The 72,089-nt window shown below is 38.7% G+C and overlaps 1 protein-coding gene across 2 annotated transcripts; it reads right to left on the bottom strand.

Annotated features, from left to right (window-relative positions):
* Positions 1 to 39,297: 39,297 nt before the first annotated feature.
* GPR63 (G protein-coupled receptor 63) lies at positions 39,298 to 67,847 on the bottom strand. 2 transcript variants are annotated; one of them, XM_026726698.2, is made up of 3 exons: positions 67,153 to 67,847; positions 43,079 to 43,236; positions 39,298 to 41,265 (listed from the first exon to the last, which is right to left on the bottom strand). In XM_026726698.2, exon 3 carries the CDS (start codon positions 41,126 to 41,128, stop codon positions 39,872 to 39,874), a length of 1,257 nt encoding a protein of 418 aa, XP_026582483.1. In that variant the 5' UTR covers positions 41,129 to 41,265; positions 43,079 to 43,236; positions 67,153 to 67,847; the 3' UTR covers positions 39,298 to 39,871. The 2 variants fall into 2 exon arrangements, with proteins under 2 accessions (XP_026582483.1, XP_087770064.1); XM_087913938.1 differs by having other exon boundaries at positions 67,648 to 67,762.
* Between the last annotated feature and the right edge of the window lie 4,242 nt (positions 67,848 to 72,089).

The raw sequence follows: 72,089 nt of genomic DNA, 5'->3' as shown, positions 1-72,089 counted from the left end.
ACTATTGACTGGACTATAACTAAAGCATTGATGAGTCTGACAGCTATTCAAGTCTTGGGGCAACATCCTTATTAGAAATTTGATGGGCTAATTGCTGTAAAAAAATAGAGACAATGATCCAACGACTAAGAAACAGAAGGGCCACACTGAATCAAATTAACATTCATCTTGTCCAGCCTTTTGTTCCTGCTCAGATGCTTTGGGGAAGTCACAAACAGGACACAAACACTCTGATACTTTCCTGTTTATGTTCCTCCGCAATTGGATTCAAACCAGATTGATATAGGAGATAGTGGCTGCCAAGAAAGCTAATCATGATGCAATTGTACTGTGTGAATCTATTTTTTCCCCAAAACTAGTAGACATATCTTGTAGCATGTTCTATAATTTGATTATCTGCTGTGTGAATAGAATATTTACCAAACTAGAATAGGTAACTCAGTTAATGAAATGTACGCAAGAAAACAATCAAGCTCAAAGACCCCACATTTTAGGACAGAAAGATAAAATGTCACCCAGTCTAAATGAGACCTGATTCTAGATGACATTAGAGCAGGTAGAGAATAAAATGGCTGGTGGATTACTGTTTTTAAATATCTGCCCACACTATCTAGGATGGTTTGCTATTTGCTTTCTTCCCTATGTATTCTCTAGTACTAAGACAGTTCAAGGTTAGGAAGCAGAAAAGTGGATATGTCCCCTGTCCCATCCTGCTTGAGATGCTTGGTTTGGGGGCCTTAATCTTGTCAGTAGGAATTCTAAGAGAACTATGTACTCCGAGCTTCCCATATTGGTGGAACCAACATTTTCATGCTTGTCCTAGCCTTTCAAGATAATAGTCTGAATTGCTTGGAACTGCACTCAAATATCTCAAAGAACTGATGTACACATTTCTACTAAATAGATAGTGGGGAAATAAAAACAAAACAAAAATTCTATTTATTTGCATGAAAAGTAAACAGAAAAACTGTTCAAATAAAAGTTAAATGTATGATTTTGTCTTTGGTAGGGGAAAGCTGCTATTCACACCGCAACATTTTCTATCCATATATTTGGATGGTGAAGCAGTCTACCATTCTTTTCTAAGTAGACATATTTGTTGAAATTATGGGCCTGATTTTGTTGGAAATGCTTTTAAGATTGAGACATACATTCAGAGCAAAGTCCTAACTACTTGCTTGTATTATTCACAACTGATTTTGTGATAAAAACTCTTTCATTACCGTGACTAGAATGTAAGAACTGTTAGTATGGTGAAACATATTTTTGAAGATTTGGGGGAAGAGAGAGAGAGGGAGAGAGAGGGGGAACAGTATTCTAATTCAATTATTACAATCTATTTCTATAATCTCTGCATCTTCCTTGGATAAAGTTCGGCAGACTTACATGAGTCAACTTATTGATTTGTTCATTGCTTCCCTGTACCTGTCTCTGTTTTGGGTGCATTATGTCTGCAGCAGACTATAAAAGGGAAACTGAGGAAACAGACACCAGTTTTTCATTGCAAGGGAACTTACTGTTGTGACTGTGGAGATAAGTCAGTGAAAATTATTATTATTTGGAGAATGTGTTGAACTCAGTAGCTAAAACCAATATAAGAACAGTTTCTCTTTCTACAAAGTAATACACTTCAATAAAACATAAGGCTTTCTTATGAGAGAATACAAACAAAAGACTCTTGGGATCAGTCCAATGTCTGAACTGTTTAGCTAAATCCATGTGGCACTGCAGTTTAAATAACACTGTACTAGGAGATTGGGTTCTAGTGACTTGGCTTTATAGCGGTTTAAGAAGATTTTCACACGAAGACTATAAAAATCCAGATTCATACCATCACATATCATGTAAATACAGTATGTCCAGTAAGAAAAAATACGTACTCCTTCAAAAATCCAACAATTCCACTGATCCTTGTATATTTTATAATTATTAATAATTATAAAATTATTATTAATTATAATTAATAATTATTTTATAATTATTTTTGTTTGATTGCTAGATATGGCTCAGTTGAGACATTATGATGAATTATAACATTATTTGCTTTAGACGTTGTGTAAAGCATAAAACCCAGCCGCTGGGTTGAAAAAATATGGATTATAGCTTGGTATTATATGAATTGGACTACTATATTTGTTCAATATTTATGATGCAAAACTTAGCTGGGTGTAGTTTTCACAGGGCCAAAAATTGTCTCCAAAAGGAGGATACATTATTTTGTTTTTCCCCGGTCTTGACTACCACAGTTACTATAAACAGCTTAAGAGACAAATATCTAATGTTAAAACAAAAGCAAATACATTTGTGACTGAAATTTGGGGCTGAAAATTAATTGTGCATAAATCATAAGGCTTGCCTTTAGCTCTCACTCCTGACCATGCATAGAACAGAAATAACATTGTTCTTTGAGTTGAGCAATTATAATAGCAATGGAATATATATGTATAATGTTCCAAAACAGATGTTTATAAATAAGGAAAATGGGTAGCTACTGGCATGCCTATTGTCAGCCTATCATGGTTGCATACTTATTTTGAGTTGGAGATACAGTGTTCAGTGATACTGTAGGTGGCAACTTTAATAGGCAGCCCTACTAAAAGTAATGGTTTTCTTCAGGCACTGGCTTTTTCACTACAAGGCAACTTACCTCCTGACTGTGGAGATAACTCAATGAAAGCATCAGCAATAAGTTGAAAATGTCCTCCAACAATGCTAACTCCCTTGGATAAGAAACAGAGATGAACACCGCCCCCAAGAGTAGAAATAGCAATAGCACTTAGACTTATATACCACTTCACAGTGCTTTACTGCCCTCTCTGAGCAGTTTACAGAGTCAGCATATTGTCCCCAACAATCTGGATCCTCATTTTACCAATCTTGAAAGGATGGAAGGCTGAGTCAACCTTGAGCCGGTAAGAATCGAACTCCTGGCAGAGGAATGCAGAGTTAGCCTGCAATACTGCATTCTAACCACTGTGCCACCATGCCACCAAAGACAGGGGAAGCCTTTACCTTTAACTTTAGGGATAGATTTTTTTGAAAATGCATTTTTTCCAATATCAGGTGAGATATTGAAATATATAGTTCCTAAAAGAATCCATCATTTCTGTATCAATCAATGACATAGCCTGAAAACATGAAAAGAAAACAACATTTTAGAAGTAAATGTGAACACAAAAAACAGTGTCCCCATGAGAATTAAATATACTTAAAGCCATTTTGTCTGTTCTAAAATGAAAAAGACTCCTAGCTATTAATACCTTTAAATGCGAGCAACAACAACACAAAACACAGTGTCCCCATGAGAATTAAATATACTTAAAGCCATTTTGTCTGTCCTAAAATGAAAAAGGCTCCTAGCTATTAATATCTCATTTTTCTATGTAGGCAGCTGAAGAATTCATAAATAACTGGGATTTACCTTGGGGTGGTGGGGGTCTGCTGGATATGTTCTGCCAGTTTGAACAAATGAACAATAGTGTACAAGATTTTTTGCAGAACATCTTCACCTTCTCATTTTATTTCTGAATTGTCATTTCAGTGCTGTGCTGCCACTGTGCTAGGCAGATTTCATTTTTAACCATTCCTAATCAGCAGATACATTTCTGTATTAGTACTGCTGTGATCCAGTAGTTCGTCATCACTGCTCCAAGATCTTCAGGAGGAGAAATTGAAGTGAGAGCTTTAAAAAGTTAATACAGATAACTTAAGAATCAGCAGGGGCTTGGTAAGGGGAGAAATTCTGGGTAGAAGAATTCCTGGGTATCTGATCCTACACTTCCAAAAAAAGAGAAGCCCTCTGTTGATCTGACTGGAAGCAAGATTAAATCATAAAACAATTTGGACCCTTGGTGAACAATATATAATCTTGTTCCTATTTAGAAATCACTTCTAGGTTTTGTGCTTGTGATAAAAAAAATGAAGTTTTCCATTTGCTGATTAGATGGGTTTCCCGTCATAGAAATTGCTAGTATTTATGACTGTGTAGAAGTAAAAAATTGAGAGTGTAGTGGTATTAGGTATCTTCTCCCACACTAAAAAGAATCAGAAGTCAATGCCTTATTTTTCTTTTTTCCCTTCTACCCCATACTTTTTCCTTTTCCCCTTTTCCTTCCCTAGTTTTTCATTATTTTCATTTTCTTTGTATTTTGTATTCTAATAAATTAATTAAAAAATTAATATTGGGCCTACAGTAGATATATTTAAAAAGAAAAACCAGTATCAGAATTAGAGAAATCCTCTGCTGAATTTAATCTTCATTTCGGATGAAAGGTTCACAGCATAGGAGTATATTTTTTCCTTCTACAAATATACATATCAAGCCCTCTTACTGAAAAGAGATCTTCCCTCATAGGCACTACCATAGTTTTGCTGCTAATTTTAACAAATAGGATCATAAAATTTGTTGTGTTGTGTTGACTAAGATACACCCTAGCACTTGTAGACATACTTATATTTCGTTTGCATGAGCTTGCCACATAAACAAATCTATACCATTACTGCTTTGTAATTTAAAATGCTTAGCATGGAACAGGAAATCAGAAATTACAATATTTAAATTTGCCATCTGCTTTAAATTTTCTTGCCAATACAGTTATCCAACCTCTCTTTCTAGAGACATTTAATTTCTCTTGACAATTTTTTTTTCTTATGGTTGGCTGATGACATAAACAATACAAAGACACTGAATTGCAAATGAATGCTTTGAAGCAAGTAGTCAGTTACGCAGGATACAGTCAAGTCCCTACTAATGTCATTCTAGCATGATGTTTTATCAATTTCACTTTTCTAGGTGGTATGGGGAATACCAGGGGGAAAAAAACCTGAGATTATCTTCTCTAATATACCGCAAGCTTACCAATTACTTCTAAGTTGGTTGCTTAGCAACCAGTACAGGTTTCTTGCATCAAAATGGCTGTCTGGTATAGGGTTGATGATAGAATTGACTTGTTTAAAAAGTTTTAAATTATTAACACAATCTTCATGAAGCATTATTTCATGTTTCAAAAAGATTGTGTTTCACAGCCCTAAAAACAGATATGAATGGTTGATAATGAATCAATCAATCAGAACAGAGCTGGAAGGGACATTGGAGGTCTTCTAGCCTAACTTTAGTCTAGCTCAAGCGGGAGATCCTATACCATTTCAGACAAGTGACTGTCCAGTCTTTTCTTAAAAACCTCCGGTGATGAAGCACCGAAAACTTCTGAAGGCAAGCTGTTCCATTGGTTAATGGTTCTCACTGTTAGGAAATTTCTCCTTAATTTCAGGTTGCTTCCCTCCTTGATTAGTTTTCATCTGTTGTTTCTTGTCTTACTGTCTGGTGCTTTGGAAAATAAGCTGATCCTCCTCTTCTTTCCGACAGCTCTCAAATACTGGAATACTGCTATCATGTCACCCCTAGTCCTTCTTTTCTCTAGACTGGCTATACCCAATTCTTGAAATTCACTATTCACTGGAGGCAATACTGTAGAAGACCATTACAACATATTTTTGCTTGAAGTCAAAAGAGTCATCAAACTATATGTTCCGTTAACAAATCCCAAAACCAGAAAAAAACAAATTACCCATAACAATAAGGAAGCTTCAATCCAAAAAGAAAGCACTTTGGCAGAAAAACAAATCTGGTGACGTTGCCAACTTCAAAAGCCGATACAAAAATTTATTCTACCAGATAAAGACTGAATGCACCAATTATTACATTAAGCAAGAGGAAAACCTTCTACACACCAGTTCCACCCACATTTTCTACAATTTTGTAAACAACAAACTAAAAGACTCAAGGTCCATCACACCCCTGATAGGACCTAATGGTAAAGACTGCAATGACGTCACCATTAAAGCCAACATCTTTAACACATTATTTGGCTCAGTATTTGTAAACAGTAATGAATCATGCCCAGTATTTCCTAGCCAAACCACAGAAAACTACAATGATCTAATACATATCGATTTTACAGAAGATAATACGCAATCTAAAACCATCTCTATCTATTGGACCGGATGGAATATGTGCCTATTTCTTTAAAAAGCTATCCACTGAACCTCTAAGCATAATCTTTGAAAACTCTTTCAGGACCAGCTCCTTGCCAAAACTATGGTCACAAGCCATGGTCATCCCCATCTTCAAAAAGGGAGACCCCAGCCTAGTTGAAAATTACAGACTAATCTCTTTATGCTGCATCACCTGTAAAGTCATGGAATCAATTATTAACCAATCCATCATCCTCCACTTAGAAATAAACAATTTAGTTTCAGAAAAAAACTATCCTGTAATCTGCAACTCTTACACTGCAAAAACATATGGACTACACAACTCGATTAGGGCAAAGCAATAGATGCAATCGACATAGACTTCTGTAAAGCCTTTGATTCAGTGGTACACAACAAACTACTCCTAAAACTAAAACCTTATGGTATCTCTGGACAACTGCATAACTGGATAGATGCATTCCTGTTAAACAGATAACAAATGGTCAAAATTGGGAGCGTCCTATCAAATTCTGTTCCTGTTAACAGTGGTGTGCCCCAAGGCAGTGTTCTAGGACCAACTCTCTTCATACTCTACATAAATGACCTCTGTGATCATATTGAGAGCAACTGCGTTCTCTTCGCTGATGATGTAAAGCTGTTCAATACCACAGACAATCCTGCTACCCTTCAAAAAGACCTCGACTATGTATCAGAATGGTCAAACAAATGACAACTTCAAATCTCAACAAATAAATGGTCTGTCTTACATATTGGCAAAAAAAAATATAGGTTGAATAGTCAAGACCTTGTTGATGATCCAAACTCTGTCAAGAATCTTGGAGTACTCATCTCAAATGACCTAAGTGCTAGAGCCCACTGTAATTACATAGCCAAAAAGGCATTAAGAGTTGTTAACCTAATCTTATGTAGCTTTTTCTCTGGTAATATTACATTACTAACCAGAGCATACAAAACATTTGCTAGACCAATATTTGAATACAGCTCATCAGTCTGGAACCCACATTACCTATCTGATATTAACATGGTTGAGAAAGTCCAGAAATATTTCACAAGAAGAGTTCTCCACTCCCCTACTCGTTGCAGAATACATTATGCCACCAGACTTGAAATTCTAGACCCAGAAAATCTAGAACTACGCCGCCTCCGGTCCGATCTAAGTATAGTACATAAAATTATATATTGCAATGTCATACCTGTCAATGAATACTTCAGCTTCAACCATAACAATACAAGAGCAAACATTAGATACAAACTCAAGATTAATAGCACCAAACTTGATTGCAGGAAATACGACTTCAGCAACAGAGTGGTCAATGTCTGGAATACTCTACCTGACTCTGTGGTTTCTTCCCCAAACCCCAAAAACTTTAACCTTAGACTGCCTACTATCGACCTCATCCCTTTCCTAAGAGGTCTGTAGGGGGTGTGCATAAGCACACCAACGTGACTGTTAGTGTTTGGGGACAAACCCCCAAGCAGAGTGCACAGCAGCAGTCAAGCCAGGCAGCCAAATGAGAGAGAGGCTGGGCCCAAGAGTATACACACACTGGAGACAAAAACACTGTTTGTAGTTTTTAAAATAGTTGTTTAATACACACAGAGATTAAGAAGTGTCATTCAGTCCATATGTCAATATCCAGTATATCCATCCAGTTACCTAGTCCATTAACAGTAAATACAATGTCTTTATCTGCTTGTAAATCTTCTCCTTACGATACCTTTCTCTTCAAGACAACGCTGAGTATGCACAGGACATCAGCTCACCAAGTAAACAGTTCTTTTGTTCAGTAGAAATGGTATCTTGCACAGTAGCCAACAAGCAGACGTGACATCAGAGAGACCAGCAGACCAGCGACCAGTAACACCAGGAACCAGACCAGGAATCAGCAACCAGAAACCAGGAAGTGTTACGTCTCTCTCACTGCCTTATTACTGCTGCTTACAACCGCACCCTTAATTATCAAATTACATTGCAGTTTTTGTGCTTAAAGCTACAAACACTTAAACCTAGGTTTATATATTTAGTCACCCAAACCTAGTTGGTGTATCCATATACCCAACATTCTCCCCTTTTGGGTGATATAAATATATAATGCCCTTACAATCTGAACCCATACTTTTCACAACTCTCTAGGTGCTTTATGGCACCTTGGGCTTTAGTAAAATTATCAGCTATATTGTCCTCCGACATGCAGTACTCCAGCTGTATCATTTTACTCTGTACAGATTGTCTAACGTTTAGGTACCTTAAATCTGTATGCTTACTCCTAGTTTTTACTGCAATATTTGTGGCCATTTGAATTGCTGCCTGATTATCTTCATGTACAATTATAGGGTAATTTACAGTTATACCCATATCATTCAACATTTGTTTATACATAATTAATTCAGTACATAATAGCGATAAACAGGAGAATTCTGCCTCCATAGTAGACAAACTTATATGCTGTTGTCTAATTGACTTCCAACCTATTAATGTCTTACCCAGCATTATGGCTGTTCCTGAAGTCGACTTTCTTGTGTCTCTTTCTGATGCAAAACTAGCATCTGCATAAGCACTCAGTATGAGATCACCTTTTGGTTCTACATACAGTGCATGGTGTAATGTTCCTTTAAGATATCTTAAGATTCTCTTCAATGCATTCCAATGACATTGAAGCGGATCATTATTATGCCGTGCCAGCTGATTAATACTATAAGCTATATCTGGCCTTGACCAATTGCTAATATATGATAAGCTACCAATCAAAGATTGATATAATACCTTATCAAACTTGGGACTTTGAGTATCCATTTTGCAAATATCCTGACTCATTGGAGTCTTTGCAGGCTTACAAAGTTCCATCTTATAATCTATTAGCAATTTAGATATCTTATCTTCCTGAGATATCTTAAAACCTTTCTGTGTTTTCACTATATTTAAACCTAGATATCTCTTTATCTCCCCTAATTGCTTGATTTTTATTTTCTTACCTAATGATGCTATTATTTTATTTGCTTCATCATTAGTCTCAGTAATCAAAGCAATATCATCAGTGAACAATAATAATAATGATATTTTCCCATTTGTTTCCCTCTTAAACAGACATGGATCGGCTAAACCAGCTTTAAAACCTATATTGTTCAGTTCCTTTACAATATACTGGTTCCATTCATAGCCTGATTGTTTAAGACCATAGAGGCTCTTCTTTAACAACCAACAATCATTATTATTTTCACCTTTCAATCCAATAGGCCTTTTCATGTATACAGTATGTCTTAGTGGAGCGTGCAAGTAAGCAGTTTCCACATCTAAATGGTTAACTATATATTTCTTGCTTGCTGCCCACACTAAAGCTGCCCTTAATGTTGCTGCTTTAAGACTAGGTGCAAATACTTCATCATAGTCATTAGCACTTTGTCTAAAACCTTGGGCTACTAATCTTGCCTTATGGATTATATTTTCATCCTTATCAGTTTTTATCTTAAAAATCCATTTGCAGCCAATGGGTTTTACATCAACAGGTAATCTCACATTTTCATATACTTTCATATTCTTCAAGGATTTCAATTCCTTATTCATTGCTGCATACCAACTTTCCTTATCTTTAGTAGGATACCTTTTAATCTCATCCACAGTAGATGGAACTTTATTAATCTGGCACACTGTGTTAACCTGGTATCTATCAGGCGGTCTAGATATTCGTGTAGTTCTTCTGGGAATTACAGGGCTTGTATGAGGACTTTTTTGAGTTACTACCTGGTCCTGTTCCTCATCTTGCTGAGCTATTGGTTCTATTTCTTCTTCTATGGGCACTATTTCTTCCTGTATTTCTCTTTTCACTTTATTTTTAAAGTTACAGGGATACTTAATGGGATTTCTATAGGATTCAATAACCACTTCTTTATTGTTATCCTGTTCTAACTTATCCCATCCTACGTGCTCTAGAAATTGGGCATTGGCACTACTTAACACCTTAGATGTGCCTTTCTCCCAAAATCTATATGCCCTATGGTTAGCTTGGTAACCAACGAAGAAGAATTGTTTAGCTCTGTGTTGCCCTTTACGCCTGAGTTGTGTAGGGATATGCACCCATGCTGGTGCACCAAATGTGTGCAGGTAACTCAAATCAGGCTTCCTGTCATGCCACATGGCGAATGGTATTTCACCAGTAGTTGAGTTAACAACGTTGTTCAATACGTTATTAGCACACATTGCAGCCTCCCCCCACACAGAATCAGGTAATTCAGAATCAGTTAACATTGTTCTAATCATTGCCTGTAGTGTTTGGCCTCTTCTCTCTATAAATGCGTTGTGTTGTGGTCTGTATGGTGCAGATTTCTTGTGCTCTATTCCAGCTAGCTTTAATCTATTCTGGAATTTGCTGTTAACAAATTCCGTACCATTATCTGTCACCAAGGTTATCAGTTGCCGTTTGGTCTTTCTTTCTGCAAACTTTAACCAGTTGAAGAAATGTTGATATGTTTCAGTTTTGCTTTTCATTAGGTAGCAAAACCCATATCTAGAGTAATGGTCCATAATGCTCAGTATATATCGAGCACCCCCCATACTGGGTTTCTTTGGACCTATAATGTCTGCAAATACTACTTCTAAAGGTTCTTTAGTTTTGAAACCATTTAGCCTATTTGCAGGCAATATCTTACTCTTATCTTCACAGCAGACATTACAACGCAAATATTTATCACAGGGTTTTAACCTTATTCCTTCAGATAACTCTACTGTACGTTTTAGCATTTTAAAGTTTACATGCCCCAAACGCCTATGCAATAAATGGATACATTCATTATGAGGCTTTATATTATTAAATACAGTCTGTGCCTCCCCTTTCTTACTATCATGTAAGACATACAATGCTCCATTTAAAGCTGCAGTTACCCTTTTGTTATCTTTATCAAGTATGCACTTATTATCCTTAAATGTAACTACATAACCTAGTTTATCCAATACTCTTACAGAAAGTAAATTCATCTTTAACTGTGGTACATACAACATTTTTATATTCTGGTTTAAACATGGACAATATGCAATACCTTCACCCTTGGCCTTGAGGTGCCAGCCATTCATGAGTGATATATGTTGAGAGCTTGTAGACATTTTTATAAACTTTGTCTTATCTCTCGTGATGCAGTGGGATGCACCACTGTCCACCACCCATAAATCACTCTTCACATCACAGTTGCTAAACGTGGCTAGTTCAAAGGATTTCTTTGGCTTCTTTACATTCTGGCTTTTTCTTTTTCTGCAGAATCTTGCCAAATGTCCTCTGCCTCCACAATTAAAACACTTTTTAATTGTGTATGCCGTTGAAGATAACTTCTCTTCTTCCGGGTGCTTTACTTTACATAGCTGGTTTCTTTCAAGCTTTGAAGATAATTTCTCTTCCTTATTAGGCTTATCTTCTCTCAGCTGGTCACGTTCACTCCTTCTTCTGGCTTCTTCTAATAGCCTGCCGGTAATCTCAGTTACTGATAAACTGTCTTTTGGCAATACCTCTAAAGCAGTCACAAAATCATCATAGCTTCGATCCAAAGAAGACAGTATGATGTATACTTGTTGCAACTCATTAAAGATAAGCTCTTTTTCTTGTAATTCTTGAAAAATGCTTTTCATACAGTTTAAATGAGTTAACATGTCTCCATTCTTCTCAAGATGTGTTCTAAACAGCCTCCGTGTAAGATTGATATGAGCTCCTACACTGTCTCGAACATAAATCTTCTTGAGATTCTCCCAGCAGTTAGCAGCATTTAACTCTCCACGGATATGAATGAGTTGCTGGTCTGAGAGAGTGAGTCCTATGATGCACAAAGCCTGCTCATTCTTTCGTTTATAGTCTTGTATCTTTTTGGCATCCTCTTCTACAGTAGGATCTAAGTTAGATACATCTGGTGGGTTTGTAATTATGTCCCACAAACCTTCTCTTCGTAGTAGTAAACTACATTTCATTGACCATGAAACATAGTTTGTTCCATCTAGTCTGGATATCATGGACAGACTTGGCAAATTTACTTGTGCCATTGCTCCTCAGATAAATAACTATTCAACAAACAGTTTGTTCTTACAGTAATGTGCAACTCACCCCACCTCTAACTGCTATAACCTGGTTAGTTAGACTGTGCACACTGGGCCCATAACCAATGTTAGTGTTTGGGGACAAACCCCCAAGCAGAGTGCACAGCAGCAGTCAAGCCAGGCAGCCAAATGAGAGAGAGGCTGGGCCCAAGAGTATACACACACTGGAGACAAAAACACTGTTTGTAGTTTTTAAAATAGTTATTTAATACACACAGAGATTAAGAAGTGTCATTCAGTCCATATGTCAATATCCAGTATATCCATCCAGTTACCTAGTCCATTAACAGTAAATACAATGTCTTTATCTGCTTGTAAATCTTCTCCTTACGATACCTTTCTCTTCAAGACAACGCTGAGTATGCACAGGACATCAGCTCACCAAGTAAACAGTTCTTTTGTTCAGTAGAAATGGTATCTTGCACAGTAGCCAACAAGCAGATGTGACATCAGAGAGACCAGCAGACCAGCGACCAGTAACACCAGGAACCAGACCAGGAATCAGCAACCAGAAACCAGGAAGTGTTACGTCTCTCTCACTGCCTTATTACTGCTGCTTACAACCGCGCCCTTAATTATCAAATTACATTGCAGTTTTTGTGCTTAAAGCTACAAACACTTAAACCTAGGTTTATATATTTAGTCACCCAAACCTAGTTGGTGTATCCATATACCCAACAGTGACTACCATCCCTGTCCTATTGTTTCTTTCTGCTGCTACACACTGCTGGCTCATGTTTTGATGATTGTCCACTAGGACTCCAAGGTCCCTCTCACAATTACTGTTTTTGACCCAAGTTTCACCTAATCTATATCTTTGTTTTTTTCTTGCCTACGGGGAAAACCTTGCTTTTCTTCACACTAAATTTCATGAGGTTAGATAGAGCCCATTGTTCTAGTCTGTTAATATCTTTCTGGATCCTGAGCTTGTCTTCTGGGGTGTTGGTTATTACTGCCAGCTTAGTGTCACCTGCAAATTTGATGAGTTTCCCTTCTATTCCCTTATCTAAGTCATTTATGTAGAAATTGAAGAGTACTGGGCCTAAGACAGAACCTTGTGGTATCCTACTGGTTACTTCCTTACAAGTAGATGTAGTACCATTAAGGACTACTCATTGAGTATGGTTTGTCAGCCATTTACAAATCCATCTGGTAGTGATGCTATCTATCCCACATTTTTCCAGTTTACCAAGAAGTAGGTTATGGTCTACTTTTTTAAATGCTTTGCTGAAGTCTGTATACTGTCTTCACAAATGTCCACATTTCACTGGCTTACTAATTTAGTCACTCTGTCAAAGAATGAAATAAGGTTGGTTTGACATAATCTGTTTTAACAAACCTATTCTGACTACTATTTATAACTTTGTTTCTAGAAGTTCACAGATCTATTTTTATTATGTTTTCCAGTATCTTCCCAGGTATTGATGTTAGACTGATTGGTCTGTAGTTTCCTGGGTCTTATTTCTTTTTTCCTTTTTCCTTTGGGTAAAGAACTTTGGGATGCAATCCATCAGGTCCCAGTGATTTAGATTCATCAAGATCAGACAGGTGTTCTCTTACCATTTTCTTGCTTATTTTAATTTTTATTTGTAGTCTGTCTTTTACAGATTGTTTCCTTGACATTTTTCTTGTTATTTATATGTTGAAAGAAACTTTTTAAAATTACCTTTGACTTTTATTGCAAGTCTTGTTCATTCTGAGCCTTTGCTTTCCTGACTTCATCTTTGCAGATTTGGGCTATCTGCTGATATCCTGCCTTAGTTATGTGTCCTTCTTTCCATTTTTTTGTACTTATTCTTTTTGTCTTTCAGTTAGTCAGAGAGATCTTTATGCAGTCAGGTTAGTTTCTTCTTGAATTTCTGGTTTTTCTTTTCCAGTGGTATTGTGCTGGACTGGGCTTTCATGATAATATTTTTCAGTTTCCCAGGGGCTTTTTTTCTGCTTTAGTATTTTTATCAATGGAATTTTTCTTAGGCTCTCTCTGAGTTTGTTAAAATCAGTTTTTTAAAAGTTTAAAGCACTAGTTCGAGGTCTTCAAACTTGGCAAGTTTAAGACTTGTGAACTTCAACTCCCAGAATTCCCGAGCTAACATGACTGGAGGAGGAATTCTGGGAGTTGAAATCCACAAGTCTAAAAGTCAAGTTTGAAGATCCCTGCACTTGGTGTATTATATTCTACTATAAGCTGTTCAGATGTTTTGTGACAGGCTGGCAAATTGCTCCTGCTGGGTTGATAGATGGATGCAGGTTGTTAACCTCATCTCTGTTCTAGCTATTCTATAATGAATAAATTCACCTACTCTACATCAGTACAATTATTTCACCAGTATAGTATAACTGTTCCACACCAGTGCAACCTTGTTTTTTGAAAGAAACACATCAGCCAACTATTTTTCCATTTGTTGCTGGACATGGCAAGAAATAGTCAATCCTTAACGTGTTGGAATGAGTTTGTAAAATGTTGTTAACTTTGTAGTAATTAAGTTGCTAACGATATAAGAATACAGATTATTAAAATGCATTTTATTTGTCCCATAGTTGCTACACTATTTTTTTCTTGTAGCCAGAGGCAAGTTACACTAATTTTCTGTTAAACCTCCTATAACAGCATAAGAGCCATATTTTCAAGCCTTATACAGTGTAGCAGTTGTATGTTTTCCAAATATGTGGCATCCCACAACATAGAAAATAACTATATGCAATGCTTTATTATACTACACTCTTTCACCAACATTATACTGGTACCACATTTTTGACATCCTCCAAGGTTTTACAAGTTGATATAGCCAAATAAAGAAGCTGTTGGCTGGAGGTGGTGGGTGCACGAATAGAGAAGGCACACCCACCTCTTCCCCCCAAACCCATGGCTTTTTTTAGTTTGTTTTAATTTTTGTAATTTTAATTTGTTTTGTATATTTATGATTATCAGATATTTGAATATTATCTTACTATAAGCCACTCAGAGTTGTCTTGAAACGTGAGATGGACAGCAAATTTGACAACAGTAATAATAAACAGATCTTTGATGCTCAGTCCTTCCTGTACGTTAAAGTCTTAAAGTTTGTAAAGTGTCATACAGCTTTTGCTTCACTCCAAAGGTTCTGGTGTTTGTTGGGATTAGGTATCTCAGCATGGCTGCCTTTTTTTTTTATGATTGCTGCTGAGCTGCAAAATCTGCTCTTAAGCAGTGTTGCTACTGAGCACTCCAGCTGAACTGTCAAGGCAAGCTCCTAGCAGGGATCATACCAAGATATACTGCTCAGTGTATCACTGTATCTTGTGGTCCTGACCACCTTTTTGCTGCCTGTAATGGCTGTAATTGCCCAATATTGCTTCCTTGTCTGGTTGCTGTTTTCTCCCCATCTCCTACACACCCACACATGCTCTGTGTTTCCCATTTGTAGACTAAGAACATGAGCGAGGAGAGGTGGCTGCGGACACAGCACATTTCTCAAAGTGCCAGGGTGCAGCTCAATTAGCCAGACAAGTAGGATGCCATTGTGGATGCCTGTGAGTGAGATTATGTCATTACTCTCAGCAAACCATGGTGGTGGGGTGTAAATGAGCCCACCTTCCCTCATAATTCTGAGGCTGTAAACTTCTATAGACTTTTGGGGATGTGTTTCTACGTGCTGCATCTGTTTTCCCAAATAGAACATAGAATAATAGGGTTGGAAGGGACCTTGGAGGTTTTCTAGTCCTATCCCCCATCAGTGGCAGGTGATCCTATACCATTCCGAATTCTCTTTGGGCTTGATGGGATTGATACATGCGATCATAGAAAGAATAACAAAATAACAGAACAGAATAATGGAGTTGGAAGAGATGCCAGAGGTCCTCCAGTCCAATCCTCCACCCAAGCATGAGACTTTATATCATTTCAGACAATGGCTGTCTAACTTCTTCTTAAAATTTTCCAGTGATAGAGCACCCACAACTTCTGGAGGCAGGCTGTTCCACTGGTTATTTCTTCTCACTGTCAGGAAATTTCTCCTTAGTTCTAGGTTGCTTCTGTCCTTGATTAGTGTTCATCAATTGCTTTTTGTCCTGCACTTCAGGTGATTTGAAAAATATGTTCACTTCTTTATGTCAGTCCCTGAAATATTGGAACATGCTATCATATCACCTCGACTCTTTTTTTGCTACATTAGACGTACTCAATTCCATTATTAGTTTTTTTTAAGGTGTCACATTAAAGCATCTAGATGTATTCCTAATGCAATACTAAGTCTAGCTTTTCTATCACTGGAGACAAAGATCTGACAAATATTATTTTCATCTGTCTCAGGATAAATATCATTCCAATGAGACTGTTTTAATAATAATAAATAGTTATAGATTTACATAATGGAAAGTAAGGTCCCTATTTCATTCTGTCAAGATAAAGCTAAAGAAGTGATTAAGCAGAGCATCACAGATTTCAACATGAAGTGCGTGAAACTATAAGACTATTATGTTCCATAAGAACAAATCAAAGTAAGTGTCCTGCAGACTGCCTAAGTTAATTTATGTATCCAAGATATTGATGGACATTTTCCTGAGACCATTTTGACACTCACATCAGCAGACTTCAAGGGCAAAATCTGAAGAAGAATCAATCAAATGCATTATCTTAAGACACAAGATTTATAGCAAAAATTGAAAGCTTTATACAAGGTGATTATTGATGTTACTTACAGAAGGACAGGCTGTTTGGATGAATTTGTGATGTCTGAAACAAACACAAGCGTGATTTATTCAATTGCAAAATTCTGCAATCTAGCAACATGAACTTATATCAGCGTAGTATTTATTAAAGGCATGAACCAAAACAGTGGTTCCTAAGCTAGGGGTAATTACCCACAAGAGGGTAATTTAGACCTGTCCTGGGGGCAATGGAGCAATTTGTAATTGCTTGTTTGTGTGTTGAGAATCCAGTTTGGGACTGCCACCGCCAGGATGCTTGTATAAAAGAACAGAATCTGGGTTGATTGGTTTGTTGACAAGATTATGACATTATTCAAGTTCAGAAAAAGAGGTCATTGGGTCAAATAGTTGAAGAACCACTGGACTAAAGTAATCAACAAATATTGCCTATTGAGGAGTTATTGGACATTAGCTACTATCATGTTTGATGGATAATTTTATTTGTATAAATTCTGTACTTTGGCCATAATAAAGATCAATTCAGTTTAGTTCAAATCAACTTGAGTCACGTAGTTTGAGAAGGATTTTTTTTCCAGGATTATTTTGAATAACCCTTATTACGGTCTTTAACATCACCATGCTTTCTGATATTCCTGTTATGTAGTTTATTTTTAAATTTTACCTGCAGGTGATATGATTCCCTTTAGGATTATCTTTTATGTCCAAAACTTAGCCCATGTGGAGTGATAGCCAGAGTTGAGATGTGAAGGCAAAATCAATCCATACTGAAATATGGACTGATTAACCAGTTATTTGGATTTTCTAAATGCAAATCATGCTTCAGCAGGTTTATAATTAAATGGATTTTTAAATGTACTTAAAAAATTATTACTTGGTATGTATTAGCAACCACACTGAATTTGGCAGAGTGACAAACCTATTTGCATTGGATGCCCACACAGAGTGGAGTATTAATTCTTTGCCATCCTTTTGACTCAGCCTGTTCCCTGGAAAAAACAGTTTTCCTAAATCACCGATGGAGTGGATTTCATCTTGGCAAATCAAATATTTGAAACTCTAATGAAATTCCACTAACAAATGTGCTAACTTTGTCTGGTTATGAATTTCTATAAAGAAGTTATATACTTTTTTCAATATATTGAAATTTCACAGTGCGGATATACTAGAAGAGTATCATCATCATCATCATCATCATCATCATCATCATCATCATCATCTTAAAAATGGTATATCCACTCAGGATGAAGGCCTCTTTTGCATGTTTCCAACCAATACGGTCCTGAACTTTCTTTTGCCAATTGGACATGCAATGCTTGCTGATGTTGTTGATCCATCTTGTTTTAGGTCTTTTTCGTGGATGCTTTTTATCCAGTGGGATCCATTCTATGACTGCCTTTGGGCCACCTGCCATCAGTTCTTCTTGCTATGTGACCAGGCCATTTCCATTTGCATCCTTTTACTCTCTTGATGATATTGTATACTTTTGTTTGTTCTCTAATCCATGTGCAGGTCTTTCTATCTTGTCTTGTAATGCTGAGCATGTATCTTTCCAGCCTAAAAATCTATAAAATGATGGCATATTTTAAGTGATAGACAATAGAAGCCTCTTGCCCTTTCTTTAATCTCTGCATGAAATAAGTTTTAGTAGACTGGCAATAAGTCAGGGAAAATATTGTTATAAAACAATGAACAGTCAAGAATATATAAAAAAATGAATAACCAGAGTTCCACAGAAAGTATAGAAATATTGTACAAATGAATTAGTCATCCCCAACTTGTTGTTATGTAAGTATATCAAAGATATTGTGCAATATAGACTATTTTATAAATCATTAAATGTAACTGACTTTTTTATATGTATATATTTAACTTGCCTTTTTCAGTGGCATTTTAGCAATTGCAAATCAAGTTCCTCCTGGTAAATTTGAAAAAATGCTAGAAAAACCTGGACAAATTTCCTCATGCTGTAACATGAAGTGTTTTTTTCACCCTGCTCACCAATACCTAATGCCAGAAACCATGATTTCTTCAAATTATCATTCTTCCCTCATGAAAACGTGAATTCTACATGAAATGAGAAAAAGCACCAGCTTGTGATAAATATTCATATGTATACATCCTTTACTTCAGAAATGCTCGGAGTCTAATTGATGCAGATCTTCAAAGTATCTATATCACTGCATTACAATCAAGCTTCATCATCCCACATTAGTGCACTAGTTTTCTCAAACAGGAACCTCACAGGTAATGAAAGCATAGGGGGAAAAAGACACTTCTAAAAATTCAGATTAATTTTTGGAGTTTAAACCAGTGGGTAGGCTTAAAATTTTTTAGCAATGGGTTCTCTGCCCGGTTGTTGGGTCAGCACAGCCATGGTGGGCATCACCTAGTTGGCCTCCTGCACCATGGCAAGGGGGTGTTTTTTCCCTCCCCAGGCTCTGAAAGCTTTCCTTGAGCCTCAGGGAGGGCAAAAATGGCCTCCCGGGCTCCGGAGGCTCTCTGGAAGCTGGAAGTAGGCCCATTTCTGGCCTTCCTGAACTTCTGGGAGGCCCATTTTTTGCCCTCCCCGAGCCTCTGAGTGTGCCCTGCACTTACCTGGAGCTAAAATGGGCCGTGTGGGGACTCCTGGGAGGGGAGGGATGGGTGGGGCCAGCCAGGAGTGGATTTGGGGGTTCTCCGAACTCTGCAGAATCTTAGCTAGAGAGTCTCCTGAACCCCTGCGAACCCCTACGAACCCCCAGCAGCCTACCCCTGGTTTAAACTAGATATATTCTTAGAAATGAGTCCAAAAACAGAATGCTTAGTTGTTCTTCCTCACAATAATATCTTTTCTGATGCTAAGAATGATGTCTTAATTATGTTTTACTTTAGTTTGAATACTGAAACAGACTGGAATCTGAGCAGAAATTTTCATGCATTATTTTGACTTGCAAAGGGGACAAATAGAGTGCTCAATTATGTATAAATAATTTCACAAAATTAATCTCCTGCTTTTTTATGTGTAACTGATTTTGTGCCTTTATGATAGGCATCCATATTCTGTGTTTGTCTACACAGCACGTGTGGGCAGTCTACCACCCTTTATCGGATTTATCAAATAGATTTATATGAATAGTATATGACAGTGATGGCTAACCTTTTTGGGCTCCTGTGCCAAAAATTGTGTGTGTGCTTGCACGCTCATGCTCGCGTGCTGCCCAGAAGGCAATTTGTACCCCCCCAAACCCCTACTCATGCGCACACAATCCCCACCCACCCACCTCTGCCACCCCCCTTACCTGCACTGCACTTCAGAGCTGATTTTTGGCTGGTGCGAGGCCTTTTTCTGCCTCCCAGAGGCTTGAGGAAGGCTTCTGCAGGCTTTGCAGGCCAAAAACTAGCCCTGTTTCATCACTTCTGGTACTGTTGGAAAAACAGGAAGTGATGAAACGGGGCTAGTTTTTGGCCGGCAAAGCCTGCAGAAGCCATCCTCAAGCTCTGGAAGGCCTAAAAAGGCCTGACAAAAATCAGCTATGAGGCACGCGCTATGAGGTTTGCCTGCAGCTCATGTGCCACCACAAATGGCTCTGTGTGCCACCTGAGCCCATTTTAGCTCCAGGTAAGTGCCATAGGTTCACCATCATGGGTATATGACTTAAATTTAAAATAAACTATGAAGCACTCTGGGCATCAATACATCCACCGATATCTCTTTTAGTGTCCTCTATTAGTAAATCTACTTGTACGAGATGTTCCCCTTAGATTTTCAATGAAATTCAGGTCTATGGATTGTGCAGACCATGGGTGTCAAACTCATATAATCACAGCAGTGTCACGTGACATATCAGGACTTTCCCCCCCTTTTCTAAACCAGTTGTGGGTGTGGCCTGCATGTGATGCATCCGGCTCGTGGGCCAGGAGTTTCACAGCCCTGGTGTAGAGTATTCCAGAATCTTTACCTTTTTGTGTGTGTGAGTACTTCATGATTAACTTCAAGGTATGTGTTGGATCTTGTTAAAATATTAACATCTTTTCAACTTCAGTTTCTTCAGTGACTGTGGGGTTGAAGTTTATTTGAATCCATCTCTGCACTTGCCCAATATTTCCTGTCACCACACAACTGCAAAATATAAGCTGGTTAATGACTGACAAGTATTTTTTTTCTCACATGCTCTATTTCTATTTCTCCAATTGTTTCTTTTGTGGCCGTAACTGAATAAACAAAGGCAATAGACAAAGATTCATTCAAAATCCTTAGAGTGTCCATATCATACTTTTATGTTGCTTTGTGATCTCAGCTAATCAGATTGTTGCATACTGATCTCAGACAGGTTGGCCTGATACAAATTCAATTAGTGCCTGTTTTGATCATGGTGTGTTATATTGATAAAAGGTCGTCCATTCATTCATCGTTCCTGTTCTCCATTGAAATCAGCTGGATATGAATAATTCTTCAGTTAGATTTGTCAGCATTGCTTCTACCTTATTTAGCACAGCACTAGGTACAAATAGCTGATTTGAGAGTATTTCAGGCGCACAGTGTTCTACAGCATGGACTATATTTAGTTCCCTTATGTACAATGTCTGATTGCAGAAGGTTCATTCATATAGCCAGCAAATTGTGGGAACAAGTCTCTGTATGACTGGTTTGCTGACTCCAACAGGAAAAAAAAACCCACGATAGGTCATAATTTGGAATGTGAAACTCACAATAATGCCAAGTGAATGTTACATTTGGGCCTATGTTTTGCTGATTTGTTACCTCTAGATTAAACTCTTAACTCTACTCCTTTGGCAGATTACCATATGATAGATGAAGCTTCTTGGATAAGAAGCAAAACATCTTTCTCAGGAAAAAAAAATAATGCAGTTGCCTTTTGAAAAAGCACCTTTGAGAGACTATTTGATGGATAGTTCATACATATGAATGAGAGCTATTATCCATTCTATGACCTAGTATATATCAGGGGTGTTAAACTGGCATCGTCACAGTGGTATCATGTGATGTATCATGACTTTTTTCTCCTTCACTAAACTGGGCATGGCCAGCATGTGATGCATCCAACCCGCGGGACACAAGTTTGACAGTCCTGGTATATGCCATTCTATAAACCATCATGTGTGGTTTACCTGGCTTTAGTGTTGAATTTATGTTTTACCAACAAGGTCAAACTTTGTTAGTAAAACCTAAATTCAACACAAAAATAATTGGTTGTGAAAGCAACTGCCTGTGAAGGCTCCTGGATTGGGGCTGAAAGGCGAAAGCAGAAGAGTATGCTCCATTTCATAATTGAGTAGATCAGATTATCCTGAAAAACAAACACTTCACTGGCTTTAGCACTGCAGCTGTGTGCAATCATCAAGGCTTATAAGCCATGGTTTATGGCTTAATGCATGATTTGAATCTATCCTGTAAACACATTTTGACTTTACTTTATTTATTTTGAAATATCATCCTAAACTCAAAATTCCTTGTCAGTCCAGAGCAAGATGAAAGGAAAGGGAAATAGAAAAGCAATATGCCCTAGGGTAGGGTCTCTCTCTCTCTCTCTCTTTGCACAGGAATGTAGATTCCTGTCAAATTTGAGAGAATGACCTTAGGAGACAGGGAGAAGAGATGCAGCCAAGAGACCAGTCAGATAAAAGGCATCTTAGCATGCAGCAGGAACGTATGTGGGGAAGAAGTGCAGAAAGGACTCTCTCTAATTTCTTGGGCTATACAGGGGATGGGAGGAGAAATGTTTTTTCAGACTAGCAGGATTCTGTTCGTATGCCCTACAGTAAAGTAGAATTAGCTCACCTGACCGTGTTTCCTGTCTGGTCTACTTTGCAAGGCTGACATTCAATTAGTTGGCCTGCCGATGTTCAGCAGCCCTGCTAGCATAGCCAGATGTTTTGCATTCTGAACCCTTTGGGAATCTGCTTGCTACTTGCTCCCAAATGCAACGCCTGCTTACCTCTCTCTTAGGATATTTAGTAGATAAAAAGTAATTCATGTTGCACCCAGTAGCTGTCATTGACCAAGCATAACCTCTTTTGTACAAGATAAAGAGCTACTACTGTAAGCATTCCACGATGTTTTGCTTTAAATAAATACATATTGCTTATGTGTTGCAATATCACCCAATGATCCAATGATACCATACCTGCCAGGTAACATGTGTAAAGCTATGATTGGTCAACTTAGTGAGGCAGGTAACAAAACAACCAACAACATGTGTAAAGCTATGATTGGTCAACATAGGTATTACCTTATATGGTCAGTATGCCTTATATGGTCAGTTTCCTTATATGGTCAAATATGCAAATACATAGCCTTATATGGTCAAATGTACCCAAAAGGAATGTTTCCTCATACACCCTAAACCCCACCCTAAACTTGCACAATAAAAGAGAGGGGCAAAGTTTGCTCTGGGCTTCCTCTCCCAAGAACATGCCTTTGTGTCCTTGTCTTCATTGCCTCTGCGAGAGAAGCCCGTCCGGGCAGTCGGTCCGGGCGTGGGCTACCAGCTGACTCCTCATCCCTGCAGTGGGACCAGCAACGCATCAACTGGTGACCCCGACGTGATCGCTTTCACGTCCCCTTCACAATGCTCCTTTTCTAGGGAGGCGTCGCCTGACTCCTGTACTACGCCACCGGGCAACGGTAAAGCGCATTCGTAAGTATGGGCTCCCCACTTTCCAAAGTTCTGTCCAAGCATGTGGATGAACTTCATTTTTTAGTCAGGAAGGCCAATGCTCTGCAAAGAACTAATGGCATGACAGTCTTTCCTCTTTCAATGAAAGCTATAATCTCTTTCCTCCTCTATCTTCAAAAACATTGCCCAGCTTACTCCGAGGATGGCACTCTTAAACGCTCCACATGGGAGAAAATTGGGAAATGGATCCATCAACCTCCTCGGGCAGCGCCACATATTCTCTGTACCTGGAGAGCGCTCATGGCTGCGATTGACATTTTTTATCCTTCTTCTGATTCAACTTCGAATCAACAAGATTCCCTCCCTCCTTCTTCTTTGCCTAATCCCCCCCCTGCTCTTTCGGCAGCTTCTTTGCCTAATCCCCCCCCTGCTCTTTCGGCAGCTTCTTTGCCTAATCCCCCCCCTGCTCTTTCGGCAGCTTCTTTGTCTAATCCCCCCCCTGCTCTTTCAGCAGCTTCTTTGCCTAATCCCCCACCTCCTCTTCCAGCAGAAACTTCACCCATCTCCTCTTTGCCTTCAAGCGCCCCCCCTCCCCCCTCCCTCCTCCCCTTCAACAAAAACCTTACATTCCTCTCATTCCTCTCCCCTTAATCCCCCCTCTCCTCTTCCAGCAGAAAGTCCACCCATCTACTCTTTGTCTCCAAACGCCCCCCCTCCCCCCTCCCTCCTCCCCTTCAACAAAAGCCTTACATTCCTCGCATTCCTCTCCCCACTCTTCCCCCCCTCCCCCTCCCTACAGCCTTTCAGCCTCAAAATCTTCCCTTACAAAACCTGACTCCTTCCCCTCTAATACCCCTCCCCCCTTGCTTCGTAACACCTTTCAGGAAGCTTTAGCTAATGGGAAGATTAATGCAGAATTCTTGCTTCCCCATGATCCTTCAAGCCCCAGTGGCAGGAGGCAATCCAGTTGCTCAGTATGCCCCCATGGAATGGAATCTTATGAAAGATCTTAAATCTGCCACCACCAACTACGGTCTAAAGTCACCCTATGTGCGTGCCATGCTGGAGAATATCTCTAACAACCATAATATTCTCTTTTCTGAATGGCAAACAATGGCTTCAATGCTCCTGACGTCCTCCCAGCTTGCAGCGTGGCACAACGATTACCGCTTGGCCGTCTCCATGGCTGCTGCAGCAGGGCTTCCCCAGGGTGTCACCTTGGATCACCTTTTGTGCCAAGGAGCTGTGATCACCCCACAAGATGAGATTCAAATGGCTACTGAGGGCTATCCTATCATGCGTAATGCTGCTCTTAATGCCTTTCGTAGGGTTCCTGACCCATCTCAACCCTCTTTGTCTTTTCATAAAATTCTTCAGGGTCCTTCTGAACCTTATACCTCTTTCATTGACCGTCTATCAGATGCACTTAACCGGCAGATAGAAAACCCCCATGCGCAAGCTGAGCTTCTCTCAAAGCTTGCAGTGACTAATGCTAATGATGATTGCCAACAAATCCTGAAACCTCTTCAGTCCATTCCACATCAGACCCTTGCTGACTATATTAAAGCATGCCAGAACGTGGGAACTGAGGCGCATAAAGCCACTGCCCTTGCCTCAGCCATTACCTCCTCGTTTGCCATGACCACCCCCCGTGCAGGGAATTGTTTCAACTGTGGCAAACCTGGTCATTTTAAGTCTCAGTGCCGTTCGCCAGGAGGTGGCAGTGCACTCAAGGGAAGGAGACCTCCTCCTTCCTCTATTAAGCCAAAAACAGTTTGCCCTCGCTGTCGTAAAGGTTTCCATTGGGCTAGCCAATGTCGCTCTAATCCACATCCTTCTCCAAATGCCCCCTCGGGAAACTAATTTCGGGGCCAGCAGCTAGCCCCGCCTCCAAGGTTGCACCTACTTCGTCCCAGACAGCTTTCCCTGTTCTGCTTTCAACTGCTATCATCTATGAGGATCCTGGATCTGTCTTTACCCTCCCTCTCACAGTTACACTTCCCCGCCCACTCTCACCTCACACGCCCATCTTGCTCATCCCAAACTCCTCTTTGATCATGGAAGGGGTGATCTCCGCCCCCTTTCTTTATGACTCATCCGCTCTTAATTGCCTCTCTCTCAGAGGTGAAAGATCTTTTTCATTTCCTGTTAACACTACAGTAGCCACTCTTGTTATTGCAACCCTTTCCCCTCTATTCCATGCCCTCACGGGCTTGATCGCATCATCCCCAACTGTCTGCTATCTTTGGCTATCTTGCCCACAGCTACTCTCTTCCAAACAGCCACCAAAACAAAGAAGCTGTGCATCATCGAATGGCTTCACCTCCCTCACACTCCTAGCCATCACAGTTTTCACTGATGGCTCTAAAACTCATGGCACAAGCAACTGACAATTAAGATGCCTCAACCTTCCCCTCTATTAGCAGGGGAAAGTCATAGTTATTTTCATCAAAACAAAAAGGCTCTGGTTAAACAATTTGGCATTTCTCTGCAGTTTGCAAGCAAAAACGCTTCCTCAAGGGATTAATCCCAGGGGCATAGAGGCTTGTGAGACATGGCAAGTGGATGTCACTCAATTCTCACCTTTTGCCCCTTGGAAATACCTTCACGTGTCTATTGACACCTATTCAGGGTTCATCATGGTCACCCCTCAAAGGGGAGAAACGTCAAAGCACGTTATCAATCATTGTATTCGGACCTTCGTAGTACTGGGACTGCCAAAAAATCTAAAAACAGATAATGCACCAGCCTATATCAGCTCTCAATTCTCTGAGTTCTGCTATCACTGGTCCATTATCCACAAGTTTGGGATTGCCTACAATAGCCAGGGGCAAGCTATTGTTGAAAGGGCTCATCAAACCTTAAAATTGGCATTGCAACGATACATGGAGTCAAATGGCCTTAAGGGCCCCCCTAGCCTCCCAGTATTACAAAATGTGTTAAATGTTTGTCTGTATACGCTTAACTTCCTCAATCTCACTGGCACCCCTCCCCTGTCTGCTGCGTCTCGACACTTTACTAAACCACCTGTTCCCACTTCGAGACCACTTGTCTATCATAGACAGTTACCTGATCCTGCGTGGAAAGGACCTGCTGAATTGATCACCTGGGGTCGAGGCTACGCAGCAGTCCAGCTTCCTGACAGAACTCTTTGGGTTCCTGCAAGGTGTGTCCGCCCATATCACCGCCCACAACCAGCGGAGCCATCATCCGAAAAAGATGACAGCACTCCTCTTCTTCCTGCTTGGCTGTTCGTTTCGCTGGACTGATGGGACATCCACCAGCCTTAACGCCCACAAACCACACAACATCACATGGGACAATCAAGGACGCTTATGGACAAATACTCAGCTCCACAACTAATTACACCATGATTTCTTCCTATTTCCCCAAATTACATTTTGACTTTGCTGAAATGATTATGTATTATTGACAAAAAAATCATTTTGTATTCAGGTACAATTGTTTCCCAAAATTGATGTATATAACTCAGAAGATTTTGTTTCTTTACTAGAACCTAGACAATATAACCTTAGGGCAAAAAGACAAGTAGTAACTGCTTTGATGCTAGCTGTACTGCTGGGATTGGGGGCTTCTGGGACGGCAACAGGTATAGCTGGCCTTGTTACTTCTGATCAGCATCTTCGCCATTTAAGTGCCACCATAGATGAAGATCTTAGAAGGGTCGAAAAATCCATTCTTGCCTTGCAAACTTCTCTTACCTCTTTATCTGAGGTGGTCTTACAAAACCGCAGAGGCCTAGACCTCTTGTTTTTGAAACAAGGGGGACTATGTGTTGCTCTTAAAGAAGAGTGTTGTTTCTATGCTGATAGCTCAGGAGTTGTCCTAGATTCCATGAAAGAACTAGACACCAGATTAAAAGAAAGAGAAAGGGAACGAGCTTCACAACATACTTGGTATCAAGGACTATTTAACCTTTCCCCATGGTTAACAACATTGTTATCTGCTATAGCTGGCCCACTTATCCTTCTCTTGTTGGCATGTACCATTGGACCATGTGTGATAGGTAAATTCTTAGAAATCCTTAAAAGAAAATTTGGCCAAATTGATTCGGATTTATACTCAAAACAAAAACAAATTAATGCGCTAATAGAGAAAAAGGCCCTCTTGCAATTCTCCTCGGATTCCGATAACTCTGATAACGAGTTCACCAAAGATGCTGCCAAAGGGGAACCACGAATTCTCATGAACCTATGACAGGATGAGTCGGAGGACCTAGACTGGACATAACAGTGAGGATAGTGAGTAAATAGCCCTAAAAACAAAATAAAAACAGAGGAGATGTTGCGATATCACCCAATGATCCAATGATACCATACCTGCCAGGTAACACGTGTAAAGCTATGACTGGTCAACATAGTGAGGCAGGTAACAAAACAACCAACAACACGTGTAAAGCTATGATTGGTCAACATAGGTATTACCTTATATGGTCAGTATGCCTTATATGGTCAGTTTCCTTATATGGTCAAATATGCAAATACATAGCCTTATATGGTCAAATGTACCCAAAAGGAATGTTTCCTCACACACCCTAAACCCCACCCTAAACTTGCACAATAAAAGAGAGGGGCAAAGTTTGCTCTGGGCTTCCTCCCCCAAGAACATGCCTTTGTGTCCTTGTCTTCATTGCCTCTGCGAGAGAAGCCCGTCTGGGCAGTCAGTCCAGGCGTGGGCTACCAGCTGACTCCTCATCCCTGCAGTGGGACCAGCAACTCATCACTTATGCCATGTAAGGTGTTTAGGGTGGAGCAGTTTTAGACAGAACTCAGATAACAATAACATGTGACTTGTGGAACTCATTGAGGAAAGGAAAAAAGAAGCCTTGCCCTTTTGTTAATAGGCAAAGTTCTTTCCTTTGTAGATTCAAATTTCCTGGCTGGGAGAAATGCAAAATGATTTGGTCAGCTGGGTTGAAAGTCAGAATCAGTTTATTAATAGGAAGGCAGAGAAGAAGAAATCTCACAGTGTTCCTAGGATTATTCTAATAAGTGAGTAGAAAAACCTCTCTTTTATATACTTCGGGTTCTTTGATTTGTAGGTGTGAATCTTTGAAGACTTTGATTTGTGTGTGTTGAATTCCTGTCTCTTTGGGATCTCTTCCTGGGATCTTGGTTTTATGGTCCTGATCCTTTGTAGTTGCTTGTTTGCTATCATGTTTCCTTCCTGCCACGCCTTTTGGTTTGCTTTTCACAAGTTTTTATAACTCGCCATCTATTTGATTTCTAGGAAAGGATCTTAGCTAGTTTGTAGGGGTTTTTTTTTCTCTGTATCTCATGTCTGTAATTTTCTCCTTCCTTTGTTGTGAAAAGTAAGCTGGCTCCAGCTATTTTAATAGCCCTACTTGACAAAGGGCAGGGCTGTTTCTCTAGAAGAGGAGGGAATTGTAACTTCCAACATCTGGTTGGATATGAAGGAGAGTTCCATCCACAAAATCATCTTGTCTTGGCATAATACACACAAAAACACTACTTCCAGTCCTTACATCATACCTAATTTCACCCCCAGTCCCTTCATCATACCTAATTTTGCCTCTTACTTGGAAGGGCATCTGACAAGATAATAATCTGGTAGAAAATTCCTCAGTATTTCACACATTTCATAAACCTTTATTTAATATTACTTGCTTTTATTATTTTATCTTATTTTAGCATGTAGTTAAAAAAATTGTGTTTTAAGTAAAAATCGTAAAGTTTCTAGCTACTGGAATAAGGCTGCTGTTAACCAAGCAGATTGGACTGGATTGGAAAATAGAAAAAAAAAAGGAAGAAGAGTCAGCATGCACACTTTGGGTCTCAAAACACATGCAATTTCATCCAATTGGACTGATATCTAATGAGCAAGCAGCTAACTCATTAATTCCAGACCCCAGATAGAGACAATTCTCTAGAGCAGGATTTACTAGCAGAGTGAAAGCCAACAATTCAGAGAACTTTATTCTCCCTTGAGAGGGCATCCAGTTACCTGAGTGCCCTCAAGTTCAGACTGTAAACTCAGTAGAGACAATTTATATACTGGTTCACAGTGATTTACAGCCCTTTCTAAATGGTTTACTGAGTCAGCATATTGTCCTCAACAATCTGGATCCTCATTTTACCAACTTCAGAAGGATGGAAGGCTGAGTCAACCTTGAGCTGATGAGAATCGAACTGCTGGCAGTCAGCACAATTAGCCTACAATATTGCATTCTAACCACTATACCACCACAGCTCAAATCCACATTGGTTGCCATATACAAAGGGTGATTTCATGGTGGCATGTTGTTGTTTTTAATAGGAGGCCAAAACCCTATTGATTTCCTTTCCCATGCTTAATACATGCTCATGCATCATTTTAAAAGCTTTCAACTCCTTCTTTCCTCAAAAACAATCTCCTTTATGGGTGTCATACCAAGATCAAACTAAAATGGTACTAATTCATCCCCTCCCTCCACCTGAGGATAGACCATCATAGTATCAGTCAACTAGTAATAGCTTTGGTTTATTCAAACACTAGAGTATATTTTAGCCCAAGAATTGTGGCCTAAATCAAATTGCACTGCTGAAATTACAACTCCCAATAATAAAAGAGTGTGTACCTCCATTCTTATCTGACCAGAGCAAGGCATTCTTGGGTGTGTGGTTTGAGGGTCTCCAAAATACCACCTGGAAAATGTGGGAGCAGTTGCTTCCTTGTATTTAACAATATTTTGTCCGTTTTTTTTTATATGTACCTCTTATAACCATCATTTTACACATGGAACAAACCCTTAATTGAATACAATTCTTTTATTACTATTGCAATCTATCAGCAGAATAAGAGGCTTTCTATATCTGTGGATGTTATATGTACATGCATGATGCGGTCCTACTAGCCTCAATAATGGCCTGGCCTCGGATTACCTCCTGGCTTGCAAATTGGTTAACTGTGCCTACCGAGGGTGAAAACTTATTTTTCACCAATGAAATATATTTCACCCTCCAGCATCCCATTCATAAGGAAGCAGACATTGGTTATTTTCAGAATTGGGTTCAGTTATTTTTACCTGAACTTCCTTGATGATCTCAGCTACTGAAAAAATGTTATTTTCTTTATATTTGTTCCTATACAAAGAGTTTTGATCTTTCTGTATATTTTATTTATTGCTCATCCTATTTCAAGATTAGTCTCTTCTCCTCCTCATAGCTAGTCTGTACTTGTAGTAGAAAATACGAGCAGCATCCTGGCATTATCCAACTCGTCCTCCATATGAATTTTAGGAAACAAATATGAACAGAAGAAAATATGGAGGGATGGAATAAAAAGAAAAAAGAAAACATTTGTTATATTTCTTTTAAAGATAACTTGATATTTAACCAAAGTGCTATACATTAATTTTTCTATTCATTTTATCATTATTTACATAGTTGCGCTAATGTACTACCAAGAACTACAAATACCTACAAAATGTGTAGATTCAAGGATGTGTATGGATTGCCTCCTTATGTCTGTTCTTTCCTCAGTACAGGGAAGTAAGGTAACAATTAAGGTCTTTGCACTTCTCATACATCAAAGAATTTGATATATTGATGTCATGTTTCGAATGATGTAACAGCAGACAATGTTTTCATACTTTGGGTGATAGATGTTCCTTCTTGTAATCATGCATTTTTAACCTGTTCTTTCCTTTATCCTTCGTATTTGAGATCTTTATAGAATGTGTGCATCCTTGAACTGTCTTTGATCAATGTTTTATACAAGATCTATGTAACTCTGAGACTGTCTAGATCTTGGCTTCTGGCTGCAAGAGACAAGTGATTTGCTGTAACTTGTTAGCTCTAGTTAGAAGAAGAAAAAATTAGGAGGTATCTTCTCCAGTTGTTGATGATTTTGAGTTTTCCACCATGTTCACATTCTTTCATCATTTCTATTTTGTTTCATTGCCTTTCTTCTAGCATTCAAAGAGACTTCTTTTTTCATTTTGCTCTGAAATCTATCTCCAATTTGGTCAGAGAATATGTGCACATTATTTGTTATATGATTTGTTGCTGGGCTTTCCAACTGAAGAATTTTTTAAAAAAATCTATTTGTTGAAGAACTTAACAGGGATTGTCCAATAGTAGATTTAAAAGAAAGTCCTGTTTTTAAACTGGCAGTTCTGCTTGTCATAGAAAAAAAAGGTTAAAAATTTGCTTAAAGTAGAGAACATTCTTGAATGCTTTAACTGCATTGGAAAGGGATAATACACTGCTCAAAAAAATAAAGGGAACACAAAAATAAGACATCCTAGATCTGAATGAATGAAATATTCTCATTAAATACTTTGTTCATTACATAGTTGAATGTGCTGACAACAAAATCACACAAAAATTATAAATGGAAATCAAATTTAGCAACTCATCGAGTTCTGGATTTGGAGTTACACTCAAAATTAAAGTGGAAAAAAACACTACAGGCTGATCCAACTTTCATGTGATGTCCTTAAAACAAGTCAAAATGAGGCTCAGTAGTGTGTGTGGCCTCCACGTGCCTGTATGACCTCCCTACACCTGGGCATGCTCCTGATGAGGTGGCTGATGATCTCCTGAGGGATCTCCTCCCACACCTAGACTAAAGCATCCCCCAACTCCTGGACAGTCTGTGGTGCAAAGTGGTGTTGGTGGATGGAGCAAGATGTGATGTCCCAGATGTGCTCAATTGGATTCAGGTCTGGGGAATGGGTGGGCCAGTCCATAGCATCAATGCCTTCGTCTTGCAGGAACTGCTGACACACTCTAGCCGCATGAGGTCTAGCATTGTCTTGCATTAACCCAGGGCCAACCGCACCAGCATATGGTCTCACAAGGGGTCTGAGGATCTCATCTCAGTACCTAATGGCAGTCAGGCTACCTCTGGCGAGCACATGGAGGGCTGTGCAGCCCCCTAAAGAAATGCCATCCCACACCATTACTGACCCACTGCCAAACCGGTCATGCTGGAGGATGTTGCAGGCAGCAGAACGTTTCCATGGCATCTCCAGACCCTGTCACGTCTGTCACATGTGCTCAGTGTGAACCTGCTTTCATCTGTGAAGAGCACAGGGTGCCAGTGGTGAATTTGCCAATCTTGGTGTTCTCTGGCAAATGCCAAACGTCCTGCATGGTGTTGGGCTGTAAGCACAACCCCCACCTGTGGACGTTGGGCCCTCATGGAGTCTGTTTCTGACCGTTTGAGCAGCCACATGCACATTTGTGGCCTGCTGGAGGTCATTTTGCAGGGCTCTGGCAGTGCTCCTCCTGTCCCTCCTTGCAAGGCGGAGGTAGCGGTCCTGATGCCGGGTTGTTACCCTCCTACGGCCTCCTCCACGTCTCCTGATGGCGCCTCCATGCTCTGGACACTACTCTGACAGACACAGCAAACCTTCTTGCCACAGCTCGCATTGATGTGGCATCCTGGATGAGCTGCACTACCTGAGCCACTTGTGTGGGTTGTAGACTCTGTCTCATGCTACTACTAGAGCGACAGCACCGCCAACATTCAAAAGTGACCAAACCATCAGCCAGAAAGCATAGGAACTGAGAAGTGGTCTGTGGTCACCACCTGCAGGACCACTCCTTTATTGGGGATGTCTTGCTAACTGCCTATGCTTTCCACCTGTTGTCTATTCCATTTGCACAACAGCATGTGAAATTGATTGTCAATCAGTGTTGCTACCTAAGTGGACAGTTTGATTTCACAGAAGTGTGATTGACTTGGAGTTACATTGTGTTGTTTAAGTGTTCCCTTTATTTTTTTTTGAGCAGTGTACATTTCTTTTAGCTTCAATTAAGATATAGGTAGTATAGCCTTTGGCCTCCAGAGATAACATAGTATGTTGCTTAGCAATGTAAGCCTTTGTGGAAATTAGCATGAACTTCAAATGCACAAAACATTTCACATTAGGAATGGGTTTCAAAATAATGAATTCCTCTGAGAATGCTTATTAGGATCAGTGTAGAATCAACCTTCTAGGAGCAATACCAACAAGACATCTTTAGATTCCCTTTACCGATACATTTACTGAAATGCTTTCCATGCATGATGTGGTATGCCCAATTCATACCAAGGAAATTCAAAATTATTCATATAAGTTAACAAGATAATTTTAAAAAGGACTTAGAAATATAGGTACTCCTCAGCTTATGATCACAATTGAGCCCAAAATTTATGTTAAGCGAGAAATTTGTTAAGTGAGTCTTGCCCCTTTCTTGCCCCATTTAAGTGAATCACTGCAGTTGTTAAATTAGTAACCCAGATGTTAAATGAAACTGGTTTCCTCATTGACTTTACTTGGCAGAAGGTTGCAGACGCTTGATCACATAACCCCAAGACACAGCAATGGTCATAAATATAAACCAGTTGCCAAGCATCTGAATTTTGATCACATGACCATGGGGATGCTCCAAAGGTCATAAGTGTGAAAAATGGTCGTAACTAACTTTTTTCAGTACCATTGTAACTTTGGTCACTAAGCGAACTGTTGTAAGTCGACTACCTGTAGCAGTATGTGATGCTCTGGATGTTGAATCACACTCTGCTAGTGTTAAGAAGCATGGTGGATTTGCAGTTCAGCATCATCTGGAAAACCCTAGTTCATACTTTTTGTGGGCATGGGCTATCGCTACAAACCCCCACAATTTAAGATTTAAATCTTATTTCTTCAAGCCTTATTTCTTCAAGCCTATCACGGCCCTCCAGGGGTTCGTGGACTGCAAGTTGAGAACCATTGGCCCTAGTTTGAAGAATAGACATCTCAGAAACATAACCCAACCTTATGAGAAAGCAAGGGTACATTCTACATATTTACAACAAAGATTTGGATTCCAAATCAACTGCATTAAGACAGTCTAACCTTGCTGAATGTGTCACGTTTGGTGTCTTACATGACCATTTTAGGATAAATTACAGGATAAATTACCTCTTCTTAAAAACTGGCAGGCAAAGATTCCATTTTGAACAGTAACAAATACTGATTGATAAAATCAGAGAGCCAGTTTGGTCTAGCGGTTTAAGGCCAGAAAGTGGGAGATCATGAGTTCAAGTCCTTCCTTGGCCATGAAAAGCCAGCTGGATGACTTTAGGCCAGTCACTCTCTCTTAGCCCAACTCATCTCATAGGGTTGTTGTTGTGAGCAAAGTACGAGGAAGGCGGGATGGTGATGCCTTATTTGTAAAATAATAAATACAAATGATTTTTCTTTAATAAGGCTTTCATTAAAAAAACTATTCTCACCCAATATTCCTCCTTACTTGGCATGAAACTATCATAACCTAATAGAAACAGGATACACATTTATGGTTAAAGATGGGAAATGGCGCTTTGGACATAGAAACAAGTTGGATGGAAGACAACAATATGATTTAATCATCACAGAGCAGGTCATGGTATCAGGTAGTTTCATTCAAATCACATCTCCTAAGTTTCAAAAAGAATCCCATAAGATCAATCAAAGTAGGCTAGCCCTTGTCCATAGGTTTACAAACAGATCACACAAAAGAAAGAATCAGTAAGGAATAGAAAACAAGTCAACCTGAGTTATTTCCTCAGCTTAAGGAAGAACTTTCTAAAATGGCCAACCATAGCAGAAACAGTTAAGGTAGAATGACAATGGAATTGATCTTTAGCATGGAATATTGAATTGTCTTGAATCTCTCTCTCTATAATATTATTATTAGAGTGTTCTTTGCTACATTACAATATTAAAATTTCAAAGATTTTTGAGCTTCTACATATGAATTGAATTTTGTGGATATAGAGAGCAACAGTTGGATTGTTTTTCCAACTTGTAAATATAAAGCAATTTTGAGTGTTCATATTTGTTTAAAGGGTATGAAGTTAATCCAAGATCTCTGGACACTGTTACCAACCTGTAATTTTAATGAGAGGTAAAAATGATAAATAAGGACAGGAGAACAATCAGACTAATTATAATTAATTTTAATTAAACTTAAATGCAAATGATGACAAATTTGATTTTCCTTGTGGCCTCTCCCACCGCTTCTTGGAATGTAGCCTGTTTGTATATCACATCACTTAAAGACCACATAAGGCCCTCAGTCAAGAAAAAGTTGTATGCCCCTTTTAGACAAAAGTGCCCAACTGAACAACATGGACAACTCCACATTGTCAGTCTAGTGTAAACAAGACATTTCATTAATTATTTGCACAGAAATTCACATTAGAAATGAAAACTGGAATGAATCAGTTCTTTCAAATATCTTGCTGCCTTGATCAGAAATTATTTTATGCACTCTCACATTCTTCCACCCGTCTGATATAACGTGATCTTATCTGAAGCTTTTAATTGCTATTTCGAAGGTCTACAAAAAAACCCTCTCAAATCTGAGAATTCGTTTTCATAATATGAAGAGACTTTAAAATGGTGCTTCTGATTTTTCTTCCAATACACCAAAACTAATTTTTAGAACATTTTAATGAATAAATCTAGCTACTTAATAATAGCCATTTCCCTATAAACAGTTACAGAAAGTTTGTCTTAATAATTATTTACTGTAATTATTTTCATGGAAATATATATACATCACATATAGATCAAGTTTAACTTTAAAATTTAAAAACTGAGGTCTGATTTCAACAAAAGAAACATTTCATCAATAGCTAATAATAACTCTAGAAAGAAATAAGAGTTAAGGAAGTCATTACTTTTTCTTTTGCAACCACAGTATGTTGTGGTGGTTTGTTTTTATATGGCAAAAATAAATGAATACATTTGTTTACAAGGATAATGTTGCAAGGCATGAGAGAAAGAGAACTAAACTGACAGCAACTTATATAAAGCTCATTAAAAACAATTTTATAAAAATACCACACTGAGAAGGGAGAGGGAGGACACTACTGTTATTCAGTATACAAACATAAATGCTTCCATAAAATAAGACATCCCTTCAGAGTATAAAACATCTCATGAAACTTTTTAGCAACAGATTTTTATATCAAATGTGACTGCTTGACAAATCTGCTTAAATACAAATATATATGTATTTAAAAATATATCTTACTTACTTCAGCACCCTGCCTTTCATTTCCAAGTTTGAGCAAAAATATGTATTTTAAAAGGAGGAACAAAAACAAATATTTTTTTACCTAGAATGCTTTAATAAAATCGTTTGAGATATATTTTAAGGTATTGTTGCCTTCTGAAAGCTTCCTATATGTTTTTTCTTTAAGCATGGGTGTAATCTCGGTAGAACATATGGACACATGAAGAGGCTGATTACCAGCTGAACTGAAGGATTTTCAAGTTTAAGAGGATATAAAAATCAATATCAAAATGAAAAGGCACTGTTCTAAAACAACAGTATATTAAAAGAGCCAATGGCGATAATAGATGAAATGGTTTAAAATGTAAACATTATACATGATTACACTTCTTTCTGTTAAATGTTTCTTGACAACAGTTCTGGAATCCTTTATACCTGGCCATTCCAATGACAAAATGGGAAAAACAAAGACTAGAAGCAACAGAGGAAACAGATTATGAGGTATTGTGAGAAATTTGGAAATTTTGCCTCGGCTCTTCTGATTTTGATATGTTAATTAGGAGCAAACATTTCCTCGTTTTCAAGCTATTCAAAATGAAAGCTTAATTTTCTCAGTAAGCATATTTGCATTAGATCTAAATCCAGAGATGTGAGCAACACAATTCTGATTTGATCGAGAATCCAGAACTGGTTTACTATTCATAGAGCTGCACCATGGGCACACTTACCTGGGAATGAGACACACTGCAGTGGGATTTATTTTCAAGTCAACATTGTCCTTTTAGGTCTACACACTGTTTAAAGTCCAAGGGGATATCGTGTATTTTCAGGAATAGTGTCAATGTTTGTCATCCAGACTGCTTTGGATCAATGTGATCAATTACTATTGAATTGTAGTAAGCAAAGCAACAATTTGGTTAACTATTATAACCAATGTTTTTCATTTTGCTATAAGGTAAAAGTAGTACTCATTTATAGTAGAGCATACCGTAGGTTGCCATTTAAAGTCAAGAATCTTTCCATTGCTTAAGGAATAAGCTGTTCCAAACATCTCTGGGTATGAAAATGTTATTGATCTACTGCTAAAAGTAGCACTTCTAAAATAAACCCTATAATGGAAGGGGTGGACAACTGACATGATACCATAGCCAAACAGATGAAAGTCCTGATTATTCCAGCTCTATAGAAAACATATCCCAATTTCTATACAGTTGAAATATAGCTAAGTTATTTTTGCCTCTTCCAAAGTTTTAATTTTCAAAAATGCAAGAATGCCCACAGTTCTAAATATTATATCTGAAGTTGTTCCTGATGATGTCTATCAGTGCATTATCTCATCTTGCAACTATTTCCCTTGCATTCTTTATTTACATGAAGAGGGTTCAGTTGTAAAGCTAACCGCACCATGCCATCTGACCTGTTTTGTCCTACCAACTAACGCCCACACAATGAATCTGGAATTATAAGCCAGGAAGTTTATGCATAAAGGATATCAAAATTCTCTATGTATAATGTATAGGTACAATTCAGAAGTCAGATTAGGGGAATGAGAGGAGAGGAAATAGTACAAATATGAAGAGTAAGGCCCATAGTGTGTTCCCATCCCTATTCCTCCCACCCTGGGAATTTTGTCATGTGTTTAAAATATTCAATAAATGCTTTCTTTGGGAAGACAAAACAATGTTTCTGGTTGCTGACAGCAATGGTAATTCATCAAGCTGGATAAGAAACGAGGTTGTCTTTTAGACATGAAATAAATTTAGTGTGCTATAAAGTTTGGTCACATGAACCAACAGTTCCGAATTAATAAATCTACTTCTGACCATGACTTTTTTTTGCCCTAATGCAACTTTTTAAAAGCAGGATTTAAATTAAGAAATTATTCCTGTGTAAGTAGTTATTTTGGTTATGTAAAGAATGACAAGGTGTTTTTAGAAAAGTGCACATATAGCAGAACTGACACAAGTTTTAATATATGTACATTGGTCAAATGTATTTAAAAGATTAAGATAAATACTCCTGAGAAAAATGTTTACTCTTTTTTTCAGCTTTTTGTAAAAATTTCAGGATATTGCAAGAGAAACATAGCTGGTCATGCAACCTCATAATATAGTTTGTCTTGACAGGAAAAAAGTAAAAGTAAACATAAATCATTTTCATATTTCAAGCAAGATAACATCAATTTGTAAGCATTTGGAGAGAAAATGTGGAAATTTTTATTTTCCCAGTTTAGTTAAAAAAAAATCTTTAAAAATACTTCTCCGTCAAAAGAATTGCACACTATGTACGACTCCAATTTTTAAATTAAAAAAATATTTGAACATTAACTATGTTTCAAGTTTCTCTTCTAATTAAATATTGATACAACACAGTTCGCAGTAAGAGTTTGATATTCAAAGGGAATCCATATTTCCATGGTATGTTTACATACAATTAATGACTATATGCTTTTTAAATGCTATCAGTTATTCTTTTGTTGGGGCTAAAGTCATGACATTGAATTTGAATAAGCATGTACCTCTCATTGAAATAATAATTAAAGACAAATCTCATGTGTTTTTAAATAACTGGAATTTGGTTTAATTCCTTTTGGCTTTAGAAGGATTTAAAGCACTTCCTCTGAATTGTAATAATTTTTTAAGTGTCTTCATCTAAATGAATTTGCACTACATACTTCTGACATTCAAGTAAACTCAAAAAGGACTATAAAATAGTTCGAGAACAAAGTATGTTATAGCATCATTCTGAAACACTGCAAAACTGGTGGAAGAATTAAAAACCTTGCAGAAAAAAACAAAAACGTAAAAGGTCACTGAACCTTTCTTCATCCCGACTTACTCCGCTCCATCCAGTTCTATTTAAAGTGCATGAATGTGATTTTTCCCTCCTTTAATGTCACTGCAATTCTTGCAAATAATTAATTAAATGCAAACATTTTGGCTCATCTATGCAGCAACATTATTTGAAAAAAAAAAAAAAAGCCTATTACGTATTCATCTAAATGTACCATAAAATAGCAGCATTAACATCTACAATGAAATGAAATAATTAGCAGTGCTTAAGATCACCTGGCATACATCCAAAATGACTTTTCCTTTCTACCACAGAACCAGGGAGGCAATAGCATACAATCCATAAAGAGCTACATATATACATGGGGGGGAATAACTGTGCAAATGGTACAGGGATTCTTACATTTTTGCAGCTTACATATTTACATACTTACATTTTTGCAGCTCTGTCTGCGGAAGAGAAAAATGGTGTTTCAATTGGTCTCTTTCTGCAGCAAAAGCCATTGCAGCAGAAAGCTCTGCCCTATACACACAATTCCTCCCCCATGTATATAGAACTTCTTTAGTAGGTGGTCAAGAACATAGTATGGGTATATTCTGGTAGAAAAGCTCAACAAATATCCCCTCCTTAAACGGTGAATGTGAATTCTAAAAATTATAAATCTGACAGCTAAAGAAGCCATTAAAAAGAAAGAAAATCCACTAAAACAGGCCTATATCAGAAAAAGAGAAAATGTCCATTTGCTGTGAGGCTTACACTACTGACCGGTGCTCCCCGCATACATAAACAGCACTAGGTCGGATACGTCTTCTAGCTTGACCAGGTAGCTGTGGCAAAAACTTGAAGTACTTGGGCACTAAGTCTAAACACGCATCGTGAAATTTCTTGATTCTCCAGTAGTAGATGAGTGGGTTCACAGCAGACTTGAGGTAGCAGAGCCAAAGGAGCCAGGTGCTTATCTCAAAAAAGTTGTGCTTGTGATAAAAGTGGCTGTTAAATGTGGCAATAAGGCTGTAGGTGGTGAAGGGGGCCCAGCAAATGATGAAGACAATGAACAAAATCAATATGGTGGTGAAGGCACGAGTTTTAAAGCTCATATCAATATTCATTTGAAAGGGTCTCTGGAGGCTCATGAGACCAAGTTTGCTAGCTTGACTGAGGCATATGCTGTCTGGGTGGCTATGGATACGAACCGCATTGTGCCGTACAGTGTTGAGGATGCCCATAAAAGAATATAACATTACGAGGAATGGAATGAAAAAGGAGACCAAAACCACCACTACTACATAGGCACGGTAACCTGGGTTTGTTGTGTAGCCAAATACACACTGAGGTGCTTTGGAAGGTATCTGTAGGCTGGGGTTCCCCACAGAGAGTGGAAAAGCCACAACAAAGGCCACCAGCCATGAAGCAGCGATGAGGACTTTCGCTCGGTAAGGATTCAGCTTGTCCTGCCTTTGAACTATTATAAGGAATCTGTCAATGCTGATGATGAGTAATATGGCAACTCCTTCAATGACAAACAGCCAGAAGAACATGGCAGAGACTCTGCAGAAGACATCCCCGAAAATCCACTGGGTAGTAATGATGGTTATCAGAGCAAAAGGCATGTTCAGCACAGCAAGCAGCATGTCTGCAAAAGCCAAACTAGCTAGAAGAATGTTAATGGCGGATCGCATTGCAGTCTTCTGATAAACCATAAGGCAGACGACCAGGTTACCAACAAAAGAAATAAGGAAAATAAATATCATGGCAGCAGAAAGGACGATCTGGAGTGGTAGACTCAAGCTTGTGAAGCTTTGTAACAGGAGAGCAGGTGTACTATTGATTGTCAAAGGAGCTATCTCAGTAGTAACCATGGCACCCAAATGGTATTTCAGTAGCTGAGCTGTGCCCTTATGGACCAAGATCAACGGAGTGGTAATATTGGCATGGGCATGTTCATAGACAATAAAAGTTGCGTTTAATGACACAGGATGAGCTGGTGTCAGCGTTGCGGGAAAAACCATCACTTCAGCAGAGAGAGAAAACGACTTCAAGGCATTTTAATAAACAAGATGGTGTCATGATTTAGGGCCCTTGGCAAAATAGTGACATATCCAGAAGAAGGAAGGTTGATTTGTACTCTTCATTGCAGTGTTTTGGTCTGAAAAATCAAATAGGAAGTTAAAGTGTTAAAACAAAATACTGTGTTACTGAATGGACTGATATTGCTGGGGACAAAAACTGTGCTCAACACTTCCTGCATTATCCAGCACTATCAAATATTTAATTGGGTGTACAGGTACTCCTCAATGTATGGCCACAATTGAGTCCAAAATTTCTGTTCCTAAGTTAGATAGTTGTTAAGTGAGTTTTGTCCAATTTTATGACCTTTCTTGCTATAGTTATTAAATGAATTGATGCAGTTGTTAAGATAGTAGCACGGTTGTTAAGTGAATCTGGCTTCCCCATTGACTTTGCTTGTCAGAAGGTCACAAAAGAGGATCACGTGACTTTCACAAATATGACCAAGCATCTGAATTTTGATCACATGACCATGGGGATGCTGCAACAATGGTCGTAAATGTGAAAAACAGTCATAAGTCACTTTCTCCAGCGCTGTTGTACCTGTATATAATTTTAAAGAAAAACTGGATTGCAGCAGTTTGCTGCCATACTTTCCCCAAAATAACTCTAGGCATGAGAAACTAATGCCCATTAATCTTACCACTAAACTTTTAATTAAAATGAAACCCTTTTCCTATGAGTCCTGGTCAGCCTGTGGGTAGCAACTATGGCCGAATCTGGGCAGCGCACTCAGAGAGCTGAGGAAGAAGGTGATGAAGAGAAGGGCATTTATGTGAAAGGTAACAGCATATGCATGTATGTGTGTTGCATTTCTGGCAATAGATTATGCATGTAAATATGTGTTGTTGTTGTTTAGGGGGAAAAATATGAATTTAGGCTGTGATCAGTGGTGGATTTCCAAATTTTTTCCCACTGGTTCTATGAGAATGCACTTTGCCTAGCACAGACATGCTTTCCTGAAAGCTCAGCTGAGATGCACCAAATGCAAATGAGTCTAAGGTCAACAAACAGCTGCTTCTTGCCTCCACTGGGGTGCACCAAATGTGTGATTTGAGCCTGCACAAATGAGTCTGAAACCGACCTACAGCTGTTTCTTAGCTCAGCTGAGGCGCGGCAATCCACAAATCAGCTGAGCTAATAAACACAGAATATAGAAGAGGTGAGAGGTAAGAGCGGGGGCGGATGGGCGTGGCCAACCAGAGGTGTTATTTGCCAGTTCTCTGAACCTGTCAAAATGTTCGCTACCGATATGCCAGAACCGGTCTGAACTGGCTAAATACTACCTCTGGCTGTGATCCAGAAAGAGGCAGATGCCCATGTGATGAGAATGGGTCTAAAAAGAAAGGAATACGGTGCATACTGTGAATGCAAATTTATTCCAATTAATTTATTTTCTTTATTTCTGACCATTCCCAGTTCATTGTATTCATGTAGCTCTCATAACGTGTCTTTTTGCGTATCTTAACCTGCCTTAATCTGATCAGGCATGAAGTTCACAAGATCAGTTTATTTATTTAAAACATTTAGATAGCTGCCCATCTTACTCTATGTGGACTTCCGGTTATACTGCTACAGTCAAACTTCTTTTTCATGCACATGTCTAAGAGGAAAATTGCATGTCTGCCTGTCTGCCTTTGGGCAATAGAGCTTAAGTTAGGGACATAAGTGTGTTAGCTATATTTTTGAACAGACTCATTTCAGAAAAAAAAGCATCATCAGACTCATAGAAAAAAATAGAGAAGATCAGATCTAAACATCATTGGTTCATTTATAAAACTAGAGGACTCAATGGAAGGAAGTACTTCTGCTTTCATGAGAACAAGCATATGGGTCATACACACAACATGTGCATGCAGACTTAGAGAATAAGGAATTATATGATACAGTACCCATAATTCTTAGAGCATCAGTTGAGGAAACCACACGATAAAGTTGACTTTCCAAATGCATACAAACAAATCAGCAGGGCAGGTTACAGATGGTGCTGGGTGCAGGTGCTAGATTGATGTTCATCTGGACGAGAGGAAGAATCTTGGACTGCAGGAAACTTGGGAAGGTAGGGTAAGAATATTGGAGAAACAAAACAGTTGTTGGGGATCAAATTTATGAGAGAACTTTTATATATTATATTATAAATTATTTCACAGAATTAAGTTATGAAGTGATTGTCAACGCTGGTCCCCTTTTTAGCTTCATTTATCTGTTCCCTGCTTTTTTAGAAGTGGACCCACATGTTAAAAATATTCAAGATCCAACCAGAAAGGAAATCAATTAATACAACAGAATTTTGGTAGTATTTTTAAGGCTACCAAATATAAATAATACTAAAAGAGAACGCCCTTTCTATATATGCTGCTAGAAAGCCCAGGATGGATATGACTCCTCCTGATGACATCATCAAGCTGGGTCCGTCTAGTATAAAAGCAGCAGCCTGTGGGAAAACCCCCAGCTTTGGCGAAGATACTTGACAAACTTTAGTGAGTGTCTCTGAAAGCCAAAGTAGAACCATAACATACCTCACCACAATCCGGACGCAACAAGGGAGGGGCTGGGCTCTCTAGCAGCATAGATAGAAAGGGCATTCTCAGGTAAATTTACCAATGCCCATTCTCCTCCATGCTACTGCAAAAGCCCAGGATGGAACATACCAAAGCCTTCATGTCGTCGTGAGGGTCCAGTCACTCTGAAGTAGGCACCACTCGCTGAAGAACCCGTCTGCTAAAAGCCGCACTTGTGGAGGCATAGGAATCCAGGCGGTAGTGTCTGATGAACGGAGATGGGGATGTCCATGTAGCCGCTCTGCAAATCTCCTCTAGGGGTGCCTGGGTGGCCCAGGCAGCCGAAGTTGCAGCACTCCTAGTGGAGTGTGCTGTCAAGCTGTGTGGTACTGGCAGAGCTTTGGCTTTGTAGGCCTGTGAGATGCAAGCCCTGATCCACCTGCTTAAGGTGGCAGGAGAGGCCTTGTTCCCCCAGTGGGAAGGGGAAAGGGATACAAACATAGCCTCTGTCTTCCTAAATGTTGAAGTGCGTTTGATATAAATTGTAAGAGCCCTTCTAACATCTAAGGTGTGCCACTTGTGCTATAAGGCATGGTGTGGACGGGAACAAAAATCAGGAACTACTATGTCTTGGGATCTGTGGAATACAGAATTTATTTTGGGTACAAAGGTAGGGTCTAAACGAAGAACTCTATTGTTGTGAAAAGTGCAAAGGACCTGCCGTATAGATAAAGCAGCCAACTTTGACACCCTTCTAGCTGAAGTGATGGCTATTAAGAAAACTACCTTGAATTTCAAGAATTGAAGGGACACCTTTCTGAGGGGTTCAAAGGGAGGTTCTGTTAGGGCCTGGAGGACCTTGTGAAGGTCCCAGGATGGGAACCTGTGAACCACAGGAGGGCAGAGATTGGAAGCCCCTTTTAAGAAACTCTGAACTGAAGGATGATGGGACAAGGAAAGGAATCCCAGGAGATGACTGAAGCAAGAGCCACTACTTGACGGCGTAAAGTGTTAGGATAGTCTTTGTCAAGGACATCCTGGAGGAAACGGAGGACCTGTGGTACCCCTGCTACTGTAGGAGAGAGACCTTCCCTGTGACACCAATGACAAAAAACCCTCCAGGTGGCATTGCACATATGTGTCGTAGAAGATTTACGAGACGCCTGGATAGTAAGGATGACCTAGTCTGGGAGATTGGCTTCTCTTAACAGTTGCCACTCAAGCGCCACACGGTCAATTTGAACCACCGGTGATCTGGGTGGAGCAGTGTCCCCTGATGTAGTGAGAACATGTGGTCTGGAATCCTCCAGGGAGTGGCTACAGACAGGTTAATCAGATCTGCAAACCAGGGTCTCCTGGGCCAATGAGGGGCTAGGAGAATCAGCTCTGCCTGTTCCTCCAACTTCTTCCGAATGACTGCCGGAATGATGGGAAGAGGGGGAAAGGCCTAGAGGAGACTGGTGGGCCATCTGCTCCAAGGTGCATTGGTCCCCTCCGCTCCCTGACAAGGAAACCTAGTGAAAAATCTGTTTACTTGAGCATTTTGGGGAGAGGCGAAAAGGTCTGCCTCTGGGGTCCCAAACCTGAGGGAGAGATCCCTGAAAATGGATGGGGGAAGGGACCATTCTGCTTGGTCGACTGGGCTCCTGCTCAGCCAATTGGCCTGGGAGTTGTCAACTCCCGAGATGTGGTCTGCTGTGATAGACAGCAGATGTCTCTCTGCCCACCTCAACCTTTTGGCTTCCCTCATGAGAGCCCTGGACCTTGTGCCCCCCTGCCGGTTAATGTGCGCCTTTGCAGCCATGTTGCCTGTCAACACTAGCACATGGGACCCCACTATCCTGCCCCTGAAATGTTTCAGGACTAAATAAATGGCTCTGAGTTCTAGCCAGTTTATGGGCCCAGTCCTATCTAACCGGGACCAGATCCCTTGAGCCATGAGACCCTCCATGTGGGCTCCCCAACCCAGGAAACTTGCATCGGTGGTGATGATCAGTCTGTCCAGTTCCTTGAATGGGAGACCCTTCGAAAGGGCTGGGGAAAGCCACTACTTGAAGGAATGGCAGACCTCTGGAGAGAACAGGACCTTGGCAGATGTGAGGCTGGTTCCTGCTTGTTGTAAGGGGAGCAGGAACCATTGTGGAGCCCGCGGAATGATGCCTATGCATGAGATCATTTTGCCCAAAAGTTTGGACATTGATAGGGAGACAGTGTGTTGACGTTGGACTTGTCGAATGATCTGGATAAGGCTCTGCCCTCGGGTTGGAGACAGAAAAACTTGGCACGGAGTTGTGTTGATGACGGCTCCCAGATGGAGCAATCTGGTTGTTGGGAAGGGATGGCTTTTCTTGGAGTTGATGGAAAAAACGTGGTACTGAAGGAAATGGAGAGTGGTTTGAAGATCTTGATGGGCAGAGTGGGTGGAGGACGACAGGATCAAGATGTCATCCAAGTAGCACTGGATCCTCACTGAAACAGACTGGAGTGAAGCCACCAATGCCGCCAGTAACTTTGTGAAGACTCTTGGGGCAGACGAGAGCCTGAAAGGAAGGGCCCAATACTGGAAGTGGGAATTCTGGTAACAGAAATGGATAAGCTGATGATGATGAGGCCAGAGGGGAATGTGGAGGTAAGCCTCCATGAGATCAATGGAAGAGAGATCGCCCTCCCAAACACCTTCCAGAATAGAATGCAGAGTCTGCATTTTGAAGCGCCTATATGGGATAAACTCATTCAGAAATTTTAGGTCGAGAATGGCTCACTACCACCCTGAGGACTTAGGGACCACGAAAAGCCAAGAATAAAGCCCACATCCAACGTTGTAATTCAGGGACTGGTTGAATGGCCCTTATATCGACCAGGTGACTAATGGTCAATTCCATATGTGTCCTTCGTGAACTGTCCCGGAAAACGGGGCAGAGTAGAAATTTTTCTGGGGGTGGTGATAGAAATTCTAACTGTAACCCCAACCTTACTGTATTGAGTACCCAGGAGCCTGTCATTGACTCCTCCCATCTGGAACCAAAGGAGGCCAAACAACCTCCAATGGGAGAGGAGAACGAGAGATTATTTAGAGCGACAGGAGCAACCCCCTCCCCCATGAAAGGGCCATTTACCCACAGCTTGTTGTCTGCCGGTAGCCTCATGGCGTTGATCTTGATGCTGAGAATATGCTCTCTGAGGTCTGGAGAAGTGAGAAGCGTTTCGGGCCTGAACGAGGGAGGCCGGTATACGGTAGGGCGGAAGTCTGCCCTCTTTCTTGCTGATGAAAGGACTTTCCTTTTGTCTTTTGTTTCAACAACGAATGGGTCAAGGGCATCTCCAGTTTCTCACTGGTACATGGGGCAGAAGCTAGTTTCCACTTTCGTTGAGGCTCCACTTACCAATTTCGTAGCCATAGCAGTCTCCTAGCTGCCACTGATGACACCATGGCCCTGGAAGAGAACTTGGTGGCGTTGAGGGTGGGGTCCGCCGAGAACTCTGCTGCTGCTATGATCTTATTGAGGTCTTGATGCGACCTACAGTCTGATGGAGATATGCGGCTTTGAAGTTGGCGTAGCCAGCGGATGGAAGACCTTGTAAAATATGATGCAGCAGTTGAGGCCCAGATGGCCCAAGCTGAGTCTTGATGATTACGCTTCAGCGTTTGTTCGGAGGGTTTGTCCTCTGCCTTTAGTACGTCCTCAGGCTCAGTTGGAGTGCTTGAGGAGAAGAAGGCCACAACTGGGGCGTCTACTGGGGGAACTGCCAGAGCCGTAGCTAAGGAAGGACCAATGTTGTAGAACTGCCTATCTTGGGACGATGGGTGGGGGCCTGCAGCGGGGAAGGCAAATTGTTCCTTGACTAAGTCAAGAATGATGATGGGGGAAGGAAGGACCTCCGAATGAACAATGGGTTTGGAGAAGAAGGAATCCCCATGCTCCGATTGTACCACTTGAGGCTTGGGGGCAATTTCCTCTGCTGACAACTGGGCTGTTACCAGTGCCTTGTGTAGGAGAGGCTTGAATAAAGCAGATTTGAATACAGAAACCGAAGGAGGCTGATCAGGCCTCAAATCTTCCTCTTCCTCCGAGAGGTTGGGGTCCCAGATTTCTCCCTTTTCCAGATCAGAATAAGGGGAGGGGCTGCGCTCAGATGATTGCTCATACTCTCCCTGAGTGACGTCCACTCCTTCTGCATAGGTAAGATGGGCCCTTTGTATTACACAGTGAGGTAGTCCCCTTTGGGGAATCTGTGCTAGAGGAAAAGCCGGGAAGGAAGGCTGAGATCTATCTGAAGGCCTGAAGATGTGTTGAAGCCCTTCTGCCAGACCCTGTGTGATGGCTAAGGAGACTACTTCATTGATGTCAGAAGATCTGCCACTCGATGGAGGATCCGGGGGCCGAAGACCTGCTGCTGTTGGAGTTAAAGTAGCCTTTGGTCTTGATTGAGAGCTGCTTTGGGCCATGGATGGAATAGATTAAGAAGAAAGATCCCAAGGAGTCTGGGTGACTTTGGGACCTGACCTGCACAAGTCTTGAGGTCTTGGTTGGATTTCAGGTCACTCTGGGGACCAGGTTTGGAGGTGGCTAAGAGGAGCTGAGGTATCTTCCCTCTCCCTAGAAGTAGCTGGCTGAACAACTAGAGGATTGGCTGGTTGGGAAACCTGTTGTAGTTGACCCCTCATTTGCTCAATAGTTTTGCTGAACTGCCTTTCTAAGGCTGCATGCCTTCGTTTCTCTGCCTTTAATTCGGCCTGGGATGTTTTCTTAGGGCCCAAAGCTTTGGCCCTAATCTTGGCCGCCACCTCCCTTTGAACAGACTGGGAGCATTGCCTCCTTCTCTTTCTTTTGCCAGCTTGGGGGCCATGAGAGATTAGGCCTGAAGGCTCTGTGTGGGCCTTGTCTTGATCTATAGTATGCATAAACAAGACACAAAGGTGCTAGAAGTGATCCTCATTATGTGTTGTCTATGCAGTAGCCTGAATAGGAGCTTATGAATAGTACAAGCTAGCCTTTGGGGGATGATGCAATCTAAAATGGCCGCTCGCTACTTTCTTTAGAAGAAGCTTTCAAAATGGCCACTCGCCACATGCAGTTGAAGAAGCCTCCAAATTGGCCGCTCGCAAGAGCCACAGGCTACACAAGGGTTAAATCGTTCCTTAGGTTATAAATAGCCCCGAATGGCAAAATCGGCAATAAAGTGAAAATTTACAATCAGCTGAGAGGTGCTGTTACTGCTGATGTGATCTTTACTATCGTGGCGGCTTAAATCGCTGAGGGAAGACTGTGGGGGAGGATCAAGTATTACTCCCTACTTACAGTCTCTCTCGGTTGAAGGAAACATCGAATCCTCGGCATTGCAGGAGAGTGGAGCCTCACTCTCCTGAAGGCACAGCTGCACCGGTTCCCTGGGAGCTATGCCAATGATGAAGACAGCTTTTGCTTTTGCTGCTAACTAAACTGCTTTCAGAGACACCAGCTTATGGTCATCAAAAGAAGCTGAGTCAATGTTGGGAGGTTTCTCCCACAGGCTGCTACTTTTATACTAGATGGACCCAGCTTGATGATGTCATCAGGAGGAGTCATACCCATCCTGGGCTCTCGCAGCAGCATGGAGAATAGTACTTTCTGTGTGGCTTACTGTGGTATAAGATACATATGTGTATCAGCAGAATGTATACATGGTTTAATGGTTCTATTTCAGAAAAAAATATGATAAAGTTGCATTTAAAATCAGTCAATTAAATTTTACTGACTTTGAATTTTCAACACTTGAATTGTAACTGAATCTCAAAGGTTTCATATCAGAGATGGTATTCAGTAGGTTCTGACCAGTTCTGGAGAACCGGTAGCGGAAATTTTGAGAAGTTCAGAGAACTGGCAAATATCACCTCTGACTGGAGATTTTACAGTATCCTTCCCCTGCCACACTCACCAAGCCACACCCACAGAACCAGTAGTAAAAAAATGGAATCTTACCGATGTTTCATATATATCTAATAAATCCATATTCAATATTTCTACATAGAAAAAGAAGTTAATCAACTGAAAATGACTCTTAAAAATTTAAAAACCTACATTCATAAAATCTATTCAAAACATGTGAACAAAATTAAGTGTAAGGTTTTTCAAAATTATTGTTTTATTATTATTAAGCCAATACAACCCTGGAAGGATGGAAGACCGAGTCAATCTTGAGCTCATCAGGATCAAACTCCAGGCTGTGGGCAGAATTAGCCAGCAATATTGCATTGTAACCACTGTGCTATGAAATCTAATGAAAAGGGCAGACTAATTGTTCGGACTAAAAGGCCATTTTTAAAGAAAGTGTCAAAAATTATTAAAGAGTTTAAATTTAGAGGTATTCACTTAGCAAATATTAATTGATCTGAAATGGATCAAATCACAAAAAGACAGTAATAAACACAGGATATATCTACCCTGTTTAATTCTCATTGCTAATCCACAAGTCATTAAGAGAAAAGGAGGAAAGTAGAAACGTGTAAAACTAGAAACTTTTCTTCTAATTTATTGCCCATTTAGCACTTCTGCTAAAAACAGAAGTGATAGTTTTAGTAAATAGTAAAGTTTACTTTTTCTTGTTGTTGTTACTTTGGATGCAGCCTGTTCTTTGTTTCCAAAAACAAAGGGGGGGAAGGAGCAGTGTAAAAATGCAAAAAGGAGGAAACTTCCAGAGAAACATTTATTTTAAAACAAAGATTGCAAAGTATTCATATGGTACTGTGTTATCCTTTATACTGCAACTGTGGCTAGAAGACGACTAGAATCAATCGCTGAAATTCCCTGTACATAAACTATAAACATTATAGTATAACTATTCTATGCAAGAATTAAATACATTACTGTTCCCTATCTTTTCTATCAAAGGGCAGCAGATTCAATGCCTTATTTGCTTATAGATTTTTCTATTCCTGACTTTTTATCTAGAGAATTTGTCTAGGCCTTTAAAATCATACATTTATTTTATTATTATTGGTAGTTTTTTCTGTCTAAAACTTTATTTTTCCAACTTGCCAAACTGGCAAATCTATTAAGTTTCTTAAAAAAAAAAAAGAATGATCGACCTACTAAATATGAGGATTGTGTGAGAATTCTGACATTAGATTTTGATAATAAAGGGAGGAGTCAGAAAATGTGAACAAATTTACAAATGGCACAAAAATGGGGGCAGAGCAGTCAGCAAGGACAGACTCAAGGTTCTGGTGGATCTTGACAAGCTGATATAATGAACAGAAATAAAGAAGATTAATTTTAATAGCACCAAATGTGAAGTTCTAAGAAAATCAGTGCTGGAGGGGAATGGACACCATACTAGGTAATAATATGTACAAAGGAATCTGGGTGTCGACAGATCATGAAGCTAAATATGAGCTTGGAATATGAAGTAGCTGCAAGAAAAAAAGAAGATTGTGGGAAAATGTAATAATTGGTTTAGGTATCTTAATGGCCATCTTCTAAAAGACTGGACAGAACTATTTAGAGTTGTTCCAGAAGACAGGACAAAAAAACAAGTTTAAATTATGAAGAAAGATAATTTGGGTTGGACATAAAGACTGTATTCCTAATAGTAAGAACTTTTCAAAAGTGGAATAGGTTGGCTTGGGCTTGGAGGTGGCAAACTTTCCTTGGCTGGATATGTTCATTCATCAGGAATGTAATAGTGGATTTTGGCATTCGTTCGTATCTCTTACATGTTGTAATTCTGATTTTTTCATAATTATACAATTATAAAAATTAAAAAATGCTTACAAACTCAGCTATTTTCCAGTTTTGATTTATCTGTCTACGTGAGTTTAAAATATCAGCTCCAAACAGCCTGATATTCTGTGGACATTCTTCTGACACTTCATTTCCAAGTCTGTTTCCTTAGCAACACTTTAATCCATCTGGCTGCAGGCTTTTAAATTTTACTACCACCTTCCTATCTATATTAGAAGTCATCCAAAAATAATATATACTAAAATAATTAATTGTGCTAATAAAATAAATAGGCAAATTAGTTCTTCATATTCTGAGAGTTCATAGCCAGTCTGACTAACGTTTTAGGATGATTTGAGATGTTGCACATCTATCCCTGCCAAACACATAACACTATATGCTACACGTAATCAACAAGGGAATTCCCTGTTTTTTATGAAATAAGATAAAGGTTCCCCTCACACATATGTGTTAGTCGTTTCTGGCTCTAGGGAGTGGTGCTCATCTTTGTTACAAAGCCAAAGAACCATAGCTGTCCGAAGACATCTCTGGTCATGTGGCTGGCATGACTAAACGCCGAAGATACACGGAACGCTGTTACCTTCCCACCAAAGTGGTCCCTATTTTTCTACTTGCATTTTTACATGCTTTCGAACTGCTAGGTTGGTAGAAGCTGGGACAAGTAATGGGAGCTCACTCCGTTACACGCTGCTAGGGATTTGAACCGCTGACCTTTCTGATCGAGAAGCTCAGCGTCTTGGCTACTGAGCTACTGCATCCCACTTTTTATGAAATAAAAGCTGAGAATAATATGCCTTTACAGAGCAAAACTGTTCTGAATCCACAAATTTGCATCAGCAGACTATGATGTGACAGCTTTCTAAGCATAAAAGATCATTTTCAAAGTCAGCTCCACATAAATTATTATATACACAATAGACACAACTATTCAGCTCTCTGCAAAGGCTTGTTTTTCAACAACTACTTCATCACAAGTTTTTAAAAGAAAAACCTTTCAATTTCAAAAGCACTCGCTGAGCTGCTCTTTACAATTCTACTTCACAGTTCTCTGGTTCCTGGTTTATAGAGTTCTTCTATGAACTACATCCCATTTTTATTGCCCATTTATCTGCTTCAAGTTCATCACATTCCTTCTTTATGTTGCCTGTAAATCTGCTCTGCATGTTCAAAGCAGATGCTGTTGCATACCAAAATATTGTCTAGCCAACCATAAATCCAAATCCTGAATCAATTTCAGTAATGGCTTTTGGGGTCTTAACTTTTTAACTGTTCCTTTTTCTAGTTTACCTATATATTTGATTTAAATTTGTCCCATCCAACTAAGACTTTAAGCTTACCAGCAGATTTCAGCACTTAAAATCATAATCAGGGAGAAGAAGCAAACAAGTATCTTCATCTTTTCATTTTTTGGTGCAGCAGCTATGCACCAAAGCTATTAGATTATTTTATAGTGTCCATCATTTGCACTTAATCACCAACTCTTAACATTTTCCTATCAGTAATCTACTTTCTGAATTTAGGGTTGAATTTTGTTCGAGAAGTTCTCCTTTTGAAATATATGACATTCAGATGCATGAAACTTAATGTAATACATCCATAATATTGTACATATTAGAATACTAAATAATCACACATCAAAACAGCCTTCTCAGCTATTGTACCCTCTAACACTATTGCATATTAATTGAAATATTAATAGTTAGAAACATCTACATTAACTCTGAATGAAAGTCAGAAAGTTAGAGAGGAATCATACACTGTCTGGCTTTTTAAAGTGCTATGCAATGAAATTCTTCATTCTGTGAAACTATTTCTATCTTTTACTGTATGGTCTGTCTTTACAAGTTCTTTCATTCTTCTCTGTTATATTAGTGATATTGTACAAGGAATATATGCTCTGAAAAAGGCAATTTCTATCCTGATGTACTTTTGGTTATGCAAATGAAACACGTCAATATAAAAATATTTTCATCAGAAATGAGAGATTCCAAGCACATAACCTGCAATTAATGCATTTGCACCCTTCTCTAAGGATCCTTCTCTTAATCATTTATATAGTTTTGATTGTTCTTAAAGTTACAAATTACAACAAATAATAATGTAAGCAAATGATAAATATTTTGAGTAGTATCCAAAGATTTTGCTCTATGAAAGAGCTCCTTCTGCAAATATGTAAGTTTCCTTTTAAAATGGAATAAAAAGATGCTGGATAATCATAGCATATCCCTCAAATTTTGCAATGTTAAATAAGACAGGGAAATAAACAAACAAACAAACAAATAGTGAAACTGTGTGAAAAAGAAATAAGAAAATGCTATAAATGCTTTGATGAGAAACAAATATTAGGCAACAAAACTTTGAACCTTCAAGTTTAGGCTACATTCATTTATAACATATAAATTGAAATGTAATGGTTTGAGATGTTTTTGCATTCTATGAAATTTTAAAAGCCAGTTGCTTTTAAAAGCGAGTTGCAAGTTGCAACTCTTCTGCAGTTTAACCAAGTTGCTATAGGTTAAGACTTCTTAAATATCTTTTTAAAAAGATATCACTATCACAAATGACTGACGGTATTATACTATACCAGGATTTTTTGATTTGACATCCTCCAGATACATTGTGACAACAAATCTAACCCAGTGGTCATGCCAGCTGAGGAATATTAGTTGATTTTTATTATTAAATCTGTTCTCCACTCTTCGTGCATATAAACATTCAGTTCAACTTAACACAATTTTCCGGGGGCTTTTGTTTTTTTAACCTGTGCCTACATTAGGGCTAATTCTACATATAATACCTCCTCAAAATGTCTAGGATATGAGTGTCCAACCTTTTGGCTTGCTTGGGCTTGCTTGAGAGAAGAGGAATTGTTTTGGCTCGCATATAAAATATATAATATAGTTAATGCATACAAATATAGCTAATAATTACATAATAATGTCAAAAGTTTATGATCTTGTGGGATCATATTACTAGCTGTCCAGAGCTGCATGAGGTTAGATACCCTTGATCTAGGAATTCTGTCATCAGTTTTAAACTATCATGGTCAGACTGAGGATTCTGATACTTACAATATTACCTATCTGCACTGTATTATAAATTGTGGCTACCCACAAGTGGTTTAACCCACAACGTGATCCAATGTTTGTTATATAATAGCTTTATCCTTTTCTGACATATAAACTGGTCAAAGGCTAGAAACCTGGGAACTGTGCGTTCCAGTCTCACTTTGCCATGAAAGTCAGCTGGATGACTTTGGACCAATCACTCGCTCTCTTTCAGCTCATCCCATCCCACCTTTCAGAGTTGCTGTTTCGGGGGAAAGATGAGGAAGAAAGAATATTGGCATGTTCATGACTTTGAGTTACTTAAAAAAATAATAAAGGTGGGAGATTATTAGAGGATGGATGGATAGATGGACGGACAGACAGACAGAACATGCCCTAGCCCTCCAAGAAACAATACAGATGCAAAGGCAGTGAAAAGGCAGAAATGTCCTGTTCTACATTTTGTTTAATCCTCAACAAGGACTTTCCTTAGAAAAAGCAGGAGAAAAAAATAACTTTCATCTATCCTAGGAGTATAGGGGGCCAATAAAATGCTGCATTGTCTTAATTCATAATAAAAGTGGTTCTGGTCTAGGCAACTTTTTTCATTTCCTGACCAAAATTATTCTGTTGGTTTACTGTTGTTGGATTATCTGAATTTTGGAGTAGAAGCAGACTGTTCTTGGGTCTTCCTGAACTTAAGATTCTCCAAATATTTTTGTTAAAATACACGCTTGGGACTGTTTCCTATGCCAAAAGCATCCAGTTTGTAGCGTGCTTTGTGTTACTGGACTGTAAGATTTATGACCGCAATAAATACATTAAATTTGTTATCAGAAAATATGTGTGTGCAACTGGCAATGCATAAAAGGGATAACTGGTTAGCACTCAACTTTATCAGTGAAAAATTGAATGCTAGAATGAGACCAAATGACAAGACTCTGATTTCATAGCTTCTCCTCCAGCTCCTGAAGACTTATTTATGTATGCATACAATTCTTCTGAGACACGATAGATAACTTAGGATTTACTTTGCATTAATGGCAAATAGGTTAAGTTTGTGCTCATAAGTGTATAAAATCTCATCTGTTTTTTTACAGCATGGCTTCCCTTAAATTAGTAAAACAGATGGACATCTAGGGAAATATATATTCCTGGAAAGTAACTGCCTTTCACTGATTCTAACTCTTAGCTTCTGCTGTAGTACAACTTTGGTGAGACTGTGTTCCAGTCTATTTTGATTTTGAGATGGGAGATGTAATATTTTTGGTCACTTCAAAAACTATTCTACTATATAGAACTCAGTTATGGACCATTTGAGTAGAATGATTCACAGGAAACTGGATTTCCTAATTAATAATAACAAAAACAGCTATACTGGTACGGATTGAAATCTAGTAACAAATTCAATCAAGAGTGTAATGGTAGTTTAAAAAACAGACAAACCACATACATCACTCATTACTACCTAAAATTAAGGCCAGCTCATTGTCAGCTGTTCTCATGAAGTTCTGAAAATGAATGGGCCTTATAAACATTGTCTGAAGCGCAGAAAGAGATACACCAAAGGCTTTCTGGCAGAAATAATACAGGCTACAACAGGACTCAGCATTTTTTGGCATATTGTTACAAGAAGGCAGATTTTACAGGATTCCCTATGAGGAATTTAGATGCTTGTCTGATGTAGGGATGGTCAAAACTTGGACATATTCTGACTGTGAATATTATCTGCAATATTGTGTCTCCAAATCATACTCAAAATATCCCAAATATGTCCAAAAAAGGCATCTAATCTTGAGATTTAATCATACTTTGCATTCTACCTCTCAGAAAGCAAAGAAAAAAGGAAAGGCCATACATATCAAAACTTTCAATCTGAACCCAAAAGCAGGTCAGATTTTTACATATGCTATAGAAATCTATTTTTAAAACAAGAAATGCCAAAAAAAGTTGGTAATCTCTGAGCTAAAGATTTCATTTCTCCCATTCCGAACACACCTCTTGGAGGCTGTGTCTTTTCTTTTATTATTCAATTTTTTATTCATTTTGTTATTTATTTTAGTGGATATTTTAAAAAGTATCAAAAAGACATGCAGAAAAAATATATTTACAAGCAATATAAAATAAAATAAAATTTCAAGAATAAACCATATGTTAAAAGTTTGTAGTATTAATTTAAAAATTTTAAACTATTATTAAAATAAAGTTAATATTCAATAATTAACCCAAGGGCCAATATAAAAATGAACTATTAAGAAAATGTTCTATCAAACCTAAAAATTCCATTCTTACATAATGATTCAAGTACAAACCAGATTTTTTGACATTGATATATACTCCCACAGTTTAATTTGTAATACTTCTAAGAGAAAATGATGTGTGATTTCCATTAAAAAGGATAAAATGTGTCATCTTCATTTTATTAAGAATTAGGTCTAGCAGCCCATATGAATTATTTTAATATTTTGGAAAGGAGTGAGATATTCATGAAAATAGCTATGTTAATACCAAGGCAAGTTGTGCTCACTTTGAGTTAATTTTTCTGTGTTTTTTCATATTTTTAATTTCTACTTATGATTGAATTATTTCTATTTGGTTGTGCATTTCTGCTTCTCTCAGGACAAACTGTCTGGGAATACTGCTTTCTCACCAAAAATAACCCTCTGTAATGTGATTTAATCCAATCCATGATCTATGTTATAGGACTAATAGTAGAGTTTAAATTTAATTCTGATAGTCTACCCTATTCTTTTAAGTCTTATAAAATCTTAAGGTTAGTTAGTCCTTATTCTTCCCTCTGAGCATATAGTTATTTGTCTCTGCTACATATTTAATACCATGCCTTCCATTCTTATCAGGATCATTTGAAATAGAAAATTGAATATGGTAAATTCATTTTACTGCTGCTATTTTTCCTAATCAGGAATTTTCACCATTTTAAAATATCTTCCATGGTATATTTCCAAGTCTATGAATAATTTTTCTTTAATGAAATAAAGAACAATAAAATTGTTCTTTAATGGTTTGTATACATACATTGTATACATTCCCAGATACAGATAGTCCTCAACTTACAACATTCAAAGTCACAATGACACTAAAAAAAGTGACATGACTTTTTTTAACACTTAGTCCGATGAAGCATCCCCATTCAGATGCTTGGCAACTGATTCATACTTTTGACAGTTGCAGTGTCCCAGGGTCATGTCATCACCTTTTCTGACCTTCTGACAAGCAACGTCAGTGGGGAAGCCACATTCACTTAACAACTGCTAATTTGACAATTGCAATGATTCACTTAACAACTGCGGCAAAAAAGTAGTAAAATGGGGCAAAACTCACTTTACAAATGGCTTACGTAGCAAAAGAAATGTTGGGCTCAATTGTGGTTGTAAGTCGAGGACTATCTGTACTTAATTTGTTTAACAGGAATACTGAACTTGTTATATTTGTGAGTTAAATTCCACTGAAGTATTTGAGTCTTGCTATTATTAGTCCAATATTCGCACACAAAACTGTGTTGCTGTACACATTCCATTATTGATTCTAAAGAAACCTTTGGATGAATAAATGTTAGTTATATCATTAGTTTCTATTTTTTTATTTGTTCGTTTGATTCCTGACACTTTATTTTCTTGTCATAACTTTCTTGGGAAAGGCTATAATGCCAAGATAAATAAGGAAGGGGATATCTCCTTTGTTCAAATACATTTTTGTAAAGAGAAAAAGTCAATTGACTGTTATTTTTAGTTTCGTATTCTTTATAAATACTCAGGTAAGAAATTCAATCTTCATCTTCCTCAGAATTGTGAATATAAAAGGCCACCCAAAATTTAAAAGTTTGTCTTTGAGATAGACAAGGACAAGGAACAGTCACAGCAGGAATTCCAGTACTGTTTACTGTTGTAGGGTAGAATTTCAGAATCTTGAAGGCCTGTCACAATTTCTCTCTAATCCATTTTATTCCAAACAATCAAGGAATAGGAAGTTATTTGGGATTTCTCTGTCATGCTCTTAGGTCTAAATAATCTCTTCTCAAACTATTCCCATCATGAGTCACTCATTCCTTCCCCATTCCCAAGGCCAGGTCTACTTTCCTTCACAAAAGACTGTGTCCAGAAAAATCATTGTATTTTTCTTATTTATGCTATTAACAGCATTCAAAATATATTTGATATTATCCTTTGCATATTGGAAAGGTCAAGTAATGAATAAAATTCAGCAGTGCCTGATTAATCCTTTCTCATGGCAAGAAGCTTTCATTTCTTTGATTTACAAAAAATGAAACAATCCAACTTGCCCAGAGTATACAGAAGGATGCATCTTTAAGGTTGTATTGTTGACTGAGGGAGCTGGCGTCGCGATGATACGGCATGCGATCTTGGAGGTCTGAGATCACTGCCGATATCTTTGCTCCTGGACGGTCTAATTGGATCTAAACCGTCCCGAAGAGATGGTGAAAGTAAAGAGCGCATCCTGTCGATCCCAGGCATACCACAAAGTTCCTGGTAGATCCAGAAGCTCTTTTTGCCAGTGGCAAAGAGGCAGCCATTAAAGCTGCTGAAGTTGGGACAGCTCCGAAACAAAAGGGAACGTAAAGAGAGAGTGTGCCGGTTTGGTGAGAACTTTTTCTTTATTTTAAGATTTGAAAGAACACCCTAAGGAAAAGAAAGAATCTGTAAAAGTTTTGACAGAAGTGACTAAGCGGCGATTTTAAACAGGAATGTCAAAGTAATATTTTTTTTTTTCTCACTGCTGGATTTTTTTTTACACACAATCTTATATTTTGAAACTGGACTGGTTTTTTCTCTTCTTTTATCTATTCTTTTTCTCCTTTTTGATTTTATAATATTTTAGGCCAGAGATTCCCTTTTAGTTTTTTTTTTTAAAAAATATCTTTTTCTTTTTTTTAATTAATTCTTATTATATTTTGCTTGAAAAAGGAGGGGGAAAGTGAAAGCAAAAGAAACTTTGTATCACTGCCAACTAGAGGCTTGGAAATATTCTATTTCTCTTTTGACCAGACAAAGCTGAGAAAGAACTGAGACTTCTTTTCAAGGACATTGCTATTTGATAAGATAGAGGGAAGAGCATGGGAGAGTATTATTACAGGTGCTCTTCTGGGTTTCTATCAACAGCTGGAGTCTGGTGTTGAAGCTTATAGGAAAAGAAAAGGTGATAAGTCTCTGGAGAAGAGAGTTATAACAAGAGCCTTGGATAATTAAACAAAGTGCAGTGTGCTCTTTTTATTTTTTCTAAGCTGTGCTACCCCTCCTCATCAGTTTACTTTTTGTAATAGCTATTTGGATTTCTGGCCCTTTGGAACTTGTCTTTGGAAGTTAAATTTCTACGCTTGCTCTTTATTTTAAAGGAAAAGCTTTAGTATTAATGATTTTCTTCCTTTTCTTTTTAAGGGCGTAGTCTTTTTTTTTTCTTTCTTCCCTCCCCCTCCCTGGTATTTTTGTTTTTCCATCTACCTTCCATATTGGCTTTTTTTCTTTTTTTTGTTTATTTTTCTGGCCTTCTTTTTTTCTCTTATGCATCCTTTTATATTTGAGACCTGTTAATTGGATTAAGGTGTTGAAGAATCTGAAGAATTTTCCCTTTCTCTTTTTTAGCTTTTTATTTTTCACTTTTCCGCCTTTTTTAGGACTTTACAACTTTTTCTTTTGTGTGTGTGTTTGTGGTCTTTTCATTTCTGAATTTTTACTGTTATCCAACCAATAGATTGGATTAAGCTATACGAGAACCTGAAGAATTTTTTTCTTTTTTTATTATTATTACTATTTGGCTTCTTTTTTCCTACTATTTTTATTTGGAATTGCAATTGGTTATTTCGCAATTGGATTAAGGTCTAGAAGAACCTGAAGATTTTGAATTGCTTGAAATGAGTAGGAAATTAACAGCCCCTGGTTCCTCAACTTCTACTTCTTCCTCTCCACCATCTGGATGACAACGTTCAATATAGACAATGTTACGGCAAGAAAAAGAATAAGAAAAAGTGACCCTGCAGATGATTATGCAAGGAATTCAAAATATTCAAAACAGAGAATATCGAACAAAGAACAGGGAAAACCGATGAAAAGGTGGAGAACATCCAACAAATGACGATGAAGTACGATGAGAGATTCCAAAAAACTGAAGAAGATAAACAAAGAAACAAGAATATTGGAGATATTGATAACAGATTAACTGTGGTTGAACAAGATAAAAGTGGTATGCTGAGATGGGAGATGGACAGATCAGAATTTTATCTTAGATTCCAAAACATAGAGGAAGAAAAGGGATAAAACCTAGCTGAGATAATGATAGAAATATTGGCTGAAGCTTTGGAAATAACTGAAGAGAAGATGATGGATGGAATAGATGAGGTCTATCGACTCTTCACAAGATATGCAATGAGAAATAGCTTACCAAGAGAAGTTCACATCAGATTTACAAAGAAAGTCATTAAAATGCAAATATTGCAAGTGGCAAGAGAGAAAACATTGAAATACAAAGACAAGGAGATTGTGGTCTTGAAACAAGTATCCAGAAGAGTGAGAGAGATGAGAAGAGAATACCGATTCCTGACCAAAATGCTACTTAAAAAAGAGGTGAATTATAGATGGCTGATTCTAGGAGGTTTAATGTTTACATGGCAAGAACAGAGATATAGAATTGACTCAATTGAGAAAGCTGAATCATTTTACACAGAATTTTTTAGAGGGAAAGAGAAAGAGGCAGAAAAAGAAATTTCACTAAGTGAATTCCAAGAGGACTGGCCAAATGACAACTGAAAAAGAAGAAGGTGCAGTAGGTGGAAAGGAGGAAGCCAAAGAACAACGTGAACCAAGATCTACGAGAGCTGCTAAACCTAACTACAAAATATAACCATGGAAGAGAAAAAATTGATTACAATTAATATAAATGGACTTAACTCAGCTGTTAAAAGAAAGAAAACCTTCCATAAATTAGAGAAATTAAAAATTGATATAATTTGCCTACAAGAAGTACATACTAAAAAGCAATATGAACAATTGTTGATACAGCCAAAATTAGGGAAAGTATTTACTTCTTTGACACAATGCAAGAAAAGAGGAGTGGTTTTATACATTAAAGATATTATCCCAGCGAAATTAATGTATACTGATGACGACAGAAGAATACTAATGGTGGAAATAATAGACAATAATACAAAAACACTCCTGATTGCAATCTATGCCCCGAATGACAATCAAGAAGTATTTTATTAAAAATTACATATGAAAATAATTGAACTGGACTATGCTAATATAGTTATGATGGGAGATTTTAATGGAATTGTAGACAATAAACTGGACTATACAGCACAGAAAACAATAAAGCAAAACAGAAAGATCCTCCCTAAATCTTTTTTTAAAATGGTAGATGAAATAAACTTAAAAGATACATGGAGAGAAAGAAATGCTAAAACCAAACAATACACCTTCTACTCAAATAGACATTTATCATGGTCCAGAATAGATATGATATGGATGTCAACAGAATTGTTAACTAATATTCAAGAAATAAATATTGAAACAAGTACTTGGGCAGATCACAATCCAATGACAATTAAATGGAAAGGACAAAGAAGAAGATCTAGATGGACGTTAAATAATACTATTTTAAAGGGAAAAGACTTCACACAGTGGATGGAGAAAGAACTGGCTTTTTTCTTTAGAGAAAACAAAAAAGAAGATACATCAATTCAGAACGTATGGGATACAATGAAGGCATATGCCAGAGGCTTGATAATAGACTATTACAAGGAAAAGAAACACCATGAAAAGATTAGCCTCTAAGGCATTAGAGGTTGAATATAAAGGACTTGAAAAAGAGTTACAGAAAATGCCACAGAAAAAGGACATTAAGTTAAAAATGGATATAACCAAACATAAAATGGGTCTAATAGAAAAAGAAGAACTAGCACAGAAAATTAGAGGTGCTAAACAGAACTACTTTGAAGATGCCAACAAACCAGGTAGATGGTTACCATATAAATTAAGAAAGGAGAAAGAATCAAGGAAAATATTGTAATTAATAGACGACCAAGGCCAAGTTTGTTATGGTAGTAAAGAGAAGGAAATCATATGAGACTATTATGGGAAACTATACACACAAGAGAATATTGATGAGGAAAGAGTTAAACAGTATTTACAGAATGCTAATCTACCCCAGATACCTAAAGAGATTGAAAAAATGTTAGAAAGCAATATAACGATGATGGAGTTAACTGAAGCACTCAAGAAGCAAAGTAATGGAAAGGCACCAGGCCCAGATGGACTTCTGGCAGAATTTTACAAAACATTACAAGAATCATTGAACCTTCCATCCTAGAAGTTATGAATGAAGTTATGTTAAAGAAGAGGATACCTAAGTCATGGTCAGAAGCTTATATTACACTTATTCCAAAAGAGGCCGATCCATTACAAATCAAGAACTATAGACCTATTTCCTTACTATACGCAGATTATAAAATTTTTGCTTCAATATTGGCAGAAAGACTTAAAAATACTTAAACAATTTTATCCATCCAGATCAAAATGGATTTCTGCCAAAGAGACAAATTAAAGACAATATGAGAGTAATCTTGGACACTTTGGAATACTACGAGGCACATCCTGAAAAACAAATGGCTTTCATATTTTTAGATGCACAGAAGGCATTTGATAATGTGAATTGGTGATTCATGTTATTACTGCTGGAATAGATGGGCTTTGCTAAAAAAATTATTCAAGCAATAGAAGTTATATATCATAAGCAAACAGCAAAGGTAATGATAGAGAACTGACAGACTCTATCGATATAAGAAAAGGAACAAGACAAGGGTGCCCACTATCACCTCTGTTGTTTGTGTTAACTTTGGAAGTGCTAAATAGAAATATTCGAGATGAAAAGAACATAAAAGGGGTGAAAATTAAAAAGGAAGAATTTAAATTGCAAGCATTTTCAGATGATCTGGTTTTCATTTTAGAAGACCCACTAGAAACAGCATCAAAACTGATAGAAAAGATAGAGACATATGGAAAGGTAGCTGGCTTGAAAATAAATAAAGATAAGACAAAGATCTTGACAAAGAATATGCTATCAAGACAAAAGGAAGAACTGGCAGATCTATTGAAAATCCAGGCCACAAATAAGATCAAGTACTTGGGGATATATTTGACAGCAAGATGCAGTACACTAAAAGAGAATAATTATATCAAACTTAAGCAGCAGATAGCGCTAGATCTGGCGAAATGGGAAAATTTAGAACTGTCATTAATAGGGAGAATATCAACAATCAAGATGAATATATTACCCAGAATTTTATATTTGTTCCAAACAATTCCAATTAGGCTTGGAAAAGATTACTTTGAAGATTTAAATAAAATTGTGTTGAAATATATATGGCAAGGTAAGAAAGAGAGAATAAAGTTAAAACTTTTGCAAGATGCTAGAATAAGAGGAGGATTTGGTTTGCCTAATTGGGAGTTGTACTACCAAGCTACAAATTTGATGTGGGTTAAGGAATGGATAACAATAAGAAATACTAGATTGTTGACATTAGAAGGACATGATCTGTTGTTGGGGTGGCATGCTTTTTTATGATATAAAGGAACTAAAAGACAGGGGTACTTTAGAAGACATTATATATGGGAGTCTCTGTGGTTAAACTGGGAGAAGACTAAAAGACAATGTTATTTGAAAATTCCAGTCTGGTTATCGACAATTGAAGCATTTTCTTATCCTATAATATACAAAAAGGAACAAACAGTTAGATATGGTGAAATACTGAATGAAAAGGGTGAACTCAAATATATACAAAAACTAGAGGAACAAGGTATAAAGATGAATTGGTTTTCATATGTGCAAATACATTCAAGGTATGATAAAGATTCTAAAATAGGTTTCTATAGTAAATTGACTGATTTAGATAAGATTTTGACAGGTACTGATGAAAGGTGATTAAAAAATTGTATGTATTAGAAACTAAATTAGAAGAAGAACAAGTTAAAGAAACTATGATTGCTTGGGGGAAGAATTTTGGATATGGGATTGATTTAGAGAAATGGCAAAAATTGTGGTCTCAAAATTATAAAATGACAATATCAACAGCATATAAAGAAAATTTGTATAAGATGTTTTAAAGGTGGCATTTTCCCCCAACAAGAATAGCAAGAATGTTCAAGAATAAATCCGAAAAATGTTGGAAATGTCATCAGACACCTGGCTCATATTACCATATGTGGTGGACTTGTGCGGATGCTAAAAAATTATGTGAATTATTTTATATTTCCTAATCCGTTGAAGTCATCCATTCTTGTACCTTATTCCTCCACCAACTTCACCCATTAGTTAGATACTTTTAAGTGCATGTATGATTCCGTCATGAACAAAAACTACTAATTTATTTAAACAATGAATATGGATGCTTTTAAAAAGCTAACATTTAGGATCCAATTAGTCACAGGTTCTGCCATCTGCTATCTAAGAAAAGCTAGGCAGGCTGGATTGGCCAGTATCTCGCTGAGGAAAAGGAAATCTCAGGGTTGTAGACTAGACTGAAGAGTTTTTAAAAACCCAAGAAGAAAGCTATTGCTAACAAGAAAACTAAACAATTGTGTTTAGTATCTCACTCACTTCTCTAGAAGTGAAAAGATTGTCAAATTTGACAATCTTCTGCCATCCTCAATAAACATATCCAAGCTCATATTCTTTAAACTTTAAATATATTCTGATAAAACTAGCAAAAAATGTTCTACCCCAGAAACAGGTGTGGGACACACAGATATTTGTTTCCTCGCATAGCAGCCTAGAGGCGTGTTCTTAAATAAACAATCTCCTTCCTAAATGCCGCAGTGATCTGACTTCCAAACAAGTATGTATAGACACTGGCTAGCACTATAAACTTCCGGTCATGCATAATTCAGCTGAACTGTTTATTCAGAATAAAAAGAAAACAAGAAAATTGTGAAAAGGAACAATCAAGAGATGGTGAAAATTTGAATGAATAAATTGCTTTATTCTTTCTTGCTGCCAAAATAACAGGCAGCCCTTTCTACTCTAGACTTTTGCCAATCTGACATTCCTCAGGTATAGCAATTATTCCCTGTATTACTGGAATGCTGTAAGGCAAGGACATCAAACTCGCGTCACAGCATAGTCATGTGATGTATCACAAGTTTTTTTTCCCTTTGCTAAACCAGGTGTGGGCGTGACCAGTGCGTGACTCATCCCGTGGGCCGCGAATTTGACAGTCCTGCGTGTAAGGGATCATATAAATCAGTGTTTCTCAACCTTGGTCACTTGAAGATGTGTGAACTTCAACTCCCAGAATTCCCCAGCCAGGAATGCTGATTGAGGAATTCTGGGAATTGAAGTCTGCACACCTACAAGTGACTGAGGTTGAGAAACTCTGGTGTGAATAATAAGAAAACGCATCTTGAAAACATCAAGCTAGGAAAGGTTGCTATATATGAAGCTGAGATTCTGGATGATTTTTCTTTAAGAAAGTAGCATATTTTGTTGTTCAGATTGTGTAGCTACAATTCTTAATAGTAAGGTAGATGCCAACAAGGAGGAAAGGATTAATGAAACAATTGTCGGCTCTGGTTGCATCCCTATACTTTTACCAAGACTTCTGGAATATAGGATTCTTGAAAGAAATTAAGGTACAAATTTTTAAAACTTTTAGAATGTGATCAAGCCAGCTATTATTTCCAGAGACAGAGCAGATTTCTGTATAGTCAGCACAACTCCTTGAAATTTGAAATGTTTTTTTTTTTTAAAAAAACTAGTCAAGCATTTTTTACCAGAACACATTAATACTATTTCATTCCTCAATTCTCAGTTATATGTTTACAACACCAGCACAGTATAGGCACAGAAATAATAAACACTTTTTTAAACCAGATATTAGTGGTATTTTCTACTTAAATACCTTTTGTTAACGCTGGCTTTTTAGAAAAAGCACAGGTGCATGCATGAATGCCCGCACACACTTTATTCATTACTTATAACCAAACGATCACTGGAGTTTAATACAGATGAATTACAGGCGGGGTAGGTTCCCCCGTAGCCATAGCTTAGTTGTGGAAGCCAACCTGGGACATATCAAACAGCATTTAAACTTCACACAGGTATAGGCACAGGTAGGTAGTCCTTGGCAGACGGAAGGATGCCAAGAGCTTGGAGCCTCACCCAAACCTCGCCGTTTCGAAATCTGGTTGGGAATTTAGGAATCCGGACCACTACAACAGCGCTGCCCGCTTTTAAAGCAACTCGGCGTAGGCATCGCAATCACACGATCGCCTAACTTCGCATCTGATCCAGCCCTTTCTTTTTCATTACCTTTTTCGAAATCACCAGAGGGCTTAAAATTTCAACTTTCCTTGGGTCTCTCTGTGCATGTGGGTGTCTTATAGCTCTTTGAGTCTTAAGGAGTAAGTAATCTACACTGTTCCCCCCCAAAAGCCAGCAGGTGACCTGAACCTCAACTCAGGAGAAAAGTAGACCGAAGTGCCCACAGCGAAGTCCGTGTCCCCCCCCGCCTCAATCCCCTGCCCAGAGCCAGCTCTTGCCGGACACCCCCGCCCCCGTCTTCCCATAGCTCCTCTTGTTCGCCTGCTTGTCCTGCCGCTCCTGCCTAGAGACCCACCGCGCCTTTTCCTTTTTCCCCTCAGCCCGGCCCCGCCCGAGGTTTAAACCTTACCAAACTGAAGGCGCCGCAGCCCAAAGGAGGTCGGGACCCAAGGCGGGTTTTCTCCTCGAACTTTCCTGACGTCGGGAGGCAGGAGCGGCGGCGGCAGCAGGTAGCTCTCTTGTGTCCCGAACTGGAGAGAACAAAAGCTTCCAAGCCGGGGGAGGGAAAGAGGGGACGAGCAAGGCAGCGAGGGTGGACCATTGCCTGCAAGCTGGAGGGTCTCCCCGGCTGCAGCGCAAGCCCGCCTTTGCTACCCCTTTCCTCAGCGCAGCCTCCCCGCTTCTGAGCCGACGGAAACAATCGCCCCGCGGCAAGGAGGAAGGCGAAGGAACCCGTCTGCCCGCCACAGCCTCCTCCTGCCCGCTTCAACCTCGTCGTTTCGCTAGCCCCAACTCGCCGTCGCCAGCTTTCGGGGCGGAGTCCGAGGCCGAAAGAGGTGGAGACTCCGGGCTCCGGCCCCCAACGGTGCGCGCCAGCTAAGGCGAGCGCTCTCCCAGGGCGCACCTTCCGGAGGGCCTCGGGGTAGAGGCGTCGGCAGAGCTACGGAAGGAAGGGTCTTTGAGAAGGGAGGGGGCGGGGGGTTGGGTGCGGGATTCCCGCTTGTGGAGGCCCAGTCTGCGTTCCCAGTACTCCGCGCCTCCTCTCCTCCTTCGCCCCCCCTCCCCGCGCCTCCGTACCCGGTGGCGAGGAATGTGGGTGAGAGCAACCGGGGCTCGTGCGTGCGCAACAGAATGGGAAGCGGGGGCGTTGCAGCTGTTGCCGCCGCCGCCGCCTTCAGCCCTCTGGAAAGAATAAAAACGCGGCTGGCTTGGCCCAGCGTCTTATTTGAGCGGAGAGAGCAACCTTGCTCCTCTTTGGAGGTGGGTGACTCTCGCCCGCAAAACGGATTATCTGTTTCGGAAGTTGAAAGAACGGGAAAAAAGGGGGGGCTGGAGTGGAGGAGTTAGGATCACACCAGTCAAGCTCTGTGTGCACGATTGACGGCGAGGGGGAGGGCTGAGAAGCCACAAGAGAACACCACGGCTACACACAGGTGTAACAGGTGTAACGCGTGAAGATTCCGGCTCCTTTTTTTTTCCTCATGTGAATGGGGGGGCGGGGGTGACTTGTACGTGCCGGTACTTCTCTGAAGCACTGGAAACACTTGGAATTATGAAAAAGGGCCTGTGGTCCCTAAGTGCAGACGCTCTTCGGATCAGATAGGAAAAGATGTGATGGGGGATGGCCGCACTTTCGATCTGGTTTTAGGCCAATCCTGCCACTGTCGTTCTCACTGAAGCATGGAAGAGCTGCCGTTGCACAGAGATACAGAATTATGTGTGTCGAAATAAAAAGTTTATTGATAGCTGTTAGAAGTGTGTGTTTTTTAAAAATGATTAAAAGGGCTAATCTGAAGGGGAGGAGGGAGGGAAGGAACGAATAAGGAACGAACAGAAGAGCAACTAACTAGAAACAGTGGCATCATATCAACTTTTTTCAGGGACAAGGAACCTATATTCAAACTAGTACCAAAGCAAATATAGCTGTTGAACACTGAATTTACAGCGTAAGAAACTACCTTGTTTGAACGTGCAGAGTTTTGCAGCAAGAATAAATGTGAATGCCTGGAATGTGGAAATTTCAGACAATATTGTGAGTCACCCACAATCATGTTGCACAGAAGGGGCAGCTACATAAATATGATAAATAAATAGTTTCATATTTCTGGGATCCAAAAAAAATGGCCTAATTGGAAACCACCTATTTGTTCAAGTTTGTATGCATGCGTACAGTTCTGTGTGAGAGAAGAGGAGGAAGGAGGAAGAGTTATAATTTGGGACTTCAAAAGAATCTCCCAAATCTCCCCATACTTTCAACTACTTGAATGTACTTCGTTAAGTATGAAGATTTATAGAAGCACTCAGCTCCATTGTGTATTATAATGTAGGAGACCACCCTGAACTCTTTCAGAAGAAGGATACTTAATGCTCTCAATCAAAAGGATTGTGCAGATAGTCAGATTTCCCCCTCAGTATTTATTTATGGCAAGAAGACAAAAGAAATAGAAAACATAAGGGAGTGTATTGAATTCCACGAATAGTATAGAATGCTTATTCTCAAAACATTAGATATCTTCTAATGTTTCAATGGTAGAGCAGAAGATCCCATTCAATTCCTTTCACTTTAAAAAGCAAATTATAGATGTTCAGAAACATCTTCCTATCTGTAAACCTTAGGGCATGAGATTTGTCAAAGTGGACAAATGGTATAAACAGAATATAATTTTCTAATTAGATGATGGAAAACGCCTTAGTTACAAAGGTATAGTCTGGAAGTTGATAGAACAGCCCCCTGAAATCAGGAGGATCCAGAATTTTCATTTAAGGCATAAATGGTCAGTCTCGGTTAATCCTATTTAAAAACACATTATGTGAAATCCTGGCCTGAGGAAGGTGAAAGGAAATGGAAGAGAATTGGCAGCAGTAAGATGGATGGATTGGACCAGGTTAGGTATACATCCTTATAGAGAATATCAAAGTGACTGCTAAGAGTCCACACCAATTTAATGATATATAATCAGTTCTGCATGTTAAGAGTATCTAACATCTAATAAAGATAAATAACCAAATCCAATCCTGTGACATGCAGAATGGGTAGAAGTAGCAGAAATCAGTCCAGAAGACTTTCTCTTCAATAAATTTTGACATATAGGCATATGTGTGTCCATATTTATAGGTCTGCAAATACACATTAATCTGAAACCGTACTTGGGCAGGGCTTGTTAAATCAGTTGAATTAACACTACAACTTCAAATGAGTCATATATAAAACAAGACATCCTTTCGCAAGATTGATTGTGCACTTGGATATAAAGACACACCACTCTTTTACATAGATTATCATTTACAAACATTTTTCTCCATCTCAGAAGAAGGCAGCATAAAAATGGGATATTAGAATAGCTTGCTGCACTGGGAAGAAAGAAGAACACAAAATAGGATGAATATAAGGCAAATAACTGGGTGAAAATAGAAGCTTTGTGCTGTACCCAGCCAAAGTAAAAAAAAAAAAAAAAGCTGGTGAGATAGCATCCAAGATGGATTCCACCAATCAAGCAAGAAAGGAATAATAAAGCAGATGGAGGGAGGGAGGGAAGGAGGGATAGATAGACAGACAGACAGACATTTTAATAATTTGCTACTGGTGCATGGGTAAGTAGCAGTTTTAGAAGTGTAATGTAAATTCAGCCAGTTTGAAGTTAAAATGTTACATTTATATTTGAATTTTATATTGATATTTGTAAATGATAATCACATTCTTATATTTTTTGTTTATATATTTGTATGGCCACCCAATTCAAGCTGCATGACTGGGTGGGAAAAATGTTTTATTTGTTTTGAATTATACATTGAAATAGACTATTATGACTATCCATATAAGATATGGATCTATTTTGTAAATTGTGGTTATTTATTTAAACATGTTCTTATAGTTGATCTTATGCAAAATATTGATTAAAATGCTAGGATGAATCCAGGCAGGTAGCAATCCATTGAAATTCAGCTTAAATTGACAATATACTAAATATCACTAAATCTAGCATAATCAACTTGTTAAATTCCTGTTTGGGTATATTCCATATTCCATATATCCATAGATTATCCATATATTAAAAGTATGCAAATTATTATAGTCAGTGCAAGGTAAATTGGCTTTTTTCTTTTATTATATGTATAAAGTTCTATACAAACAACTGCATATAACAAACTTTATTCCACTTAGTCCTGATATTAATTCTAACCCATCCTACCAAACAGAAAGAAAAAAATTAAGTCTGGATCCAGCTGATTTTTTTTCAAACAGTTCAAAGTATCAGTTCCAAATAGAATTCCTACATTAGGTGCAATCTCTTGCCAAATATTGTGCATTCCTTTTAGATTTATGATAATTATACAATCACTATTTATGATAATTATACAATCACTTTAATAATCAATTGCTGTGGAATTCATATATTTAGTGCAGTGGCCCCCAACCTTTTGGGAGTAAAGGACTGGTTCAGTGACAAATGGTTTTTCCGGGAGAGGGTGTGGTTTCGTCCGTTGCCTGCATCCCATGCATGCATGGATGGGGCTTCCCCTGCTTGTGAAGTCCAGCTCTTTGCAGGCCACGGACTGGTGCCAGGCCATAGACTGGTGCCAGGCCACGGACTGACGCCAGGCTACCGAGTGACGCCAGGCTACGGACTGGAGGTTGGAGGCCCCTGATTTAGTGAGTTATATCAGTTAGATGTTTTACTCTAATTTGTGTGTCAACTTTTCTTTGTTGATTTTTAATCTCACTGAATTTGCAAAATTCACTGATAATGTTCAGGCAAACCCTCAATGATTTTTTTTTAAGTTTTACAAATACATAAAAAAATATCCTAAATTGTCAAAAGGAGCCAAGGCCAGGAAAAACAATAATTTGAGACAGAAGTTGAGAACAATCATCCATACACCTCCTCATCTTGATTGTCTTTGTGATGCAAGTGTTGCACTTTGTATGCTGTGGTAGAGAAGGTATATTTCTTACAAATTTGGATTGAGTTATTCATAGTAATCTATTGTCCCTTATAAATAATGCAGAGTCACAGAGCAATTGGTACACAGGTTTTGCCTGAATTACTTTAGAGCCAATGACATGTAATTGACCTTAGGAGAAAAGAAAAAAAATCTTAAGTATTTAATGGATTTAACTTGCTGTTATGTTCACATCACCAAGCCATTTATATTCTGTATTTTTGGAAGTTATGTATTTACTTCAGTGAGGTTTAACGAGCATTCAATAAAGTTGAAATGTGTGGAAAGGATTTGAATTGGGGAAAGGGAAGTTTAGTTTTCTTAGTAAAAAAATTTCTAATGAAACAATGAGGCATTACACTACTTCCATTGAAAACTATGTGCCATCTGATTGCTCTAAATATT

Source organism: Pseudonaja textilis, chromosome 1 (genome assembly GCF_049901715.1).
Source record: "Pseudonaja textilis isolate UNSWEBS1 chromosome 1, rPseTex1.2, whole genome shotgun sequence".
Lineage (NCBI taxonomy): Eukaryota > Metazoa > Chordata > Lepidosauria > Squamata > Elapidae > Pseudonaja > Pseudonaja textilis.
The sequence above is the reverse complement of the archived record's forward strand: the minus strand, read 5'-3'. Positions and strand labels throughout refer to the sequence as shown.

What these genes read in the sequence shown, in the direction of transcription:
- GPR63 (XM_026726698.2), bottom strand. Translation starts at nt 41,128, where the DNA reads ATGGTTTTTCCCGCAACGCTGACACCAGCTCATCCTGTGTCATTAAAC.